The 72,089-nt window shown below is 39.8% G+C and overlaps 1 protein-coding gene across 1 annotated transcript; it reads left to right on the top strand.

Moving 5' to 3' along the window:
- The first annotated feature begins 32,838 nt into the window (after positions 1 to 32,838).
- Positions 32,839 to 70,858, top strand: LOC132241458 (zinc finger protein 217-like). Its single transcript, XM_059710249.1, is given in 5 exon segments — positions 32,839 to 32,937; positions 33,350 to 33,417; positions 64,718 to 64,804; positions 67,134 to 70,238; positions 70,240 to 70,858. Coding segments are annotated over 5 exon segments (3,483 nt in total). The 3' UTR covers positions 70,364 to 70,858.
- Positions 70,859 to 72,089: the final 1,231 nt, after the last annotated feature.

The raw sequence follows: 72,089 nt of genomic DNA, 5'->3' as shown, positions 1-72,089 counted from the left end.
GGATAATTTCATACCAAAATGCTAAAAGGGGTTTTATTCTTTGCGATTTGATATATTATCCAAATGATGCCAAGTGAGAACTTAGTATTTGATCTATATTGAAAAATGAACAAATTTAATTTTATCATTAAAAAATTATACAGTCAATGTAGGCCTAATTTAATATTCTGCCCTCTTAAGTTCCACTTTTCACAATTAATCTGATTCTGCAAGTTTCAACTTTTTGCTAATGGGAAGATAAACATCATAATCTTTAAATATTATAATGGAGCCCTAGCTGGTTTGGCTCAGTGGATAGAGCGTTTGCCTGCAGACTGAAGGGTCCAGGGTTCAATTCCAGTCAAGGGCAGGTATCTTGGTTGCAGGCTCCTCCCCAGCCTGGGCCCTGGTCGGGGCTGGTGCAGTAGGCAACCAATTGATGTGTTTCTCTCACACCAATATTTCTTGCTGTCTTTCCCTCTCTCTTCTACTCTCCCTAAAAATCAATGGAAAAATAGCCTTGGGTGAGGATTAAATATTATAATGGATATTGTTACTAATGTCTAGACTCACCATTTCATAACCTGAGGATATTTAGCATCTCAGAGCATCATTCAAGAGAATAAATCCATTTTTATTTTTTTAAAGAATTTATTAAAGCATGTTCTTAACCACTTCCTAGGAGTCAGATAATGTTCCATCTAAACTGCATCAGTGAGTCATATTTCTCAATGGTTCTATAAACTCTCGAATGCAATACTTTTTTTAAATGTCTTCATACTTTTTTATGTTCCTATCACCATAAAAATACTGATGTTTAGGAAATAAAATAGAAGTAAAAGGAGCCCAGCTTTTTGTTATATCACGATTCGCAGACCTCTAAGTTAGTCATGTCTCTAAATAGGTCCTGATGTGCTCCTGGCAAGCATCACAATTTGAAAATTACATAAAAATTATATGGCATGTAGAAAATTATGCCTTTAAAAATGTTCCCTAGTTTACTTGCTCTCAAGGGCCCATCGGTGGTTGCAGCCAAAAATGTGCTTAGATTGTAGCTAAGCAAAGACAAAAGAGAAAAAAAAGAAAAGAAAGACTCAAAGACATAGACAATAGTATGGTGATTCCCATAGGAAGGGGGGGTAGGAGGAAGTAAAGGAGGGATAAATGGTGATGGAAGAAGACTTGGGATGACAAACACGAAATACAATAAACAGATGGTGTATTGCAGAATTGTATACCTGAAACCTATGTACTTTTGTTCATCAAGGTCACCCCAATGAAATCAATGAAAAAGAGTTAGCTAAGGTATTCTAAACCATTTAACTGAACGGAGAAGCAACATTAAGTCTCTATATGACTGACATTATACAAGCCCATGTTGTTCAAGATACTCTACTCATATTTAGACAAATTCACTGTATGTGAAAACATGATTTAAATATGTAGGAAAAGGCAGGAATAGTAATTGCCACAAATTTGAGGAGCCATTTTCATTGATGAACTTGTGAAGTTTTAAAATCATGGCATTGATTTGTTTTTGTCTGCAATTTTATTCAAACATTTCCCCTCCAAAATAATAACTATAACATAATTATCGAAGTTTAAGATATATATATGAAGAGTTCACTGCAGTCCCAAAATTCTTTATGTATTTATTAATACAAATATATTACTTTTATTGGGAACTATTAAATTAAGATATAAGTGAACAATAACTTTAGTAAGCAGTAGGCAGGTAATTTGCTGCTAATAAGACAGTGACTTATTTAACTTAGAAGAAATCACTTAGTCATTTCACATTTTGTGATCCTAAAAGTAACAATGTAACTTTGTAGATGAATAAAAATTGCTATGTTAATAGGATGATTTTAGCTCTCAAATAACATTTATGGCTAGGTTTCTTCTTTCCCCCATTTCAATGTCTATAATTTTGTGTTTTCTTAACTTGATACAATATATTCTAATTAAATTTTCCTGATGCTTGTCTGATTATCTTCCTCTTCAATACATGAATTCACTAAAAAAATCATGTTTAGAAGAATAAAACACAATGACAACACTTATGACTGATCTATGAAAATAATTTTTCTAATCAATTGAATAATTATTGATTTTCTGTTATATTTAAAGCAAAAGTAGAATAATATCCAAACTGTAGCTTTTCATTATATACTCATCACATATAATTCATTACAAACGGGAAATATTTGTAGTAATTCTACATTTAATTTATTTTCAAAGTATTTTTTAATTTCCTTTTTAAAAATAATCTTAAAAAATTGAAAGACAGACACCTAATGAGCTGGATTTCTGCTGAAGTCAACAAAATTTGCAGGAAGATTATAATATAATATAACATTACCTCTTTAAGTCATATAAAATTTATGGAAATGATTTTATTTGCTGATTAATAGATACTCTTTCACATAAGGCCCAAATTCAACCAGTTTGTGAAATAGGGAAGGACATCAGTGCTAGGATTAGAAGAGACAGGCCATGCTCTGGTTGGGTCATGAAGTATGAGATAAGAGCGATCAGGCACAGGTTGGAGAGTGCGAAGAAACAAGGTCAGGCAGTAACGGTCCTCTAGTGTCAATGTGCTGATTTGTGCTCACCGGAAATCCACATGTTGAAGTCCTAACCACTAATAACCATGAATGGACTGTATTTGGAGACAGAGCCTTTAAAAAATAAATAAGCTAGTATGGTGTCACATGGGTGGGCCCTAATCCAATATGACTACAATAAAAGGAAATTAGGCCACAAACAGCACAGATTAAAAACCACGTGTGGACAAAGAAAGAAGATGGCCATCTGCAAACCAAGGAGAGAGGCCTCAGAGGAAACCCTAGTCATATCTTAATATACTGAGCACAGAGACTTCACCATCAGCTAAGATAACTCACTACACATTTGAACAGATCTGATAGCTAAATTTATATATTTACATATAAAATTTTAAATATATATATATGCATATATGTGTGTGTGTGTGTGTGTGTGTGTGTGTGTATACACACATTCTTTTCCATAGATGGAACCTCCCATGAACCTCCCTATAACTTTATGATTCTGGTGTATTTTTAAGAGTTACCCAGAATGGTGCTTCTCTAATTTGGCCATGAAAACCCTTCAGATATTTAAGGATAGCTACCTGTTCTTATCTAAATACCCTCTTTAATATGAAGAGTGAGGCAAAAGTAGGCTTACAGTTGTATTATTGTCCATATTTTCATATAGACAACAATACAATAATTACGAAGTAAAAACACAAGAATAAACTGTGTTCCTGATAATCACAACTGTAAACCTACTCTTGCCACAACCTGTACTTGCCCTATGAATGTAACTATTAACATGTTATTTTCAAACTATTCATCACTCTTTTGAGGCTAACCTGAATTAAAATGACTCTCAGTGCACGTCTTAAAATGCATCATTGAGTGAAGACATAATACTTAAGAATTGATAAATTTATTTAGCTTTTGTCATGCAAAGTACACAGTATTGATCAAATTACTTCCTTTCAGCTTATGAGTTTTTTTGTGGGTTTTTTTTTTTTGGAACGTTTCTTATGAGGAAACTGAGACACAGAATGGATAAGTAATTATCAAAAGCAAAAAGTTGCAAAGGCAAAATCCAAGCTGTATCTTCCTGAGTATAGGCTCAATTTTGACAGGTATATCCTATGCCTTCTGAACATTGTTGGATCATAAGTTCTGTACAAACTTTGGGTTGAATGTTTATAAACTATCCTACCGACTTACACTTGCTTTGGGAACAATTTGAAACCAGTTGGTCTTATGAACACATTTTTAAATACATAATTTGCCTATCATTGATTTTATAAATGACTTTCTCTGAGATCAGAAGTTCCCACTTATTGCTTTTCTTTTCTTACTCAATTTGCTCTAATTTCAAATGTCAATGTAAGTTTATAAAACATTGATCCTGGAATCAAATTACTTCCTATCCATTTCCATTTAGTGTGCTGAAATTTTGATAAGAGTGCTTTGTTTACATTAAAAAATTGTACAGACATAGGGGCTAGTGAAAATGTTATGGTCATGTCTTGATAGTTGAATGGACAGGCTTGATTGTGTATTCATCCAATTGTAAATCTATCTCAACCTCACTGTAATATTAATCATTCCATTTTTACCTAGATTCTTAGATGGGATTAATTAAATAGGTTTCCAAATATCTTGTTAAAAACGAACGTTTATGTATACAGTATTTATATACTGTGTCATTATATTGTTATCGGAGAAATGTATGGATGGTCTTTCTCCCTTGCTATGGGGTTGGGGTTCTTATGCTATCTGGAGAAAAAGAATTTTCTGAGACTCCCATGGGAACATGAGTGATACTTATTTGGGTGGAATTACATCCCTCAGGTTTCAAAGTCCCATTTCTCTTCATCCGGTCCTGGAAGATGTGCAGTTAGGTATTCAGCAGAGCTAGAAGCAAAGCTAGTGTCCGAGTTTCCATTCCATGGTAGAACATAGTCCAGTTCCACATCCGGCTAGTTGCAGTCCATTTGCTCATTGGGTGGGGGCCCACCTGGCCATGAGCCATGTGGGCAAGCCAGGAGCACGAACCAAGGGAACTCCTTTGTTTAGGAGCTTAAGTATCTCAAATCTACCTGCACTCGTAGTGGCCACACCTACTTACTGGCCGATGACCTGTTCCCAGGGGTGCCTTCCCTATGTCATCCAGACGTGTCTATTCTTCCCTATCCAGTCCCTTCCCCAGGGGTGGCTTCCTGGGAAGGGTTAAATGGCAGCTTCCTGGCAAAGCCGCACACATGCCATGCCTATGCAATCTGGCCTTCCCTTTGCTCCTTTCCTGTTAATTAATAACCAGGTTATTACCAGGGTATCAATATCAAAAAAATTAAAAGAAGTTGGTAAGACATAAAATAAAGTGAAGAATGTTAGTCAGTGTTTTCTTTTGAAGTTCCAGGATAGGGTAGACAATAATAGTTTTAAACTGAGTAGAAATAAGACCTAGACATTGTCATGTAACAACCATTTTAAAATTCTAATTGCTTAAAGATATCACCAAAGAATAATAATAATAAACTATTCACATAACTTGCATGCATGTTTTAAGTATTAAAATAAAAATGATCTTTCAAAGCATTGTGAATGCTTACTCTTCAAACCACCTACCTAATGTTATTACAAAAGCTTTTTAAAAAATTTTCTCACTGTTCTTTTAATTCTTTCGTGTTTCTAGCCTCCCTGGGTGTTTTCATTTACTGCTACGTTTTTAGCAATAATCTATATGTTTATAACTCCAAATCCATAGTAACAGCAGGTATCTACATGCACTTTAAATGCAGCATTTGCAATGTGGAAGTTATCAGCTTCACCACTCCCATCCCGCACAATGTTAGTGACTCCAGTAATCATTGTTATTCAAGCTACAGAAGTCAGACTCTAGTATATGCCTTCCTCTTCTTCATCCTTAAAATATCAAAACACTGTGCCCTAAATATGGTTACTATGTTTTTCAGATGTCTCTTCCCCCATTCTTCAGGTTTTATTATATCAACGCTGGAAAACCACAGAATTATAACTGGCCTGTCTGTCTCCAGGCATGTCAATCTGCTACACAGACATTAGAGTCATCAAAAAAAAGTGTGATTATGGTATTCAATATTTTAAAACCTGCCAATGCTTTCCCATCAACCAGTAGGCTATTTCAAACCTTCAACATGGCATATAGGTGTTGTTGTTTTTTAATACTCTAATCTCAGTGTTGAATTTTACCAGGCTACTCATATGTTAAAGATAACAGAATATAAGTTTTTCAACAGAAATATCACTTTCAAGAATATGAAGTTGTGTATTTCAAAAATACCTTCAAATATGTTATTATGGAAATAATCTATTCTTTACTGGGCTTTTTGCATTAATTTAATACTGTAATGTTTTTAACGTTTTAACTTCATGTGGAGATATATCACAAACTGTTCACTGCTGAGACCATCCAAAGCTCTTAAAGTGATTCTTTTATTCTCAAATTGCCACCAGGTTTTCCAACAATTCTCTGACAAATATTTTTATGCTCTTTTCACAGTACTTCATGTTCTTAGTGTTTCATGGTTATTTTTGCCCACCCATTTTAATAAGATTGTTCCTTCTCTGTAGAACCCCTATTCTCACCATCATTTTAGTCTACATACTCCATCCTATCCACTGATATCTTCTCAAGAAGAGCTCCATGCTGACACTGTAATCATGAAGCAAGCTTCTCTAACAATGGTATGTTCCTGGCACTGCCCCACATACACAATAAACCATTTACAGTGAGTTTTCACTTAAAAGTATTGATAGGTACTATGACTTTAAACCAAAGACATAGAATAAAACAAATTTTATTATAGGATAATTTATATAAACAAGAGTAAAGTTCTTATGGAATTTTATCAATGTTAAAACAAAACAACATTGAACCAAACAATGTTATTCAAGAACCTGCTGTATATTGCTATAAAATAGCATGTAATATTTTAATATATTTATCTGTTTATTCATATATCTTCTGAATAATATGGTAAACACCTTGAGGACAAAATTTATGATTTTTTTTTCTTTTCAAACGAACATGCACCACATAGTCATGTAGTCAATGATTAATAATTATTTGTATAATTAATTAACATGCAGTATAGTTATAAATAACAATAGTGGATAATTACAATATTAAGATGAAATGTTTATATATTGTTTCTTTACAGTCCCCAAAAATGCCAATGAAAAAAATCAAGAAAAAAAAAAAGAAAAGAAAAAAAACTCACTGGTTTATAAAATTTATGATACACTTTCTTACTCTTTTAGAAGCCCTCATATTTATTTATGGGCAGGCTATTGAGGCATTTACTATTCCATTGAAGTTGCATTTTAGTTGCTTGGATTCTGAGAAACTAATGCAAGATTTAGAATTAGAGTGAGGATAAGTAACAGGAAAGCCACCAGTAGGGCTACATGTTCAAATGTTGCCTGTAGTAATCAGTCAAAATCCACAATATAGAGGAACTAGAGGCCTGGTGCACGAAATTCATGCACAGGGGGGGGGGGTGTCTCCTCAGCCTAGCCTGCACCCTCTCCAATTCAGGACCCCTGGTCACCCCAACTGGCCCCCCTGCTGGCCTGGTCACACCTCACAGCCCCCCCACCAGCCTGGTCCCATGCAGCCTGCTTGGTCAGTCCTTTGGTCGTCAATCAATAACCCCCCTGCCGGCCTGGTTGTAGGTAGCCATCTTGTGAGGGTGTGAGGGTTAATTTGCATATTGCCTCTTTATTATATAGGACTAGAGGCACAGTGCACAAAAATTTGTACACTCGGGGTGGGGGGTGTCCCTCAGCCTGGTCTGTGCCCTCTTGCAGTCTGGGACCCCTCAGGGGATGACCACCTGCGGGTTTAGGCCCGCTCCCTGGGGGATTTGGCCTAAACTGGGAATCAGACATCCTTCTGGTGGCCCAAAAGCCCTCAGGGGATGTACACTTGCCAGCGGGGAGCAGGCTTAAGCTGCAGTCAGACATCCTTAGCGCTGCTGAGGAGGTGGGAGAAGCTCCCACCACCACCACTGTACTGGTAGCCATCAGCCTGGCTTGTGGCTGAGCAGAGCTCCCCCTGTGGGAGCACACTGACCACCAGAGGGCAGCTCCTACATTGAGCGTCTGCCCCCTGGTGGTCAGTGTGTGTCATAGTGACCAGTCATTCCCAGTCGTTCTGCTGTTAGGGTCAGTTTGCATATTGCCCTTTTATTATATAGGATAGAAGCCTGGTGCATGGGTGGGGGCTGGCTGGTTGGCCCTGAAGGGTGTCCTGGATCAGGGTGGGGGTCCCGCTTGGGTGCCTGGCCAGCCTGGGTGAGGGGCTGATGGCTGTTTTCAGGCTGGCCACACCCCCTTTAGGGTGGGGGATCCCCACTGGGGTGCCTGGCCAGTCTGGGTGAGGGGCTGAGGGCCGTTTTCAGGCTGGCCAAGCCCCCCCTCTCCCCCCAATGACGGAAGCTTCCAGCCTCTCCTTTTTCCTTTTTTATTTTTTATTCTGGGGTTTATTTACCTTCTATAATTGAAACTTTGTTGCTTTGAGTGGAGCTCAGAGCCAGGGCTGCGGCAGGCGGGAAACTTGGCTTCCTCCATCATTGGGGCAACCAAGCCTCCTGCTTGCTCCAGCTCTGTGGCTTCCGGCCACCATCTTGGTTGGGTAATTTGCATATAGTCAATCTGATTGGCTGGTGGGAGTGGATTAAGGCATAGCAAAGGTACAGTCAATTTGCATGTTTGTCTTTTATTAATTTAGATTGTTAGCTTCTTAGCTACAAATGCTGCATAATTGCTGTAGTTTGGGTATATATTATATAAATGGCCATGCTTACTAGTTTGAGATTCTATTATAGTCACTTCATATTAATTCAATTTTTAAAATGTTAGGAGTAGAGTTAGGCTTAGGGTTAAGAAAATAAAAGTAACATTTGGATAGTCTTAATTGTCAGGAACCTTATACATCTCTCATAATGTTTTCTTTCAAATTGTCCAATAATTTTAGCAATTTGCCAATTCATTCATGCATTCAAGAAGTATTTGTTGAATGACTACTATGTGAGGCACATGTGGAGCATTTGGAATATATTAGAGAATAATACAGTCAAAATCCCATTTGTTCCCAATACTTGCCATTTTTACTTTTTAATAGTTGTCTTAAGCATTAAATATTTAAAATGGTAATTATTCTAGTGGGTGTAGAATGATATCACATTATGGTTTTAATTTTAATTTCCCTGACAAATAAAGATATTGACCACCATTAATTTTCTTGCTTGACATTTATTTTTTTTAATATATTTTATTGATTTTTTACAGAGAGGAAGGGAGAGAGATAGAGAGTTAGAAACATCGATGAGAGAGAAACATCGATCAGCTGCCTCCTGCACATCTCCTACTGGGGATATGCCCGCAACCCAGGTACATGCCCTTGACCAGAATCGAACCTGGGACCTTTCAGTCCACAGGCCGATGCTCTATCCACTGAGTCAAACCGGTTTCAGCTCTTGCTTGACATTTATATGATCTTCCTGGATAAACTCTGTCTTTAAGCCTTTTGCTCATTTTAAAATATTAAGTTGCTTATCTTTATTTTTCAAGTATAAGATTTATATGTACTTTTATCAGTAGAAGTAATTTTAGGTATATGTTTAAAAATATTTCCTTCCACATGCATCTTTCTTTTTACTTTCTTATTGTGATTTTGATGAGCAGAGTTTTCCATTTTGATGAAATCCAATTTCTTCTCTTCTTTTATGATAAATGTTTTTTTGCATATTCTATAAGTCATATTCTAGATGTTTTATTGATTAAGATTTTGTCTTTAGGTTTACAAAATATCTCAAATTAAGTTTGATGTGTGCTGTGAGATAGAAATTGAGGTTTACCTTTTCTATAGAATCACCAGTTTTTTCCAGTATAACTTGTTGAAAAATATTTTCTTTTTTTTATTCTATTTCCTTAATTTTAGTATCTCTGTTACTCTATTTCCGGACACTCTATTCCCTTCCATTGAAGTATTTGTATATGATTATGCCAATGACACATGATCTTATAAACTGTAATTTTATAGCAAATTGTAGAATCAGCTAGTGTGAGTGCTCTAGCTATTGTCTTTATTTTCTTGATAATTTTGGCAATTTTAGGTTATTTTCCTGCAATTTTGCAATCAGCTTGACAATTTTTATAACAACTTTCCTTCTCTCTCTCTCTCTCTCTCTCTCTCTCTCTCTCTCTCTCTCTTTCTCTCTCCTTCTCTCTCATGAATCTATATCTATGAAAGTATGAAACATACATCTTTCTTAGATATATATTTTCGAATAATACTATTTCACCAGCAAATTCAAAAGAAAGAAAATATATTGTGAATTATGGGAGATAGAAATTTTGATCAGGATATGGGCCATTTAAATTACCTTTATTTATACATCAGAAAGCTGAAGCAAAGTAGATTAATTATTTATTTTCTTCTTTCAGCTCGTCAAAAAAGCTTGAGTTTACAGCATGGAAGTGCTTTTCTAGGATCACAGAAATAGCTAATGGGAATATTTCCTGAAACCACCTGGTGTTCTTTCACTTAGTCACACCTGCTATCTCAAGATTTACCTGGCCTATCATATCTCCAAAATCAATATTACACATTTGCAAAAGGTGTCATAATATTCCAATCAAAGTATTCTATTCCCAGAAAATTGTATATTCTGATCCCAAGCCTCTGTTCATTCTGTTTTCTTGGCGAGGAATACTTTTCCCCTTTCCCATGTCTGAATCTTTACCACCTTTCAGGTTAGTTCCAAATTATTATTTGGCATTTGTTACTGACAGCTTTGTTAGGCAGTGATCTCTATGCATCTCCTATTTCTGCTAACAAGGGTCATGTATGTATAGAGTGGAAAATGGAAAAATAGTATCATAAGAATTATAACACTTATCATATCGCCAGCAAAAAGTCACAGATGGGTTCTTAGAAAATGAATATTGATTAGCTAATGATAGCTTATGTTTAGTATACTTTTTCTATGTGCAGATATTTTTTCTAAGTTGTTCTTTCAATTATGTCTCAGGTGATTTTATTATGCATATTTTATAAATGAGAACATTGAGAAGTTAAATAACTTGCCCAAAATCATAACTCTAATAGTGGTGAGGTTAGGATTGTGCAAAAACAATCTGACTTCAGATAAGACCACAGAAATTATTGATAGATATTGAAAATCTATCAGTTCTCTTAAATTTTTGCTAAAAACCTCCAAACACTATAAAATTTGCTTTTGTTTGAATGCATGTGTTATGTATCATTTTTTAATATCAAACAAAATTGAAATCTTCTTTTATTATACTAAAAGCCATGATACCTCTTTGAATAAAAGTTTTAATTGTACATTCTTTTATATTAGGAGAAAAACGGGTATCGTGAAAAATTTTATGGACCTTGTATCTCTGTAAGGAAAAGTATCAGATAAATTCAAAGGCTTGATACTCTTTCATGTCAACATCCATTATTTAATTGCATCTGTAAAGTTTCTTTTGTCATGTAAGATAACATTCATAGCTTCCTGGGATGAGGATCTTGATTGAGGGGTGTGTGTATGGAAGGGGGCTATTTTTAGCCACCTCACTGAAATGTAAAAGAAAACCTCCTTAAAAAGATCTCACATGACCCAGCCGGTGAGGCTCAGTGGTTGAGAATCAATCTATGAACCAGGAGGCCACGGTTCAATTCCAGGTCAGGGCACATGCCCGGGGGGGTTGTGGGCTCGTTCCCCAGTGTGGGACATGCAGGGGGAAGCCGATCAATGATTCTCTCTCATCAGTGATGCTTCTATCTCTCTCTACCTCTCCCTTCCTCTCTGAAATCAATACAAATATATTATAAAAAAATAAAGGGGTGGGGGGAGGAATCTGACATGGTCTGGGCTCCAACAACTTGTCTGACCTCATGCACTTCTACTCTGTCATTGTCACTGTCCTCTGGGAGCACTGACCCCCAGGGTGCTCCCATCGCACAGCAACAACACTCCCACTGCAGAGCCTTTACTAGGTTACTTCTTCGGACTGGAATGCTCTAGGCCAGGTAAGCACAGGGCTCATGTCCTCACGCCCTCACTTGCCTTGGCCTCATCCACAGTGTTGCATAATCACAGACTTCCTATACCAAATAGCACACTATAGCAACATCTCCTCCATTCCCCTTATTTCCCTGAGCTGGCCTTTTATTTCTTCTACTAGAGGCCTGGTGCACAAAAATTTGTGCACTCGGGGTTGGGAGAGGAGGTCCCTCAGCCTGGCCTGTGCCCTCTCACAGTCTGGGACCCATCAGGAGATAAGGACCTGCTGGTTTAGGCCTGCTCCCGGGTGGCAGAGGGCAGGCCTAATCCTAGGTGTAACCCCTGGTCGGGCTCAGAGCAGGGCCCATTGGGGAGTTGGGGCCCCGCCTCCTGTCATGCACAGAGCAGGGCGGATTGGGAGGTTGCGATGCCACCCTCAGTCATGCTCAGGGTAGGGCCGATTGGGGGGTTGGGGCACCACCCCCTGTCACATTCAAGGCAGGGTCCATAGGGAGGTTGCAGCGCCACTCCTGTCATGCACAGAGCAGGGCCGATCAGAGGGTTGGGGCTCCGCACCCTGTCACACTGATCCCAGTGCTGGGAAGCCTCGCTGCTCCGCTGATCCCAGGGCCAGGACGCCTCTCGGCTCCCCTGATCCCTGGCCCGGAGGCCTCTTGGCTCCGCTGATCACCGCGGCGGGAGGCCTCCGTCTCCGCTGATCACGGGGCCGGGAGGCCTCTGGACTCCGCTGATCACGGGGCTGGGAGGCCTCTCGGCTCCGCTGATCACCGGGGCCCGGAGGTCTCTCGGCTCCACTGATCACCGGGGCGGGAGGCCTCTCGGCTCCGCTGATCACCGGGGCCGGGAGGCCTCTTGGCTCCGCTGATCACCTGGGCCCGGAGGCCTCTCGGCTCCGCTGATCACCGGGGCTGGGAGGTCTCTCGGCTCCACTGATCACCGGGGCGGGAGGCCTCTCGGCTCCGCTGATCACCGGGGCTGGGAGGCCTCTCGGATCCGCTGATCACTGGGGCTGGGAGGCCTCTCGGCTCCGCTGATCCCGGGGCCTCCGACTCCGCTGATCACTGGGGCTGGGAGGCCTCTCGGCTCCGCTGATCAATGGGGCCGGGAGGCCTCTCGGCTCCGCTGATCACCGGGGCCAGGAGGCCTCTCTGCTCCGCTGATCACGGGGCCGGGAGGCCTCTGGGCTCCGCTGATCTCGGGCCAGGAGGCCTCTCGGCTCCGCTGATCTCGGGCCGGGAGGCCTCTCGGCTCCGCTGATCTCGGGGCCGGGAGGCCTCTCTGCTCCGCTGATCACGGGGCCGGGAGGCCTCTGGGCTCCGCTGATCACGGGGCCGGGAGGCCTCTGGGCTCCGCTGATCTCGGGCCGGGAGGCCTCTCGGCTCCGCTGATCTCGGGCTGGGAGGCCTCTCAGCTCCGCTGATCTCGGGGCCGGGAGGCCTCTCTGCTCCGCTGATCACGGGGCCGGGAGGCCTCTGGGCTCCGCTGATCACCGGGGCCGGGAGGCCTCTCGGCTCCGCTGATCACCGGGGCCGGGAGGCCTCTCGGCTCCGCTGATCACCGGGGCCAGGAGGCCTCTCAGCTCCGCTGATCGCGGGGCCTCCAACTCCGCTGATCACCGGGGCTGGGAGGCCTCTCGGCTCCACTGATCACTGGGGCCGGGAGGCCTCTGGGCTCCGCTGATCTCGGGGCCGGGAGGCCTCTCGGCTCCGCTGATCACGGGGCCGGCAGGCCTCTCGACTCTGCTGATCCCAGGCCCTGAGGCCTCTCTGCCCTGCTGCTTCAGGGCTGTTAGCCTTCGCTCTGCTTGGAGCCTGAGTATGCAAATTAACCGCCATCTTTTAGCTTCTATAATTGAAACATTGTATCTTTTGGAGTTGTTGCTTCAGGATCTCAGAGCCCTGCAGCTGCGGGGATCCTTGACTTTCTCCATCGCTGGGGCAACCAAGCCTCCTATTCTCAGCTGCCTGGCTGCCGGCCGCCATCTTGGTTGACAGTTAATTTGCATATCTTGCTGATTAGCCAATGAAAAAGGTATCGTTGTAAGCCAATTACCATTTTTCTCTTTTATTAGTATAGGATAGCACGAGCACCCCCCAATATGCAAGTATTTTTTTTGTTTGTTTGTCTCTCCCCACTAGTAGACTAGAGGAACTTATATTTGTGTTTCTACTATGTCTCCCATTTCTAGAAAAGAGCTTGTGTTGAGGCAATACATTCAATTCCGTAGTTCCTGGAATTCCAATTTAGATTTCTCATTTAAGAAGAAAAATATGGCCATTATGAATAAATGTAGCTAAAATGACAGAATTAATTTATTTTGCATCAAAGGGAAGTCCAAAAAATAACAGAATGGATAAATTACTGTGCTCATTCACACATTGCACCAAATATGTAGCTTATGATTTATCTCTTGAAAGAGTATAAAAACATGAAGAAAAATTTCATTTTTGCCATTAATTTTCCAAAACATGAACTCATAAAACAGAACCTTCAAGGTCTGAGTGTTTTATTGCAATCACCATTGTATTTCCATAGGACTATATATGTGATGATAGTTTCTGGCTTAATAAATGCACACTTTAAAAGGAAAAGAACTATAGGAGTAAGAGTCCTGGGCTCTATTCCAATCAAGGGCAAGTACGTTGGGCCCTGGAAGGGGCATGTGCAGGAGGCAATCAATAGATGTGTTTTTCTCACATCAATGTCACTCTCTGTCTTTCCCTCTCTCTCTTCCACCTTCCCTAAAAATCAATAGAAAAATACCCTCAGTGAGGATTAACAAAAAAATTAAAAAAACAACAAATATTGAACAATATCATATCATTTAAAAAATGTGAATAGGATTGATTGCCTGATTCACCCTGTATATAGGGTGAATACCAGGGTAACTTAGCTTACCTGGGAGAGATCAAGAGTATGTCTGTGGTTCTGGCTTAGTTATTAATAACTCCCTCTTCAGCCTCAAAATTATCTTGTTTTAGGTGATAAATTATATAGCCATTCTACTTATAACACAAACTAAGTGTTCTCTACTTTTATTTTCTTTTGGCTTTCTTTAGGAATGAATTATCTTTTCCTTATTTCTCTTTCAACAGGTTGTTGGCTTTTTCTTAGAAATATAAAAAGATATTTATTGAAGAACTAGAGGCCCAGTGCACAGATTTGTGCACCAGTGGGGTCCCTCGGCCTGGCCTGCGGGGATCAGTAGACCTCTGTCCCACCACAGCCTGGCCTTACCTGCCAGCTCCTCAGGCTCCAGCCCTCTGTCCACGTAGATCCCGTACAGCATGAAGAAAAATATGGCCACGAAATAGTGCAGGAAGCAGCAGGTGGCCAGGATGGAACCCAAGACCAAGCTGGGTGCAGCACCACACCCGCTCATCCCGGCCCCACTGTGCCTGCCATCACCACTCAGGCTCACAGGGGGAGTGTCCACAGGAGAGGCTCTTGCTACTGCAGCTGCACTCACCAGCCTTGAGTCCGGTGTCTGGCACCCATCTGTCAGCTGAGTGGCACTCCCACTGTGGGATCACACTGATCATTAGGGGGCAGCTCCTGCATTGAGCATCTGCCCCCTGGTGGTCAGTGCATGTCATAGCTACTGGCGGGTTGGTCAGTCATCTGGTTGCTTAGGCTTTTATATATATAGATATTGCTGTTGAAATAAATTTATATCTACTGCTCTTTGAATTGTTGGCATACACCTATTATTATATGTTGATTTAATAAAATAAAAATAAATACTGAACTGAAGATTACAATGAAAATATTTATTTTAGACCAACTTGATTTAAAGTAAAAAATTAATAAAATGTATTCATATTAGGTAGGTAGATAGATGATAGATAGATGGATAGACAAGTAGATGATAGATAGACAAATATAAAAAGAGAAAGAGAGAGAGAGAGGGAAATAGACAAAAAGGCCCATACACACACACATATACATATATATACATGGATTGGAAAAAATGTTGATCTAAATTTAAAAACATTTAGTGCTACATCTAAAAACATTTTATTTTCTATTAATATTAAGGCTCTTTGGAATAAACAACTTCAGAGCACAGCTTGAAATGGACCAATTATAAGAAACAGAGCGGTGAACTTATGCTACCATGCACAACTGACTGTGAATAGGCTCCCAGACAGCTAAAATGTGTCCTTTAGAAGGAATGTGTCTCATTTACCCATTGTTTAGAGTGATTGAAATACATTGCTCTCACCCAGCTTCTTGCCAAGTGTTTCAATTAAGTGGGCACAAAATTTATCCTAGTGCACTGCTCTATTATTCTGCTCGGTAGTATATAATTGTATGTGGCTTTGGACCTGTAGAGGCCTTCCATTGTCAGGAAAATAAAGTAACACATCTCTTTTAAGTAACTTTCTCAGCGGAAATTCTTGTTTGGTAAAAAGCCATGGATGCTGGAACTGCAGGGCATTTATTTTCATCAATGTATTAGACAATAATGGAAAAGGCATGTAGCTGGTAAAATTTGTAACTGCAAAATATTATTCTATATTTTTTTAAAAAGTAAAATTACATGGGAGATGGTGCCATTATGATTTTTTTCACAGAAATGATGTCTATATATTGGAGATGAATAAAGGGTAAACTAAAAATTATCCAATACTCATCTCCCAGTTGCCTTAAAGTAATAGTAACTTAAGGTGAACAAAGCTTTATCTTCATTTCACTCTGCATTATGCAATAACATAAAGATGTTTAATACAGCCCGGGGGTCTTGGGGACAATTCATATTATGTTACAAGTTTACTTCCTCAATGGATGTTTTCAACTAATCATTATGTTCCAAAGTTTCTTATTTTCTTAAGGGGGTGGGGACTGAGAATGATGGACTAGTGTTTAGTTGAGCATTAAAACAAAAACAAAAAATATAATTTTTTTTTCTCTGAAGAGACAAAGCACAGACACACAGGCAGGAACGCACAAAAAACTGAAGCAAAGCATACAATTTTATATGTATTCAACAATATCTTACAGAATAGAATAGCAGGAGGAGCTCTGTGCTGGAGTTCAGACATCCGGGTCCTACTAAATCAGCGATTTTTCTGGCTCTTTATTTCCTTCTCAGTGAAAAAACATATATATATATATATCTACACTAATAAAAGAGAAAAATGGTAATTGGCGTACGACGATACCCTTTTCATTGGCTAATCAGGGCTATATGTGAATTAACTGCCAACTAAGATTGGCAGTTAACTGCCAACTAAGATTGGCAGTTAACTGCCAACAAGATGGCGGTTAATTTGCATATGTAGGCACAATGCAGGGAGGCGAAAGGGAAAGCAGGAAGAAGCCCCCTGCCACTGACAGTGATCAGAAACCCAGGGGGGAGCTAAGAGCTGGGGGGCAGGGCAAAGGCGGCCCTGGGGCCGCCTTTGCCCTGCCCCCCAGCCATGATCGGAGAATCAGGAGCCTTTGCCGCCCTGGCCAGTGATAGCAGGAAGTAGGGGTGGAGCCAGCGATGGGAGCTGGACACGGTCGAAGCTGGCAGTCCCGGGAGCTAGGGGTCCCTTGCCTGGGCTAAAGCGGAGCCCACGATCGCGGGGCCGCTGCAGCTGCGGGTCCCCGCTGCCCAGGCCCGGACGCCTCGGCCAGAGGCGTTAGGCCTGGGCAGGGGCAGAGCCTGCAACTGCGGGGAGCTGGGGGTCCCCTGCCCAGGCCTGACACCTCTGCCGGAGGCCTCAGGCCTGGTCAAGGGGCCGATCCGGTGATTGGTGATCGGAGGGTGATGAGGGTCAACTCCTCTGGCCGAGGCATCAGGCCTGGGTGGGGGGCGGAGCCGGGGATTGGGGGGATATGATGGTCCCCTTGCCCAGGCCTGAAGCCTGGGTCAGAGGCGTCAGGCTTGGGCGGGGGGTGGAGCAAGCGATCAGAGGGAGATGGGGGTCCCCTGCCCAGGCATGATTCCTGGGCCAGAGGCCTCAGGCCTGGGCGGGGGCCAGAGCCAGTGATCGGGGGGAAATGGGAGTCCCCTGTCCAAGCCTGACACCTCTGGCGGAGGCGTCAGGCCTGGGCAAGGGGCCGATCAGGTGATCAGAGGGTGATGGGGGTCTACGCCTCTGGCTGAGGCATCAGACCTGGGCAAGGGGCAGAGCCAGCAATCGGAGGGGTCTGGGGGTCCCCTGCCCAGGCCTGATGCCTGGGCCAGAGGCATCAGGCCTGGGCTGGGGGCAGAACCAGTGATGGGGGGAAATGAGGGTCCCCTGCCCAGGCCTGACACCTCTGTCAGAGGCGTCAGGCCTGAGCAAGGGGCCGATCCTGCGATTGGAGGGTGATGGGGGTCAACGCCTGAGGGCTCCCAGTATGTGAGAGGGGGCAGGCTGGGCTGAGGGACACTCCCCCCCCCACACACACACACCCAGTGCTCGAATTTCGTGCACCGGGCCCCTAGAATATATATATATATATATATATGTATGTATGTATGTATTTTTCAATTATTAGTGTTTGATGTAAGCATAATTTAAATTTGAAAGTATACATTGGAGAGAGAACCAAGATGGCGGCATAGGTTAACGCCGGAGTTTGCTGCTTTGAACAACTACTTCAAAAGTGAAACCAAAAAACGGAAGGGACATCACCCAGAACCACAGGAACGCTGGCTGAGTGGAAGTCCTACAACTAGGAGGAAAGAGAAACGCACACGGACACTCAGAGGAGGCGCAGTGCTGAAGTCAAATTCTGAGGTGCGGAGTGCGCGGAGCGGGCTGGCGGCGGAGGGCGCGGTTGGCGTTTTCAATCGGGAGGGAGTCGAGGACTCTGAGCTCCAGATCCAGGCGAGTCTTTAGGGACCCAGACTCAAACGGGAGAAGCGGGACTGTCTGGCTTCGGTCAGAGCGAGTGCAGCTTTCTCTCCGAGCTTTGCAGCGGGTGCTGGGACTCAGGCAGAGCCCCTGGGGACAGGACTGAGAGCTGCCATAACTGCTCTCTCCGGCCCACCCTGTTGATCCTGTGCGACCCGCCCCGCCCAAGCCCTGCACTGAGGCATTTGCCGGATAGCCTCAGGCAAAGGCTAGATTAGTACCTCCCTAGAGGACAGAAGTTCTCTCACTGCTGACACAGCTGATTCTCATAGCCACTTGGCCTGGAGGTCAAACCCTCCCTGGAATTAGCTACAAAAAGCAAGATTTAACTATAAGACTTCGAACAAAGACCACTAGGGGGTGCACCAAGGAAGCATAACAAAATGCGGAGACAAAGAAACAGGACAAAATTGTCAATGGAAGATATAGAGTTCAGAACCACACTTTTAAGGTCTCTCAAGAACTGTTTAGAAGCTGCCGATAAACTTAATGAGATCTACACGAAAACTAATAAGACCCTCGATCTTATATTGGGGAACCAACTAGAAATTAAGCATACACGGACTGAAATAACGAATATTATACAGACGCCCGACAGCAGACCAGAGGAGCGCAAGAATCAAGTCAATGATTTGAAATGCGAGGAAGCAAAAAACATCCAACCGGAAAAGCAAAATGAAAAAAGAATCCAAAAATGCGAGGATAGTGTAAGGAGCCTCTGGGACAGCTTCAAGCGTACCAACATCAGAATTATAGGGGTGCCAGAAGATGAGAGAGACCAAGATATTGAAAACCTATTTGAAGAAATAATGACAGAAAACTTCCCCCACCTGGTGAAAGAAATGGACTTACAGGTCCAAGAAGCTCGGAGAACCCCAAACAAAAGGAATCCAAAGAGGACCACACCAAGACACATCATAATTAAAATGCCAAGAGCAAAAGATAAAGAGAGAATCTTAAAAACAGCAAGAGAAAGAAACTCAGTTACCTTCAAGGGAATACCCATACGACTGTCAGCTGATTTCTCAACAGAAACTTTGCAGGCCAGAAGGGAGTGGCAAGAAATATTCAAAGTGATGAATACCAAGAACCTACAACCAAGATTACTTTATCCAGCAAAGCTATCATTCAGAACTGAAGGTCAGATAAAGAGCTTCACAGATAAGGAAAAGCTAAAGGAGTTCATCACCACCAAACCAGGATTATATGAAATGCTGAAAGGTATCCTTTAAGAAGAGGAAGAGGAAGAAAAAGGTAAAGATACAAATTATGAACAACAAATATGCATCTATCAAAAGTGAATCTAAGAATCAAGTGAATAAATAATCTGATGAACAGAATGAACTGTTGATTATAATAGAATCAGGGACATAGAAAGGGAATGGACTGACTATTCTTGGGGGGGAAAGGGGTGTGGGAGATGTGGGAAGAGACTGGACAAAAATCGTGCACCTATGGATGAGGACAGTGGGTGGGGAGTGAGGGCGGAGGGTGGGGCGGGAACTGGGAGGAGGGGAGTTATGGGGGGAAAAAAGAGGAACAAATGTAATAATCTGAACAATAAAGATTTAATTAAAAAAAAATAAAATAAAATTTCCATCTAGAGGATAAAAAAAAGAAAGTATACATTGTATTAGAGAGTAACTCCACTAGCTTCAGATTTTGTGACTTGTGTCACCCATGCTATGTTCCACATTTTTTAAAAATGTGCTTGTTAAGAAAATATCATAAAGGGTAAAATATTGCTCTCCTGCAAAAAAGCAAGTTTGAGCTCCACAGTATTGTCTTTGCCATGGAATGAGTGCTAAATCACTAACAAGTCCTTCTGCGCTGTCACAATTTTTCCCAGTAGCAAACTGGGAATTTGTGGACTCCTTTCTAGTCACTATCTAAGGGAGGCCTGATAGGTGAGCACCAGGGCACTCACAATGGGAACCCAGCAGGACAAGAAGTCTCAGAATCTGGTCCTCACTCTAAAAGGCAAATTTCACCACCTCTGCTGTTTGCAGGACTTTGCTATAGGAGGCATTATTTATCACTAATCATTTATGTTCTAAATTTTGCTTCCTGTATTTCATCATGTAGACTAAATGTGTCCTTGCCCTGGACTTCTAATATTTATGACACCCACTAAAGGCCTGGTGCACAAAATTCGTACACAGGGGTGTGTGTGTGGGGGGGGGGGGGGGCTCAGCCCAGCCTGCATCATCTCACAACCCAGGACCCCAGGACCCCTTGGGAGATGTCAGGCCTAAACTGGAAGTTGGACAACCCTCTCACAATCTGGGACACTGCATGCACCAGTGACCATACTTTTCATACAGGTGAAAGGCATCTTGCTGTTGTGTGGGCAGCTACATTTTTTTGCCCTGATTATAAAATGTAGTACCTAATATGATCCTTCAGCGGCAGTAGTACCATTTTCCCCATCTTATGGGTGGAAAAACTGAAGCAGAGAGAAGTTAAGTAATTGGCTTTGTCACACAGTTATAAGTGTCAGAATCAGGGCTGACCACAAAATGTGCAAGCCAGAGTCCATGCATGTAATCGCTGCATCATCCTGTTTTTTCAGTGTTTGAGTAGCCTTGCCAGGTTTTAATTTTTAAATCTAAGAGACTATTCCCAACATATAGGGTAGGATCCCTAGGCCTGGCCAGTGATTAGGGCCATCTGTGGGGCAACTGGCAGGTGGGTGATCAGGGGTCCCCACTGGCACCTACCTTGTCTAGTGGCCTGGCACTGCCTGCCGGCCAGCCCCGCCCCCCAATTGCCACTGCTAGTCGCCTCCCTCTGGGGGGTTGGGGCGGGGGGCGGCAGATGCCTGGTGGGTGGCAGCTCCTGCATTGAGCATCTGCAGCCTAGTGGCCATTGCACATCATAGTAACCAGTCTTTCCCCTGGTCGTTCTGCCGTTCTGTCGATTGCATATTAGGGTTTTATTATATAGGATTATTCATGTATGTATTCTCACTTGCCTAGAAATTTCTCAGACTCATATTGGATCAAGTACCAATTTTCCATATGGTTAAGAAGAAAACAAAATCTTTGAGAGGTTATGAGTTGGCCAAAGTTGCCCAGCACAACTGAAAGAGTCATCATCATAATAATAATCATTTTGGGGGATTTCACATGGGCTTCTAGTTATCATATGCTGAACTTACCCTCTGAGAAGCTGTTCTTTAAAATTGCTTTTCCACTTTCCTTTTGAGTTTGAGTGCTTTGCTACTTTCTACACTGAAAAGATCCTTTGAAGATATGAGAGTCATGGTAAATCACAAGAATGGCCCAGATTCCTTGTTCTTCCCCACATCTGCATCATTCAGAATGTGACTCTAAAGTTCCTCCTGTCATGAGATCATCTGTTTCTCCTCCACTTCAAGCTGGCTTGCCCTTCTGACTTGCTTCAGGCACTTGAATTTGCAGGAAGTAATGTCGCACTGCTTCCTAGGACTCAGAAGGACAGAGATACTCCTGCTCAGTATCTTGGAGACCCGAGGAGATTCCAGAGGAACAAACTTGGGCCAGTATGCTGGCGGGTGAGAGCTCTCTTCAAGCAGAAATGGCCAAGCTAGACCAGCCAGCACCTAGTCCATCAGCCCAACAAAAATCTCTAATAGTAAAAGCATAATATACCAATTGACCAAACAGCAGAATGACCGTCTGGACAACCTTCCAGATGACCACACTATGACACACACTGGCTCCAGGCCAACCAAGGCCGGTGCAATGCTATTGGTCAGGAGGCCCCTCTATTGCCCAACTATCGCCCCACGGAGGGAGGCCCAGGCTATCGGCTGGTGGGGCAATCGATGGGTGGGGCAGGGGGGGGCGCTCCACAATCACCCCAAAGAGGGAGGCCCAGGCCAGCCAAGCGATCGCACCCCATTCCTGTCACCCGCAGATGGAGGTGACCAGTGGAGGGGCAGGGGGAAGCAGTGCCTCACAGATGGCAAGCAGTGGCAGCAGCAGGGGGCGGGGGCGGGGCCAGCTGCTGGCAGCCGGGGGAAGGAAAGCCCTGATAGGCCCTGATCGCTGGCCAGTCCTAGGGACCTACCTGAGGGGTCCTGGATTGTGAGAGGGTGCAGGCCGGGCTGAGGGACACCAGGCTTCTAGTTATAAGATAATGCAAGCTGTTCCCCCATCCTCCCTGTGCCCAGGTTTCCAACTCCTAGAACAGTGGTTATTTTAATTCACTAAATATTAGGTGTTATTTTTCAGCAAATCTTAATTGGTTTTGGTTCAAGAGGATAAGTCATTTGACTGGAAATACTTGGGAGAAATTTGAAATTTACTTGTTTACGACATTAAAATTTCTGACTTTAATTAAACTGTGCAAAGTCAAATAGGATGGCAGGGGCAAAATCCCTGTATATTGAGATGAATGAAAATATTGAAATTGCTTGAGAAGGAATTTAGCCATTAGTATTGCATTCAATGGTAGCTATAGTAGCTTTGTAGGCATTCATCAATGGAAGGGCAAGTTATTCTGATTCTAGCAAATATGCTTGTACATTTCCAGTTTCTAGGATAGAAAAGAAAAAGATGACTGGAACAGCCTTCCTGCCATTCAGGAGAGTAATGGGTCAGTGCTCATCAATATCAGGGAGATTTGCCAGGAGTCTTGAATGTTCTAAGGGGCTCTTTATAATACCTCTAAAAACTCCTTCTGAACAAATCTATACTATTTTTCTGCAAGACCTGTAGAAGGTTCCTACAATGCTCTTAATTGTCAATTTGGCATTGGGAACTGCTGTTTCACAGCAAAAATTGAAAGCAACCATCATAGTTTTGTTGAGAAAAGTAATAATTTGTAATTCAAGGGAAGCTTAGACTTAACACACACACACACACACACACACACACACACACACACACACACACACACACACACTGACTTTCTCACTAGGTTTTTATCCAGATATCATTATCAGGGACAATGGAGTGCACGTGGCAATATAATTTGACAGCTTTCTTGCTGAGCACTGCTTTCACGTTTTCCAGGAAATTGATACAGTCATTATTCTATCAAAATAAACATCCATTGACTAATCACACGGTTCAGGACATTGCCCTGAGCTACTTTGCATAGTGTAAAGTTTCCTTCTTTGAGGTAGCAAAAGTATTTGCTTTGTTTAAGACCTTCTGTGCTTATGTCAGGGAGCCACTAACCTTGGCTCTGGCTAAACATGATAAAGGCAGCTGGTGAAAGACATACACAAGAATGGATGTTGGGTGCTCTCCTGTGCCTTTATGACATAGAGGCAGCACTGCTATTACTATGTTTCTGTGTTACTTTCTCAGAAATATAAACCTACTTGGAGTCCCCAAAATGATTGCCCATAAGTGATATCGAATGGAATAGTTGTATGCTGATTTTGGCATTACATATGAGACTGGTCTATTTCTAAGAAAGCATTTATGGATAACTAATTTCCATCACATTCTGTTCATTCCGAATGTATTCATGCTAGAATGCTCAATTAAAATCCCCCTCAGAGAAAATGCACTTATATCTGTATATATTTATAACAAACATGCATATCTTTCTAAACAATATCAAATGAGCTCTCAGTTTATCAATGAACTTAATCTAAATTTTAGCATATTTAGATTCAGAAAAACATTTTTCAATGATTCATTTGCAGAATATCAGTGATTGTTTGACATTTTAAAAGCTTATTACTCAAACAAAAAGAATCACGCAAAGCCCAAGTTTTTCAATCATTTTTAACAATTTAAAAATAATTTTATAGTGATACCAATTGTTAGTATTATACATTGGTAAGGTAAATTAATTCAGCAATCGGAGTCAACATTTGTTCAAAACTATATAAGCAGAACACTACATACGATGCTTTACTCATACTAAATTGGTTTCTCACATCATATTATTTTTCTTGCATGATAATCATAGCATTTTAGTTAACTCTTATTCTGAACTTTAGAAAGTGCTTTCTTGTTTTAAAATCAATTATGAATCCTTTCACAATGTTACTATGAATCAAATTAAAAAACACACACACACACACACACACATGAAATGATCCAATTCGGTATACTTAAGTCTGCTCCAGGCATATCACCCAGAAAAGTATCTGATGTCTATCCCTGGTATCCCTATTCTCTAGCTAGAACTTTTAGATTATTAGATGAATATGCAAAGACTGCGGTGAATAATTCACAATATCTTGGAAACAAGAGCAAACAGATACCACCCAATAAAGGTAGACGAGAAATTGTGACCACATGAACTGGGAGCTATACAGACAAGGCTTGCAGAGGGGCAGCAGGAGAAAGGAGGAGGCATAGAGAAAGACAAGTATGTTGTTGCCAAAGACAAAGCAAGAGAATAGCTGCCTCATTTGCTGGTCATTTTCTGGAGTCAAGTTCTTTATCTCAAAGAGCCAATTAAGTTCTCTTACCATTTAGTGTCCTGAAGACTTCCCACAAACCTCAATTTATTGGGGTGAAGCTCAAATGAACTTCTATTTCTAGCAACCAAAGCTTCTGAAACTGGTGTGTAAAAAAAGAAGTGGTAGCTTTTGACATAGTCAGGACTTATTGTAATTAGGTCATGCTGTTGAAAAGGGGTTGGTTTAAAAATATATGTAAGGTAAAAGAAAAAAATGTATATTTACAAACAGGAAGTAAATAGCTATGCTAGCTCTCTGCATGTTTGGCTTATCTATAGAAATACCCCCTCTACATTAGTGTCAATTGTTGAGTGTTGATTCTATTTTCATACAGTAAACAACCTTGACAAGGCCATCTATGGGTGGAATTTTAAAATGAATCAATAATTTTCATAGAAAAAAATATCTCATTGTTAGCAAAACAAGCCTATTAAGCCTAAGGTTATTTCCTATTGCATTCAACTTTTGAAAAATGCTAACACTGCCAGCTAGACCTTCTTGCAAAATTGGAAACAGACTGGTTATAGATATATAAGCCAAGGATACCATGTCAGCACTTTCTAAATCTGTATTGGTGCTTTCATTCCAAGTATAATCAAAGCCAATCCTGTACCAGCCAACACATCTCGGAAATGTTGTACAAAAAAACTTATGGGGATATCGATAATGATTTGCTCGTGCCCTTTACAGTACTAAGAATCCCTTAGGAAGCAAAATGTACAGCTGCTTCTGTGAGAGCATATAGGGTTATTTAATTCAAAGTACTCATTTAAAAGTTGCAATTCTAGACTCAAATCTAGATAGAAGAAAGCAGTCATCTAGTTATACAATAATTCATTTATTTATTTTCATAGTCATGAGGAAGAAAAAATACATTCTGCAGATTTTAGGTCAAGACAATGATGCACAGCTCTGGCTCAGTGTTATCTGTTGCACTGTATTTTGGTTTTGTTTTTTGTTTTTTTGTGGAAAAACACTTTCTTTGTTCTCTTAAGTTATCCCTATCTGATGAGTCAGATGTTGCTTTCGCTCTGGTCTGGCACAAGGGCAATGAGAAAAACAACTGGTTCAGTTCTGTCAGAATGGGTTGTCTAAGGGAGAGAGAAAAAAAAAGAATTATTATGGGGCTGTAAAGTACAGCCTAGGGAATTTACACTATGTAGTCAGTTATAGTGTAGTAACTATACGTACAGCATATGTATGGTGTCAGGTACCAGATCTATCAGCGTGACCACTTAGTAAGTTACATAAATGTCTAATCATTATTTTGTGCACCTGGACTAATATAATATGGTATGTCCACTGTAATTGATATTTTTTTAATTTTAAAAAAGGAATTGTGTGAAAGAATAGATTTTATGCCTCCTATTCACAGGGAGAGAAATAAAAATGTATATGAATATAGTGCTAGTTTCATTCATTATCCATTTAATTTAATATCTGCCTGAATTGCCCACACCGTTTAACGTTACTAGGTAATTGTAGGATAGAAGACATAAAACTGCGTGAGAGGTCCAAACAGCTGTGCTGTGCTTGAGAATACTGAGTTGCTTAACCATCCCGGGTTAAATTCACGCTGTCATCACCGCTGACTACTGCTCCGTTTCACCTCATCTTCTTGCTGAACTCTAACTCAGCCTTTAAAATCCGCCTGAACTCTCATCTGCACTGAGACATTCCTTGACCTTTCATGCTGATATTCTCCCTTCCCCACATTACACTGGGCACCTCTGCTCTGGCTCTCAGGGAACAGTGCTGTACTCACCACTTCCTTGTCTGTTTTCTTTGTCTGTGATGTCACTCATGTCCGTACAGGGCTTAGTTTTTTTCTCATATCTGCCTTCTCCGTGCATTGCCCTGTGTTTTCCACATAGCGAGCCTCAGTAAGTGCATGTTAAGTGACTTAATAAATGGAGAACAGTGATAAATGAAAGGCTTGGAGTAGAAACAGTAGTCTATTCCAGCTCTTCAGTGTTATCATTATCAAACGTAACCTGCTATTTACTTTGACAATGTACATTTGTACTGATTCATTTTCTCCGTTTTATTGGGGGCCCATCTACTACAGAGAGCAGGGACATCATGGTGTATTTCTTTGAAGGCCTTAAAATGATTCTATCAGCCCTAGCCGGTTTGCCTCGGTGGATAGAGCATTGGCCTGCGGATGAAGGGTCTCAGGTTCGATTCTGGTCAAGGGCGCATGCCCGGGTTGTGGGCTCAATCCCTAGTGGGGGGCGTGCAGGAGGCAGCCAATCAATGACTCTCTCTCATCATTGATGTTTCTATCTCTCTCTCCCTCTTCCTTTCTCTCTGAAATCAATAAAAATATATTTAAAAAAATAAAAAAGATTATGAAAAAAACAAACAAACCAATTCCACCAAACATTACCTCAAAATATCACAGGATGTTTTGTACCTTTTTGCCATTTTTTCTCACTTGGGCTGGTCTCAGAAAAGATCTTGATCACTGTAGGGGCTAAAATTAACAATGTAGCAGGTAGCTGTATTGGAAGAAGAGGCATTCTCCCTAGAATAAGGTGTTCTTTTTTAAACTGCAAGCACTAAAGCGCATAGCAGTTTGTTTCTGAAGACTCCTTTGTCACTTTTTTTCTTCAATCCTTAGTATGAGCCCTAAATTCTTGACTTCCATGGTGTGCATATACAAGTCTAACTTGCATTTACTTCTCTGCCTTTTCTGTTCTCACTATATGATTGACCAGTATGCATGCTATTTCTATTATCCTCTCTTCTCCCACCAGCAAGATTCTATCTATCTATCTATCTATCTATCTATCTATCTATCTATCTATCTATCTATCTATCATCTATCCATCTATCATCTATCATCCATTATCTATCTATATATCTTAAGATTCCTCTGCCATATATATGTAAAGCAGTGGGTATATCATTGATGAAAGGTGGATAAAAACCCTAAAAGACCCCTGACCCATTTTGACAAAGACAAAGACAACAAAGAACAAAGACAAAAGAAACCCAAAAAACAAAAAACCCTAAAAGAAACAAAACCCAGGAAGGCTAAGTTTAAGCACAGTTCAGGAAGAGTGAAAGGATACCTAAGAATTTAGATTAATATGCAAAACATAATGGTATAAAATTATGGGGAATGGAGGCATTTGAAGATTTTCCTTTTTTGTGTGTGTGGCCCTCTATAATGATTTCCCATAGAAAGAGAGAGAAGAATGAACGCTATAAAAAGCTCCAGAGTTCAGCATCATGCTGTTCAAGGGGGATTCACTCAAAACCTTTATCTCAGAATTTTTTTGCATCAAGGCCCATCACCTTTCCTTTGCTTCCTCTCTAGACTCCCTCCTGAGACGTGGGTTCTAGGGAAAAGATGTTGACTTTTAAGAAAATTTTCTACCATTTAATTCCCCTTTTAGGAAATTATTGATGCCTAGATGCAAATTCTGACTTAAGCATGTTATAAATTAATTAATGTGATGGACTTGCTGGTCAGTTTTAATATAGTGAAATCTATAAAAGTATAAATTATTTATAATGTTTTACCACAGTCGATGCAATAATAAGATTTTTTTGTCATGGTTTCACTAAGTAACCTGGAAATAAAGTCACCTGGCTTCACCGAGGGGGGTTAACATTGGAGCATAATTAAGGATAATTAAGGACATCCATTTATATATTACAGGATACATTTCCCCTAGAACAAAACAAGATTTTGTTCAACTTTGTGTAGTCAAAAAAAAGGGAGATACAATGAATCTGAGCTATTGTATTTCCACTAAAAACACAGTTTCTGGAAAATTTTACTCTGATCCTTGATTAATACCTAGAAATAAAGAGTTACAGACAATGGTCTTCTTTTCCAGAAGCATGGTCAGCAATTTCTGTTTTCTACCTTGGAAGTCAAATTTTTTTTGTACACACTTTTTCCCATGGTACACTATTTTTCTGGGTTGTGGAGGTAGATGATAGTATCTCGTAACAGCTCACCCAATACAATATTAGTTCACAGTTGTCTTCAATACATTTATTGAGATTGATCAAACTATTTCCCTTCACTCTAACTTACTCTCTGCATGTTCATGCAAATCACCCTAACCCAAAAAGTGGGTCTGTGACTTCAACATGTAGAAACGAAGAACACATTTCTCATTGAGTAAGCCATTGACTCAGCAAATTCTAATGTGTTAACTATTAGTGCTACTCATGCTGTTGTCACAACCTGGTTATTATTTAACAGGAAAGGAGTGAAAGGGGAGAGAAAATAACAATATAATATAAGCATGCCATTTATGCAGCTTTTCCAAAAGGCTGCATTTAACACTCTTCAAGTCCCAGAAGCAGGCCCAGTAAGGTCTGAGTGACATGGGAAGGTGCCTATCTGTCTGCTGGAACAAATGGGTGTGGCCATTACAAGCACACTAAATCTGAATATTTAAACTTCTATACAAAGAAGTGAGGTCTTTCTTTTCTCTCTCACACATGCGCCAGGTCCTCTGCAACATGGAATGGAAGCTCTGGACACTGTCCCTCCTTCTGGCTGTGCTGAACTCAGAGCTGCCCTCTTTTAGGACTGGCTTTGGGGAGATGGGACATTGGACAATGAGACATGTAACTCCACACCAATAAAACCTTCTTCTTCCACATCCATCTTCCCATGTGAATCTTAGGAAATTCATTTTCTGAGGATATCTCAAGAACCTCATTGCCACTCGAGTCTGGGAAATCTGGCCCATAAATTCCTCCTGCAACACTATCACTGTCATTCAGGACAGATGAGTAGACCCCTGAACATTTCACTTTTCATTCACGATATATGTATGTTTCATTCTTGTTTTAATCACATGACACTATTTATTGTGCATGCACAATGCACCAACATTGTGTAAGGTATTGCTGTATACATTAAATGTATATAAAATGAGTAGTGTGCTTTATTTTAAGGAGGCAATAATGACTTATTAACAATTTTAACTGTAGGAGAGCGAGTTTCTCTCTTGAGGTTCTATATGAATATTGCCTATTTGTAATTCTTGCAGCCAACTCAACATGAAAAACAACCACAACTCTAAATAAATACCCTTGAATACAGAAACATACTTTTTTTTTTAAATCAGGAAACCACTCCATCACTGCCTTCCGTGTTTATGTACCCTAGCTAACCACGCAAGGGTACACACAGAGCCCTTGAAGGAGAATAAGTTGCCTATCACTTTTGTAATCCCTTAAGAAACTGTGATGGATAAATTTTGCTGACTAGAATTCTTCACCTTATCACATTTATACATTGATGTCTTCATTGTGTTTCTGCCTTTGTCACCTGGCTCTTAAATCAAAGTTAAATGATGAAAAACCACAGCCATACTACTACTCTTTATGGTTTCCTTAAAACAGAGGACACATATACTAGTATTTACAACCTTGTAAATAAGTACTTGAAAATATAGATCTTAAAAAAATGGATCCAGGGTTAGAATCACTATAAATCACAGATTCCTTTGTGTCTGTCAGTTATTGTTCTTTAGCAAACCATCCCAATTGAGATGCTTCCCAGGAAAAGCATTTATTCCTATACATTTGCTTATCAATCCAGCTGGGGTGTCATTGCTTTAAACTGCTGATCTGCTGGTTCACCTCTGCTGACCTCGCCTGGCTTTGGCTATGTTAGTTTCACGCCATGGGGTCAGCTGAGGTCTACTTTAAGTGCCTTTGTTTTTCTGGGATTATCAGGCTGCTCAGCATGTTTTTAGAGTAGAGGCAAAATGCAAGAAAGAAAGCCCAGCACATTTCAAGCCTCTGCTTGTATCACATCTGCTGCTAATCCCAGGAGACAAAAGCATGTTACAAACCCAAAGATGAGGAGAGGGGGGAAAATACTCCTCATGTGGAAATAAGTAGAAATCTAAAGAGCACCCTAATATACACCATAACACATAATAACCAACTTCTCTGAATTTCACTGAAAAGGTTCCACTAAAATTAGAGGTTTAAATGAATTATAACAGTAATTTTAAAAATGGGCTTTTGACTCAAGGGTCTGTGTAACAATGCTTTTTATATCACTCACTTTTAGCAGACAGCTAGCTACGCATTATTTTATAAATGTTCACTGGATGACATGGTATAAGACACATACAGATGTCATCAATGTAATAATTCTCAAACAAAAGAAACAGCTATATTTTTGTACCAAGAATTTTCCCACACAGTTCAAAAACATACATGCACATATTTCAGACTCACTGACTCATCTTCTATGGACGTTCTCCAAAGTATTAACTTTCCTAGAAGGAGTTGCATTAATTAGTAGATATTTAATTAGATTTGCATTAATGATATAAACAGAATATAAAAATTCATTTTTATTTGTGTTGTCATTTTAGAATCATTAATCAACTGAGAGGTATGAATAAGTATGACAGGAGTTTGAAATTTGAAAATTGAGTACTTTTTTAATAAATCTAGTATCATTACAGTAATTATAATTAGTAAAAACTCAAAGTGACATGGGGTCTATATAGTCCCATTTTTTAGTGTCAGCTAACTGGGGCTAACTCCCCAAAAATATACATATTTTTCCCACAACACACACAAGCACATGTGAGGAGCAGATCAGGTTTGGGGAAAGTTGATAGGTGTGTCCCCGCCCCAGAGAGCCACCACTCAGTCCGCCTTGGATTCTTCCCAGAATTCAGCAGGATAGACCGAGTCAAGGGAGGGGGGGGGCACCGGGGGCTTGGAGAGTGGGGCTAGAATACCTACCAGAGGAGGAGGCTCCAGTCAGGATCACAGAAAGTGGGAGGAACAGCCCCTAAACCACGTACTTAGTCACTGACACCCCTTGAGTCTGTCCAGACCTCTACACGTCAACCCAGGCGGCTGACTCCTTAGCATGGCCAAAGCTCCCAGCTTCCCCGGTCCACAGGGAAACCAGAGGGTGGGTCATTGCTTTCCCCCAGTCTGATGCTGCACAGAGGGGTGTGCTCCCACCAAGAAAGATGGTGTCTGTGGTGCAGTAGAGTGACTCAGCACAGGGGGTCCTGAGAGTTGTCCCCTCAACTCTCTCCCCAGAGCCACAAACCCCAGTCTCTACTCGCACAACTCTAGTCTGCTCCGCCTTCCCTTCGCCAGAGCCCAGAGAAATAGTTGCAAAAGAGATATGGTGTGTTGGCCTTTCAAAAGGGTGCCTGAGTTTCTGGTAGACTCTCTGTCTCTCCCTGGCAGACAGAACCCTCGCTGCTTTTCACACCGGATGTGAGCACCTCTTCCAATCTCTGGTGCTCTGAGCTGGGGAGCCTGGCTTGGGCTTGAGATCCCACGCTTATCAGGGGAACTCCTCCCAGCTGAGATATCCCTCTAGAACCTCAGGTGCCACTGGTGAGAGTAGGGCCAGCCCTTTTTGCGTCCCTGCCCTTCCTACCAGTCCTGATGTGTCTTTCTTCTATAAATTCTTCACCGTAAGACTCGTCTTCAGCAAGTCTTCAGTTGGTTATTCAGGTTGATTGCTCTATATTTTAGTTATTACTTTCAGTTTGGGGTGGGAGGAGGTGGGTGTAACATCCACCTACTCTGCCACCATTGTGGACTGCAGAGACAGCTAATGCTGCCTACCAGGTGACTGATAATGTCAGAAAATACTGATATAACTGATAATATGAAAAACATGGAGAGATCCATGTCCCTAGCATGCATAGAAGGGGAAATTTCTTGATTATGCCATAACAGGATATGTTACCTTTTTGGTAACAAAATTTTAGTGGATTAAACAATCAACATTTATAATTTATTCAAGCAAAAACCTGTATCCAGATAGGAAACAAGATTAACAAGATTAAGCAGCAACTCAGTGATTCAGAATATGGGGGAGTACTACCATCTTGGAACAACAGCATTTGGAGCATGGGGCCTCCTTGGTGGGCACTTCAGAGAAAGAAGCACCTGAATGATCATAGCTGGCTTTCCATGCGTTGGTCCAAAAAATATATATGTAAATTCTGCTCATGGACATTGAACAGAGCAAATCACATGGCCCTAATGATCTTCAAGCGGATGAAAATGCAGTCATATTTGTTCACAGCACAGAGAAAAATGAGATACTGGTGAGCACTGATAATATTTTTTCCATACAGCCTAGTATTTAAAGTAATTGATTTTGGCATAGGGCTTTACAGTATTGGGCACATTAGTTAGATTACCTGGGCCTCAACTTTCTGATTTATAATATGGAAGGCAATAATATTGGTCTAACAGAACAATTAGAGAATCGAAGGAGGTAATTACTGCAGACATATGGCACTCAATGATATTATTCATTATCATAACCATCATCGTCATCATCAATATCAGTGTCTGTATCACTAGCTCTTGACAACATGTACCACCAAAGCTGATAGATTTTGATGGCTGTTATTAATATTCATAGAAACATAGAACATTAGAACTGGAAGGACTTTAGAGGTTAGCTAATTCAGTCTTGTTCTTTCATTAATGATAAAACAGATACCCCATTAGGTTAAGAGAACTACCCAGGCCAAAATCACCTTATTGGAAGAATTGGCACCAGTGTCCTTTGGTCTCAGGTAAGGACAATTGGGACCTTCTTCCAGACATGGGCTAAAAATTTCCAAATTTTTTTCTTATAGTTAAGCCTGTTCCATGTTACCTCTTCTCATTGTAATCCAATCATTAGTAGGTATTTTGTAATTAACTAAAACCTTCCCAAAAGATGCCAGCTCAATGACTGTATGTGCATGGCAGACTATGTGGAAGAACTGAAGCGCTGGTAGTGGGAGAAAACATATTTTCCAATTTCTAAGAACAAGTCACTGATTGAAATTTTGATTACACTGTTCAAAATGAGGAAATTTAATGGTGGAAATGACTAAGAAAAAAGAAAAGAGTGAAAGTGTTAATAGATTAGTTTACTTACTACATTCAATAAATCATTGAAATGAAGGCAGTATATGACTTATAATGATATAAATACTTTTTGTTTTCTCTTTCCTCTAAAAACAGCACAAAAATTTTATCCTATATAATAAAAGAGGTAATATCCAAATTGACCATCACTCCAACACACAAGATGGCCGCCCCCATGTGGACACAAGATGGCTGGCAGGGGAAGGCAGTTGTGGGCAATCAGGCAAGCAGGGGTGGGCAGTTGGGAGGGACCAGGCCTGCAGGGGAGGGCTGTTGTTGGGGGGACCAGGTTGGCAAGGGAGGGAAGTTAGGGTTGACTGGGCCAGCAGGGGAGGGTAGTTGGGGGCGACCAGGCCTGCAGGGGAGGGCAGTTGGGGGTAATCAGGCTGGCAGGGGAGCAGTTAGGCATTGATCATGCTGGCAGGGGAATGGTTAGGGGGTGATCAGGCTGGCAGGCAGAAGTGGTTAGGGGCAAGCAGGAAGGCAGGTGAATGGCTGGGAGCCAGCAGTCCTGGATTGTAAGAGGGATGTCCTGTGGGATCGGGCCTAAACGGGCAGTCAGACATCCCTTGAGGGGTCCCAGATTGGATTGGAGAGGGTGCAGGCTGGGCTGAATGACACCCCCCACACACACACATGAATTTCGTGCACCGGGCCTCTAGTTAAAATTATAAGAGTCAAAGAAGTTACAGAACTCAAAATCAAGAATATAACTAATGCCCCTGGAATTTTGGACTTTGTTTGTGGAAGAAATTTGTACCATCTGGACATATATGAATAGAAAAGAAAAGGCCAGCCAACAATTGCTTAATAAATAGATAAGACATAATATGCTAAATGCCAAAATGTCATTTCAAATTTAGAAATGTTGCTTAAAAAACTTTTATAAGAATTCTACAACTATTTATATAAAATCAAAAATTTTTCTTTTAAATTAATTACACTAGCTCCTCCTTATCTATAGGAGCTATGGTCCAAGAACTGCTGTGTAGATGCCTGAAACAAGACATAATACCAAATACTCTATAAACAATGTCTTTTTCTATATATGCATATCTGTGATAAAGTTTAATTTATAAATTAGGCATAGTAAGAGATTAACAACAACTAATAATAAAATAGAACAATTATAACAGCATACTGTAATAAAAGTTATGTGAATGTGGTATAGGCCTCTCCCCAGAATGTTATAAAAATTAAACAAAACTATGTTTATAGAAAAGTGCTTTTACTCAAAAATAATATTGTATATTTTTAATATAATATAAAGATATTGTATATTTTTATGTTGCCAGTTTCATTGCAGTCCAATGTTCCTTCCAATCAAAATTATTTGTGTTAGCTATAAAGCATTGATATACATTTAGAAAATACAGAATTAGATTTCCTTTGCTTGTTAAAGAATAGTAAAAATTGTTAGAAACATAATAATCTGCTATACTATGTCATTTTATTTTAAAATACTAAAAGGATGTATTACTGCAAAAAATATGTTGCACAATGACAGTGGTAGCAAAAAACCATAAGAAACCTTATGAACAACACTGAAGATACAGAATGTAAAAAGTCAAAGAGAACAATAGACATGGAAACATTTTGAATTTGATAAAATCTCACTCTGACACATGGACATCAGACCTGAATAAATATTAATAGTGATTGTATTCACATTTGTAATTCAATAAAATGTAATTTTATATCCTTCTTTAAATCAGAAAAGTCTAATAGGAATGATTGATGAAATTAGAGATATATGAGAAATGAAAACGATGAAATCCATTATGTGGGAAATCACAATTGTGCTGCACTCACAAAAGCTTTAGACAGTTAGTTTCCAAACTTGAAAGCAGATATGCTATTTACAGGTGAATATTAAATTTTTGAAATTGTGCAGTTTCTCACCTTAAAATCTCCTCTTTGTCCCAATGTGATGTATGGAAATGTGTCAAATTTATATTCTGCTCCCCTACAGCACCAGGTCAATTAACAGACTATCACACTGCATAATTTTTCCAAGATATTTACTTAATTAAAGGACATATACTAATATTATGTTGTGAAACCAGTAGTTTATTATCATTTTCGAGTACATACTAGTATTTTAAGATGGAAAATAGTAATTAACTTATCATGTCATGGCCCACAGAGTTCTGTGCCCAGTGTCACCTTCAGTGATTCCCTAACACACTGCCCTGCTTACCCGGGCAAGCACACTGCATGTAACAGCCATCACTTCAGTGGGTCAGACACAAAGGGAAAATGAAATACCCTTTATGACATGGTTAGGCATTCACCCTAAACCCATCATTCTAGCCAGTGGCAGAATTCTCCAGTTGAGTATGTGTGGCATTTTCAATGAAAAATATTCATCTCCATCCAGCGTTATCTTTATGGGCAACATTTAGTGATCAAAGCAGTCAGGCATAATTCTGCAAGTACATAGAACACTTATTGAGGAAGGCTTCAAAGAGGAAGTATCCACAACCCCTATATTTTATTGATTCAATAGGTTTACATCTTGTCTCCTTCCCCAAACAGATGGAGGTAGTTCTTCCTCTATTTTTCCTTTAAAATGCAAGTTACTACAAATTTTGCTCCTGGAAATTGGAAGAATGTATTACTTATTTCTACCCTAACACACAACATGGCACAGTACAGCATAACAGAACTAGCATAGCATAGCATAGCATAGCATAGCATAGCATAGCCTAGTGTAGCATAACATGTGGGCATGTGTGTATGTGTGGGGGGGGGGAGAAAATTTACTGGTTGCTGATATACTTGTCATCTACTCATTGTACTATGAGCATCTCAGATGCTCTTATAGGTTTCAAACATGTCCTAATTTACCTATATTTTTTGCTTATTTGGGTTATCAGGAATAACACAATCTTTGAGATACATTAAGTTCAATAAATATTTACTCAGCAAATAGCATTATTTAAATACATTTAAAATTAAAATGTAGCTATGTTCCACACTCTAAGCACACTACTGTAAAGGAAACAGAAGTATTTATGACAGCACAGAGCATCCTAAGGGTCTTCAATGTCTAAGCTGGAGGTTTCCATAGAGGACACCTCACCCCTCACAATAGACCACCTTCGCTTTGGGCATCTGAGAAATATCTTCTCCTCTGCAGGAGGAGCTGACTTATTGAGAGCGAGAGATGTGGGGCAGGGTAAGGCAGGGACAAACATGCTAGTCCTTCTGAAACTCATTTTTCTTCTCTGTGAGACAAGAGTTGAGTCATAGAACTAGACTTATTGGGTGGATCACTTTGTAAGTTATATAAATGTCTATCCAGCATGTGGTACACATGGAACTAATATAAGATTGAAGGTCAACTGTAATTGGAAAAACAGTCTCTCAGACCTACTTATAGTCAAACTCAAATAAAATATTCTGAAAACAAAACCAAACAAAGGATTGAGTCATAAGACTACAGGTTTAGAAGAGGATGTACACTTATTCTTTATTAGAGGAGGTGAGAGACTGTCACTTATCTATCACCCTGTGCCTGTGGTTCTCTCTCTGAGAAGAGAAATACTTAAATTTTTTAGGAATATTTCCCAGCATGCTTTGTAGCTAGAGTTGATGATTAAAGTGTAGTCAGTCAAACATAAAAGTGTTACCTTGTACTTTTAGAATGATTTTAAAGCATATTGGTGCCCTTCTCTCCTCTTCCATTTTTCAGTTGCCCAGGATACATAAGCAACGGCTTGGGGAATCCGCACATGGGGAGACTTTGAGAATGGAAGTCCCCCACCCCCAACCTCACCCTGTTGCCCCTCAACAGCAACCGGATAGTGGCTTCTGACACTAAACCGTGGAGCTGTCGTTACTACTGTGATCTGTCACTATCCTTATCTTCTCACATCACTTAAGATGGCTTAGGACAATGGTTCTCAAGCTTCCTAATGCTGTGACCCTTTGATACAGTTCCTCATGTTGTGGTGACCCCCAATTTCATTGTTATAAATTGAACATAATTAAAGCATAGTGATTAATCACAAAAACAATACGTAATTATATTATATTATATAATGTGTTTATATATGTGTTTTCCGACGGTCTTAGGCGACCCAAAGGGGTCGCGACCCACAGGTTGAGAACTGCTGGTTTATGATGATGCCACTCACCTTCCAAGCCTAACTTATGAGTTCCTTTTGAATGAGCTCCTACTGTTAGTAACTGAAATATTCACTTCCCAACTTTTGTTTTCTGATCTTGGCTTTACTATTCTAAGTGACCAGGCCCCAGTGGGTTTAACCCTGTCCTTCCTCTTCACATATTCTGCTGTGACATTTCACACATTCTGCTATGAATTCGTGTTCATCCCTTTCTTAGTATTGTGTCTGGCACTAGCCACTTTCTACCATCATCACTCATTCTCCTGATTTCTACTTCCATCTCATGTGTACGGAGAGCATTATCCTTGGCGGATGAACTTTCCTGAATCCTCAGATTCATCAGGTCACTTTCCTTTTCCAAAAGTTGTTCAAGGAAGGGAGAGGAGAAAGCTCTGTTCCTACAGTGAGAACCAGCAATTGTCACCTTAAGGGCTATGGAAATTTTAGTGTCACCAATTCCCCAATTCTTCAGTTTAATTCAATAAATAGCATTTGCTTCTGATTATGATATAACTAATACCTTCATGTGAAATACTTTTTAAAAATATAAGCATAAGGCAGCTGGTAGCCTATATAGGCTCAAAAGAAGAAAATAAAACAAAAATAAACCAGATGCAATCAAGGCCCTAGGGTCCCAAGAAAGTCAGGATCCAATGGCATAACACAATAGAGCACAAGGCCTGTGGAGAGAGCCAAACAGTAGGTAGAGGTTTGCCCACCTAATTGTTGAATTCCAAATTATTCCTCTGATATTGGACCAAAATGGCATGTGTCCTTATCCTGTAAAACACCCATCTTCTTCTGACACTTTTCATGAATGTTTCAGTGCACAACCACGTTAATTATTATGTATCATTCATTATGGCATTAAACCTATTATCTTGCATTGTTTCAAAATATTGGGTATAATCATTCCATTTATTTCTGTTGCTCTATTTCAGTTGCAATGGTTATATTTTTTCTCAATCTGATCTCTTTTTAAACTGTCTTCTCAAGCAAAATTGATCTACTCAATGGTTTACAATGAAACCTCAGTCTATTTTACTTCCAGAATATTAAATATTCTGTCTGAAATGTTTTTTTTCCCCTATTCTTCCTCTCTTAGATAGTGTTCATCCTTCAAAAGCCAGTTAATGACTGTGACTTTGAAGGAGTCACTACTCTTACAAAAGTGAATCTGAATCCATGAGTATGCTAGTTTCTTAGGAAAAAAAATAGTCATGTGTTGTTTTTTGTAATTTATTTGAAAACTTTTATATGTATCTTCTTCCCATCTATCATCTAATTATGTCTTCAGAAATTTACTTTCATATCTACCCACATGTCACCTAGTTTGTAAATACTAAAACAATTCACACTGAAATACCACTCCATGCCTACTAGGATGGCTGTAATAACAGAAGTTGGCAAGCATGTAGAGAAACTGAAACCCTCATACACTGCTGTGGGAAATGTAAAATGGTAAAGTCACTTTGTAAAAACAGGTAGACACCTCCTCAAAAAGTTAAATCAAGAGACACCATATGATCCATTAGTTTCTCCTTTAGGTATATGTCCAAGAATTTTTTTAAATTATGTCCAAAAACAAGTACACAAATGTTCACAGCAACATTATTTGTAATGTCCCCAAAATAGAAACAAGCCAAAGCACACCAACTAATGAATAGATAAACAACATGTGGCATATCCATAGAATAAAATATCATTTGGTCACAAAAAGGAATGAAGCCTGGATGCCCACTACAACATGGAAAAACCTTAAAAAAATTATGCTATGTTAAAAAAGCCATACACAAAAAACCCACATATTGTGTTTTTTCATTTAGATGAAATGTCCAGAATAGCCAAGTTAATAGAGACAGGAAGTAGACTAGTGATTACCAGGGGCTAGAAAGAGGGAAATGTGGGAGTGACTATTACAGGTACATGGTTTTTTGGGGGGTGATGAAAATGTTCTGGAATTAGTGGTAATGGTTGCATAATTTTATGAACATACTCACAGTCATTGAATTGTACACTACACACAGGTAAATTTTTGAGTATGTGAATATATATATATATATATATATATATATATATATATATATATATATATCCCTAATATGCAAATAGACTGAATGGCAGAACAACTGCACAACCGAACAACTGAACAACCGGTTGTTATGTTATGATGTGTGCTGACCACCGGGGGCAAGCGTGGAACATGGTGGGCATTGGGCACAGCATGATGGTAGAGCAGGTGAGTGGGGGCACCAGACCAAGGTGGGGCGCCGGTCACTGTCATCAGGGTGAGCCTCTGGTTGTTACTGAAAATTCTTTGCTCCCACTTGCCGCCGTCCTGCTGGGTGCTTGCACCTGCTGCTGGCCCCGATTGCCCCTGAGGGCTTCTCCACCTTCCCCTGCTCCTGAGAGGTGATCAGGGCAGCAACTGCTGCTTGCACCCATGGCTGGTGCTGGTCCCAATTGCTCTGTGCCTCAGCAGGGGAGCAGAGGCAGCAGGAGCGGGGCTGCAGGCAGACAGGGACCAGGGCTGTGGCGAGAGCAGCCAGGCAGGGGCATGGAGGATGGGCCAAGACTCGCCTCCGTGCCCACTGCAGCCTCGTGGACTACAGTTCCTTTCAAGGTGCACAAATTCATACACTGGGCCCCTAATACCTCAATAAATATGAGTGATTATAGTGGGCAAATATATATTGTTTGTCTTACTAGTGATATATTTTATTGCATAGTAGATACTCAAAATATTCTCATAATCAACTGATCAATAGGAGATTGGTGGAACTAAAAGAGATGAGATAAAGGAGTACTTCAAAACAATCCAACCCAATTTTTGTCTTTTTGGTTTATTATTTTTGTCAGCCTACTAATTGGCATACGTTTTCTTAACAAGTAACACCAACCGTAAGTACACAGCAGTGTGTGATTGTCAACTGCTGTGCTTGCCTAAAGAAACATGAAGAATGAAAATGAATCTACCCCTACCAATGCAGGTTTTTAGTTTTTGATCTCAATTTCTCAAAGACATTCCCTGCAGTTTTAGTTAGGGGTGGGCTGTGTGTCTTTAAAACTGCATGGATCCAATCAATGTATTTAATGATGTTTAACAACAGGAAAGTGTAAATGGAGACACTTGAAGTTGTCAGTTTACTGATAAAATCTCGCAGGGGTAAGTAATTGGAAGTCTCCTGCCCTTAGCCTTGCAGAGCAATCCTTGGTAAAATGACAGAACTTCTTACCTCCCTCTCCATCTCCAGTTTTCAGCTCAAAATAAGTAAATTACAAAGCAGGTGCTTGATCAGCTTTAGTTATTCACGAGAAAGACACAGCAAGAAATTTGCAAACAATAACTCAAGATTAAAACAAAATAAGCAAAAGCAAAAACTGAGGTCATGCTATGGCAAAAGATGCTATTTTAAATATCAAAAGATAAAATCGAACATGTGAATATCTTACTCTTTCCTTCTAGAGTAATTAACCTGAAATAACAGCTTAATCCATAGAGAAACCAGCAACATTCAGATAGAAAGACACAAAGATATCTAAACCCTTTTTAAAGACTTGAATATGCTGAATCATCTATAGAAGCAAGTAATGATGTTGCTAAGGGATGCACTTCTGTCCATTAAAGTCCTTTTTAATTTGCTCATGACAGGTAGCTGAAGTATATTTTAAATCAGTATATTATTTTTTTTCTTTCTACTTTGTTGGTAGAGATTTCATATCCTTTCACTCATATCAATTTTTATTGAACATTCAAAAGCATTGCAGGGAAATGAGCAAACTGTGCAAATGATAGTCATTTATTGAGGTGGTCAAACTTCCTTAGCCAAGCACTTCTCTTTCCTATAGTTTAATTTTGCATTGAGAAACAACGCTGACCTCATGTTTGTGTTACAGAATATACATGTATGCGATTTAGTAAAACAGCATAATCCCACTTACATTGTTACTACAGTCTTTCAAAAATATATCCAAAAGAAGTCACTATTTTTATGAAAAGATGTTCCAGCAAGATGTGATTTTAAAAATGACATGTAGAACAGGCTGTGAAATAAACATGTTAATGAACAATTAGTCTCTTTGTTCCATTCAATTTCTTTCTTGCTAATTTTAGTACCATTAATTGAATTTTGTTTCAGCAAGTTGGGTAGAAAATATTCTAAAGTAAAATATTTTGTACAGAAAGCTTTTTAAAAATTTCTTCTATTACAAATGAGTACTAGGAAGACATTACATCCTAAGTCTTTGCTGCTAATTGTAATATTTATTGGAAAAGCATGTGAGGAAAAGTAAATAGTAGTAAATATTTGTTTAGTCAGTCTATGTTAAAGCAGAGAGTGTCATCCAGGGGTAAGGAACAGTCAACATCTTAAAATCCTGATTCATCCTTTATTATGTATGTGTTCATGGGGGGGGAAAAATGTTTTACCTTTCTAAACCTTGATATCCTCATTTTTTAGGGGTGGGAACAGTCCAAACTGAATCCTGGGCTTAGCAGAACCAGTGTTGAAGAATTAAGGGAGAAATGGGAAGAATTTAGTCTCTTGCCTGACACATAACAATTTCACAAATCCTCCCTCTGTTCTTTCCTTTCTTCTTTCCTTCTTCTCTTGCTTCCTTTTTATTCCTTCCTGATTTTAATTTACTAGACAGCAGGACTATTTTATCACCTCATTTAGGCCCCTCTCATCCAAAATTTTGACCATCTCAATCAATCTACATTAAATTAATATGATAGACAAAAATTTAGCAGATTTGTTTTTATAAATATGCAACTTATGATAGTTTGATTTTAAGTTAATTGATTAAGTTCAGGTTGCCTACCATTAGGTAGTGACTTCTAAGTATTCTTTGAAAGACTTAGTAAGATATGTAACCAATGAAGCTTTCAGTTGAATATTAAATTTAGCAATGAACTGAAATAATTTTGCAAATATTTATTAATGTGAATTGTTTAAGGTTCCTGTCATATTTTAAGATTGTGTACTCAGTTGTACATATATTTCCTCCTGTCAAAGAACTCAGTGGTCTTTTGAAGAGAATCTAATTCACTGTGGATTAAGTTGAACTGTTTGATTGTTATAAAAGCACATTGTCATTGCTATTATTGTGGTTTTACCAATTAATCTAACAAAATTTAATTGTCATTGGAAAAAAACAATTGATATATTTTTCACATACCTGATAATGATGGTGAAATATAAAAATCCACATTGCTATGTGTACTCCATTGAATTGTCCATACCAACAACTACCTTCTACTTACACAATGGCTGCATTTAGTAAAATGTTGTTTTGGAAAACATCATTTGAAAACTCAAGGCGCTTGGATGCAGGCATAATTCATTTTCACAAGTCATGATTCTAGGGAAATTGCTTCAAGTCTGAGAGAATCTATTACACAAAGGTGTAGGTGAAAAAGCATCACTTACAAGTAGTTTTCCTTTTCAAATTCACAGGCTTTTTAACCATCAAGATGTTTTTGTTTGGGGGCTAAGATTTTACTGCTGAAGTACTGATCAAAATGTTTTATTCATTTTACAATTACGCTAAGTGAAGAGGGGGTTGGGACAAGATTGGTTAGATTGAACTCTATTTCTTATTTTACAAGTGTATGTCCCTATACTTTTGAAGAGATCAAGAACAATGCTTCAAGACATCCTAACGAATAGCAAGCAGTGCTCAGATTTGGAATGTTCTCATTTGGAGTGTGTCTGATTCTAGCTGGGAAGTAGTATTCTCACTTCTGTAAGCAGAATAGGTAAACTGTTTATTTGTCTGAAATTGTTCCATGTTGGTATTATTGTGTCTGTGGGAAAGCCTGAAATAAATAAGTTTAATAAATTGATTCAATTTTGAGTCTGTTTTAATTGAATGGAAACTAAATTGTGCAGAATTATTCTGGACACTTTAATTAGCGGCTAATTTCAGGTCAGCGAATCGTTTCACTTAGAGCAGGGCATCACAGATAGGAAGGAATTTATAATGTTTTTCATACAGTTATTTGGGTTCTTAAACTAGTTAAAAGGTTTATCTCTATCTCCACCAAGAACAAAGGGACAGGAATCTAGTCTTTCTGGAAAACAACGCATGTGCTGACCACCTGCTCTATTTCTTAGCAATGCATGATGGTTCAACTTGCAGAAGAAAAATTATACTCCTCTTCTTTCTCCCTGTATGTAGTAAGGGCAGATAAGGAGAGAAAAATTTTAATGATGACAATTAAAGGACAAAAGCAATATGATTTGTTAATTACCACAAGAATGTAAAATAAAGGTGAAATGGTACATCAGTGAAGGTTAATATAAATCTTGAATTGTGAAACAAGCTATAACCATGTAATTAAGCTGAACTACTTACTGTTGCTCAAATGCTTTGAAAATTTTCCCATCTCAGATCCTTTGCTGAGATTAATCTGCACTCTGCCCTATTAGCTTGTTACTTAAAGTATTTTGAAAATTTTCATCCTTCTTTAAGTCGTCTCTGAACCACGCAGAGCAGAATGAAACATTTTCCCCATTGTCCTCTGTTAGTACCAAGTGCATACTTTTATCACGTAACCATTCAGATATTTGTTTATCTCTCCAACTTGACCTTAATCCCCGAGCAGGCAGAGTTTTGTGCCCTCCATTTATTATCTATGCCATTTACTCACAGATCTTACTCCCCTACCCAAACCCAACCGCTATATCTAGATAGAAATTACCTTCTCTGCATCCTGTTTTTGGGGAATCTAATTTGGTGCTACTATTTTAAGTTGCAGCCCAAATTTCCTCCAACTCTATCTCAGACTCCAGTTTAATGGATTTCTCTGAGTTTTGACTTATATTCACCTATCTCTGCTTGAGGGTCATACAGGTGTCTTTAATGCCACACTTTATAAATTTAACTCACTTTTCCTATGAGCCATATCCCCTACCTATTTTGTGTTTAAACCTGGATATTGGAAGTTGTCTTTGATTCTTCTCTATTTTCAATTCTTCACATAAAACATCAATAATTATTGGTAATCATACTTCCAAAATTCATCTCCTTGATCTTCATCATTGTTTCCACCTGGTATTTTCTAACATCTTTCCTTTCATTCACTGAATTTCAGTTGCACTGGATCTTTCATGAATTCAGCACTGTGACACTTACCCATCTCATTATTTATTCATAATGCTGTTATTTCAGAAACACTCGCATTTGAATTCTTGGGCATGACTAGTTTCTTTTCACTGAGTTCTCAGCTTGATTTTGTTTCTCTAACATCAACACTGACTGTCCAATAGACATTGGAATCAGCCCTCACCCAGCTGCTTTATTACAGAGCACTGTTTGTCTCCTTATAAGCACTTACAATCTCATTATTTTGTACTCATTTATGGCTTTATTACTTAATATTTATTCCCCCATTATAATTTAGGAACCATGAAGACAGTAATCATCTCGCTGATCTTTGCCAATCACCTAACACAAAGCCAAGAAAATAGGAACACCATAAATATTTGTTAAAAAAGATGAATGCATAGATTGAAAAATAAAACAGATAACATAATAAAACGACTAGAAGGAGAATAAACTAGAATAAACATGCTATAATGCAAGCTATATGAAGGCAAGTACATTTGGCTTTTAATCATTATATTTTTTTGTCTAAGGGCATTTTGACATGTATATCTTCAATAAAAATTTTTGAATAAATGGAAGAATTAGGAAGGCAATGTTTAAAGTAATTTTGAATGAAAGCATAAATGCAGGGATTGGCTTCCAATATAAATTAAAATTAAACTATTATTCTCTTTCATATACATTATGAATAGGGATTGCTTTATTTTCCACAAAAAAGTAACTTTATTCATTGACTTATGAAGCAGTCAATGAATAAAAGAAGTAAAAACTGTTATTTGGGTCATTGTATAAGATAATGTAATCAGGATAATGAAGAAGCCTAAAATAACTTAAAAATCAAGGTTTACCATAATAAATGTACTATCAAAAAGGCTTTCACATGGAGAAAAAAAGTGCCCATATTTTAAATTTTGATCTGTAAGATACAAATGTGGGGGGCTGTTTCTCTCTTTTCCATGTCCCGCATGGAAAAGGAAACAGTCCATTTGCTGAGTGGAGGAGCTGGGGATTAAGAAATTAAAGAAAGACCAAGATGAAGAAATAGACTTTAAGCTGGGGCCAGGTGGGCACCATCCTCTCTGATGGAGAGGCGGCAAAAGGCGGGATGAGCCACACAGCAGGTTGATTTTAAAGGCTTAGATTTACGTATCTAGTTCCACCCCTGCCTGATTAACATGCCCAGCCTTATTGGGGAAGCATGTTCCCAGGGCGTGGCTCTGCCTATGCTCTGAGTTCCGCTGACAATAATTATAAGAAAATGCCTAGGTGCCTCCCAGGCGGCCCTCTACAGCTCCCCTGTTTTTGTTTTTTAAGCTACTATAATAAAAGTAAAATTTTAAACATTAATAGTAGGGCTCTAGAATTAAAACAATTGCAAACAACGCAAATACAAAAACTAAACTACATACATGTTATCATTTTCAAAATTTGAACGTTAAGAACAAAACTGGCTATTAAATAATAACAAAACAATGCCAATGCAAAACAACAATATGAGAAATCAGAACTATAAACATATTAACATTTTTGCTACTAAATGAAAAAAATAAGTCTCTTTTGCTGCTGGTGTATATTTACTCAGAGTCCTTGGACTTGGCTGTGCAAGACTTTGCAGAAGACTGGCAGCTAACAGATGCTAGCATGAGCAGGAACATGGTTGAAGAAGTAGCTTCAACTTCTTGCTTTTCCACAATCTGTTGCACTTCAGTCGTTAACTTCTTCAGATGACTCCATATTGGCACGACAGTCCCTTGAGTCTTTCAGTTTTCTTTTTCTTCCCTTTTGCTGTCATTAGGGCAGTACTTAGTCCTTTTGAGTGAATGTCTGAGTCCATTGTGGTGACGGATGTAATGCTCTGGCACCCGAATTGGCTGCATTGCTCCTTCTTCCTTGCTCTTGGTCCTGGGCAACCTGCAGCAATGCACAGGTGCTGACTGCTATCATGGCAAGGCGTCTTCACCATCTCTATCTTTGAACTGTCTTTCCTGTCCTTGTGGCTGGAGCAATCTAGTCAGTTGGGATCTGTTGTTGCAGGAATCTACATGGTCTGGGAGCTGTTCTTCCAAAAATATACAAAAGTATTCTCGACCAAAGGTTAATAAAGAAAACCTTACTTGGGATTTTTTCTTTGAAATGATCTCCTGGCTTTCCCTGACATAATGTATGTTTTTCCTGGGTGTCTCGCTAACGAAAAAATTTTAATTTAGTTATAGGATCTATTTTCTTACATGGCATTTTTCCACTATATTTTTCCACTATCCCCCCGCCCCCTTTTTTATTTATTTAATTTGGAGCCTTTTGGGAAAATATATAATGCAGTCTAGATAACTATTTTGCATGTTAAACAATTTTACCACGGAATGAAAAGCTTGGTTAATACTTTTTGAATAATTACTTATTTCAAGTTAGCCAAATTTAATTAATTTGAAAACTTAACTATTTTACTGTCAGATTTAATATTTTAACAATAATCTTAAATTTACACTGTAAATATTAATTGAAAGGATCACTTTACGTCCTTGAGGAGGCTTAAGCATTTCTGTTGTTAGGCTAGATTTAAATTTAGAGTCTGTTAAACTAAGCCTTCGTTTTTCTGGGTACCATTTTCAGCTGGACCAAGTCTTTTCTGTTATTTGGTTCCTGATCTGGGCTGGGCATGGGAAGCAACAAGCAGCCATGGGGACAGGAGACCTTCCTCAGAAGGGGCCAGTGTTCAAGCCCCTGCACCACTGGGGGGGTGAGGATCTGTGCCCCACCTCTGTTGACCCCCAAGTTTTCTCCTACTGGCCCCCCACTGTGCCTGTCTTAGGTCGCCCCACCCTGTGGGGTCTTACCCGTCTTTGACTACCAGCCATCTCTGGGCCAAGTAGGGTGATGTGAGGTTCAGTTCTGTCTCCTTGGTAACCTATGTCACTCTGGCCTCCATGCCCAGCTACTGCCTTTGGATCCCCTTGCCTGCTGGCGGTGCCCAGGCATTGATCACAGGGAACCCAGGTTTCTTCTCCAGAGAGGGCCCAACTTGCGCCATTGGGCAAGAGACAGATCCATGGTACCAGCTTTTCATGATCTCAGTTTGAATGGAGAGCTCAGATAACAGCTGTAGACAATTGGATTGTGAGAAGAGGAAATCCTCTTGGCAAAAAGGTCAAGAGAGGTCAATACAGAATGCTTTAGTGCCTTCCCAGGGGGCCTTCCACACAGTGGAAGGGAATAAATTCTTTTATGTCCTTAAATATTAAATTGTTGCCAAACATTCAAAGAATTAATTTGTAAGTTTATTTGGGATAAATGCACAACATACTGTTTTAAAGCATCAAAATTATTAATGAAACTTGTAGAATAATACCATGTAAGAATATTCTTTGCTCTAGGTCATGACAATTCAATTTTAAATTGGCTGTCTTGAGGTTTGGAATGAGGAACCTCGTTTGCAAAAAAGCAATTTACAGAAACAGAGACAGCATGCCATACAAACTAGTTTTGGGTAAACACATTATCTAGAGTCCTTGGGTAACCCAGGTTAAACTTAGGCATGTTATTTAAATTACAGTTTTGGGTCTCCAGAACACTGAGTTGACACACTAACTGGAGCCCTCTGACCTTGGGATATTTGTGCTGTCCTTCCCAGGTAAAGGAAAAATGTGCCTTCTAAGACCAGTATGCAACTAGTTTTTACCTGAGATGATTGTTACCATACTTCACTTTACCATGCCCCAGGTGGTCTCTGGGCTGTTGGTTGTCTGGTTTGTCTTCTTCCTGCTGGATTACACTTGGAGAACTTCAACTTAAAAAAGAAAAATCTTTCTCTTTTACACCAAGTAACCTATAGGATTACTTCTTGGATGTTGACTGATAGTGCCGCAAGGCCATGTATTTCAAGTCAAAGTCATTAAACATTTATGGTGACTGTACTTATTTTCAGATTTGGTATTTTAACAGCAAATCATTAGATTATCCTATAAATATGAGCGGAAGATATTTCAAAATATTAAAATTTCTCCTTTTTATTAAATTTAAAATAATATTTTTAAACAGCATTCCCTTTTGGCTTATTTGCATATACAGAGGGATCATGGGAAGCCTTCAGTAACCTTTTAGAAGAATTTTACTTTACTAGGATTCAATTGCTTACAAAGATTAGTAAATTTAGTAATTTTATGTCTGAAACACGAGGTGCAAACGCTACCCCACCTCCAGCCTAATTTAAAATGCAGCGGCATGGTGCTTTTGTTAGCTTAAATAAAGACATTGCTACTAATAAATCAATTTTTTCTTTTATTTGGCAGAAATTTCTTATGCAACCAAGCATATTATATTTTGAAATATTGCACTCAGGAAAAACTGTCAAATATATATCTAATTAAAAAATTTTCAACATTTAAAAGCAGTTTTCAACATCAAAGGATCTAGTCTTGACCATGGAATCAATTACTCTTTATTTGTTTATGATATATGTATAAATATGGTTCTACTGAGAATTTAAGATGAATTAAAAATGTCACTTATCTACAAGCCTTTTAAGAAATACGAGCTCTATTGTCGACCCTTATAAAGCCAACTGCTTAAAACATTGGTCTATCATACCACTGAAATTATATTAAGACCGTGATTGCTAATTTATTAAGTATTAAAAATATTTTCTTAAAAATAGTATTAAATAAATTCGCGAGGCAAGCACACTTTCTGCCCCAGCTGCATTTCCGTAGTAAAACTCCGCCTTAAAGCTCCACCCCTGAAATCCCAGCCTGCCTTAGTGAGCAGACATTCCTTTGGTGATTGACTAAATCAGAGGGCGGGGCCTTTGATGTTTCAAGATGGTGACCCCCAGGGGAGCAGCAGACCATGCGGCCAACATGGCGGCTGCCAAGTCAGGCAGCTCAAAGTGGCTGCTGTCTACACTGTTCTTTGACAGAGCAAACCAAAACCCCTAAAAGATAGATGACCAACATTATATTGTAGACAAACAGAAATCTCATTAGCTGTTTATACCCTTTATAATTATCTTAAAGAATATCAATCAAATTTAAACTGGTTTTTGTATTAAAAAATTCAGTTGAGATCATAAAATTAATCCTCTTTTTAAAATCAGACCAATGAGTAACATATTTTGAATTCCTAATCATTTAAGAGAAAACACGTTTTATTTTTTCAAAAAATCAACTGAAATGTTGATCTGTGTATGCCTAGTATGAAGTCTAGATGATTTTATTTATTTAATACTATTTTTAAGAAATATTTTTAATACTTAATAAATTAGCAATCACGGTCTTAGTATAATTTCAGTGGTATGATAGACCAATGTTTTAAGCGTTAGATATTTTATATGTTAGATATTTAATTTCTCCCAATTCAATTTGCACTTTAAACTTTCAGAGCTTACAAGTCAAATATTAGCAGTTCTTTGATTAACTACACTTTTATATTTTTAAGAATAAATATTAAAATCTAATAATTAACTTTAAACCATGTTTTTTCTGCATGGGGAAACTGAGAAGCTAACTTGTATTAAAAAATGACTACTGGCAGAAAGCTGATTTCAAAGGAGCCACCTTTTGGCCGCTTGACCTTTTCTGGGAAGGTCAGCTAGCAAAAGGTGTAGCCATAGAAATGCAAATTAACATTCCTAAAGATGGCTGCTGGCGGGAATTGGGTTACCTGAATGCTAGGGGAAGGGCGTGTCTACCCCTCCCTCCATTAACAAAGGGGTGTAGCTTTAAACTTTTTAATGGCAAGAAAAGAGACCTTAAACTTTCAGAGCTTTAAATCTTAGGTAGCAAATTAAATACTTAGCATTTTTCAAATCAATACTTTTACATTTAAGGATACATTTCAAATAAAATATAAGGCATTTTCAATTCATAGATTAACTTCTATCATCTAGACTTCATACTAGGCATACACAGATCAACATTTCAGTATTATAAATCTCAATACTTTTAGATGATTTGAACTTAAAAGTTTTAAGTTTCCAGCCAATAAGCCTGGCATAACTGCTAAATTACAAAATGGTCACAATTTTCCTGCTGGGGAAGTCAAGAAATTTCAAAAGAGCTACTTTAAATCGCCTTGAGAAACCAGCCTACATTTCTTTCTCAGGTTCATCTCCGCCATTTTTAAGGCCAAAACAGTCTCCGGTTTTTATTCTGTACACAGCAAAAGGTCAAGTTCAGCTGAAAACTATGCGCACTCGTTTTTAAACTGGCCTTTTCCCTTTACATGTGCACAGAAATCCCGGATGCATTTATGAATTTGTAAAAGCTTTAAGTCATTAGCTGGAAAAAAAGGATAAAGATGGCAAAGATGAGGTGAAAAAGTGGCTTTCTTGGGGAGTGACATCCATATTGGATGGCCACATGAGCTTCCCCCACCTCCTTGTTCCTTAGGGGGAATATTCAGGAATGGTCTGGCATTTACTCTTTTTATTTTATTTATTTTTCAATTTTTATTTATTTTTATTTTTCAAGGAAAGAAAATATTTTTTAAGATAAAGAATCATTGGCAGTTGCTGAGAAATTCCTTTAATCCTTTCCTACTTGGTTACGAGTAGTTTACACGTGGAGGCAGAGGAGGTTCAGATGGTATTCTTAGAGACTCGCACCCTTCCACTCCAGGCTGTAAGGCTGTGGCTGCACCCCACTTAGACATTCTTAAACTCTCCTGTGCTTAATCAAGGCCATCACCAATTAAAATAGGAATTTTCTCTGGACTTTTTGCTGAGTATTGGTCACACAACTGCTTTCTAACCTTTTCCCAGGTTTCACCAACAAAGCTTAAGAAAGAAATCAAGAATTTGACTACAATTAACAGAGCATAGTTTAAAGCATTTTTTGAGGATTACCCACGTTTTACACCTGGCTATTTCATATCAATTCACAACAATACACTCCCCTTACCTTATTCCTTTAAATCTGTGTGCACACGCTTCTTGGAGTGACCCCCTCGCTTTCTTCTTTTGCCTCCATACTCAGTCCCTGTTGGGAGGCGCCAAATGTGGGGGGCTGTTTCTCTCTTTTCCATGTTCCGCATGGAAAAGGAAACAGTCCATTTGCTGAGTGGAGGAGCTGGGGGTTAAGAAATTAAAGAAAGACCAAGATGCAGAAATAGATTTTAAGCTGGGGCCAGGTGGGCACCATCCTCTCTGATGGAGAGGCGGCAAAAGGCGGGCTGAGCCACACAGCAGGTTTATTTTAAAGGCCTAGATTTACATATCTAGTTCCGCCCCTGCCTGATTAACATGCCCAGCCTTATTGGGGAAGCATGTTCCCAGGGCGTGGCTCTGCCTATGCTCTGAGTTCAGCTGACAATAATTATAAGAAAATGCCTAGGTGCTTCCCAGGCGGCCCTCTACATACAAAAGCAATATTTTTTTTTTAAAGTACACATTTGCTGATTTAAAACTTCTATAAAGATTGGTTTTCTATCACTTCATACAATAGTTATACAAACAAAACATTACTACAATAGTTTGGGCATATACTGGTACTTCTTCCCAAATCTATGCTTTAGACTAGTTTCTCCTCACTTAGTTTTTACCCACTATCTCCATGAGAGTATGAAAAAGACTTCTAAGATAATTGCTGCTTTTATTAAATTTAATATATTGGATAACATTGGTTAATACAATTATACAGGTTTCAGGGATACAATTCTATGATACAACATCTGTATATTGTATTGTGTGTTCACCAACACAAATCAAGTCTCCTTCCATCATCATTTATCCCCCCTTTTCCCTCTCCCACGTCTCCCCACCCACTTTCCCTCTGATAATCACCACACTGTGGTCTGTGTCTACGAGTGTGTTTTTTCTTTGCTTAATTCCTTCATCTTTTTCACCCAGTCCCTCACCCCAATAGTTGTCAATCTGTTTTCTGTATCTAAGAGTCTGCTTCTATTCTGTTTGTTAGTTTATTTTGTTCATTAGATTGCACATGTAAGTAAAATCATATGGTACCCTTCTTTCTCTGACTGGCCTAACCCACCTGGCATAACACTCTCCAGGTCCGCATTGCTGCTTTTTTGAAAAAATCACAATGGAGAAAACAGAAAAGCAAATAGCACATGGAGCAAAATTAATCACTTATAATTTGGGTTTTAATTTTCAAATGATAAACAGCTCTCAGTCTGATACTATTTTAGAAAGAATGAGGGGAATACATTTTATATAATTAAATGTTCCCCCAATTTTGTAAGTTTCATAAACATAATATAAATAAGTTTGGGGAAAATAATATACAAGCATGATTTAAGTTATAATCTTCACAAAAACAGATTAAATTTAATCCTAATTAAGTTGTACATATATTGGCATAATGGTCAGTGAAGATTTCACAAAATAAGTAATTCCCACTATTCTCAAAAAACAAGGACATTATTATGCTTTTGATATGTTTAATAATATTTGTTTCGTGTATCAAGAGAGATACTAGGAAAAATTCCCTTTATAGGCCTCAAGATACTTGATACCACCATGAAGTGATTCACTTTTAACTTAGGTAACAGATGGAAGTCATAAATAGAGATTTTTGGCTATTGTTAATAACAAGGTACACAAATGTTTCCTTGAAAAACTGAAATTGTAAAATGCGGGAGGGTTTATTATGGTCAATGGTAAATTTTTTATGGTTGATGTCTCATAAAATTCTGGTTTGGGGTCTGGGTCTATTGTTTTCCTTTGAAAAACAGATTCTTCCCCAAATCACTTGAAACCTGTAGTCTGTACATTATAAATAGGATAGTGTTATTTTGTTATAATAGACTAAATTTAAGCACAACAATTGTGCTTCCATGAAAAGAGTGTAACGGGGCTATGATAACATAATTTGAAATGTTATATTAAGTACCTGAATGTTCCATGAGTGAAGAATTGGCTCCTCTAATCCAGAGAAAAGCTTCTCAACTTTGGCACTGTTAACATTTTGGACTGGATTGTGTGACCTGTCCATTTTAAAATATTTAGCAGCATCTCTGAAAATAATATATATATATATATCTCCAGATATTACCAGTTAGAAGTACCCAGGTTGAGAACTACTGCTTTTTATTTAAAAAATCTCTAAGCCACCCCACTAGCCACTTAGAAGAACATGCCTTCAAGCTCTCTCTCTTAGAGACCTTTGGGGAATAGGGCATGTTTTCTTACTTGATGTCAGGGCTGCTACCCATCAGGGAGCCCCTAGTGAAATTGCTGCCTTTTCTAAAGTGACAAAGCTGTGCTACTTTGCTCACGAACTCACTACCAAGCAATGGCCAACTCTTCTTCTCTACAGACATCAAGAGTCTTAAGTCAGGAGAATGTTCTCTTTCACCTTTTCCCCAAAGCCCTAATGTAGATGGAGGTAGCAACTGCATTTGCCTTATTCCATCTATGTTTTCTGTTAATAGCCACATCATTAGAGAGATAAATCTACTCTTGTTAATTTGCAAACTGGCTCCCTGTACACAGAGGGCAAAGAGAGACCAAAGAAAGAGGCCACCGACTCAAGATTGGGAGGTGGCAGGTTTAATAAGGAAGAAAACTTACTTGTAAGGCTTGTCTTGGACAAACAAAATGTAGTTTTCAACATCCACCCACCAGTATCTTAAAAGTGTGTATAGATGCCTTCACTGGATTCAGTCATATAATCAGTCCAGGTGATCTCAACAGCACTTTCCTCTCTCAGAGGTACTGTAGTTATAAGGTTGTGTCCTTAAAATGACTGCTAACATGGGAATAGAAGGCAGGACATACATTCCCAGGTCAGAGGAGGAAGCACAGAGCCTCCAATTGACCTGGTCCAGCTCGCAAGTCAATGGTGGTCATGTCCTCTCAATGAACTCCTCCAACAGCTCTTTTTTCATCTTTGATCCTAAAAGACCAATCTTTACCTAATTTCCTTTAAAGACCCTTGTTTGTTAATAAGCTATATTTGTTTACATTTTATATTCATTTAAAAGACCATGGTGGCATGTCCTTCAAGTATCCAAATGATGTTAGAGAATTTTGATCACATGTCACCATAGGTCCCAAAATTTCTGCCCTGGAGAAAAAATATAAATAGGAACAGTATACAATCCCACATACAGACGATTCAGCCAGCTTCAGACATGGCTGAGAGAGGGCCAGGTCAACAAGAAGGTAAACCTTCTCATCCATCCCCAATGCTAAACAAGCAGCCACAGGTCTGGGTCTACAGAATTCAGGCAGAGGGCACACATAGCGAGAAGAGTATCTAGATATTGTTTGGTATTCAATTTGTTAGGAAAAACTTACTGAATTAATGTTGTCCAATCCTTATTTGTTAGTGTTGCATCAGTAGCTTTTGCTGAATAAAAGAAGCATCCAGAAACTTAACAATTTGAAAGGATAAGCATTTATTTAGCTCTAGGTTTTGTGGGTTGATTATTAGGGCTACACTTACTGGGTGTTTCTCCTTCTGGTGTAAAGTGGACTCATTCATTCACTTCTGATCCTTTGCAGTTCAGCCAGCTCTGATTCTATGAGTTGGCTGGCTGTAAGTTGGGGTGACCAGAGCAATAGGACCTACTGTCTCTCATTATCCAACCAGATAGCTTGTGCTTGTTTACATGCAAGATGTCCTGAGTCCAAAGCTGAGAACATCCACAACATTTCCTCTATCAGACACTCTTGGTCAAAGCAGGTCATGGACAAGCACAGATTCAAAAGATTGTGGTATAGATTCCATCTCTTTTTTGCTGTTGTTGTTGAAAGTATTGCATATAGTATTACATATTTCCTTTTCCCCCTATTGACCTCCCCCTGACCACCCTCTCCTGGCACATGCCCTCACCCCCCTAGTGTCTGTGTCCATTGGTTATGCTTATATGAATGCATACAAGCCCATCTCTTGATAGGAGGTATTATAAAATACTTTGGACATTTTTAAAAAGAACTTATTGTAAGTGCTCCGAATTTTGTTAATTTTGCTTAAAAATAACTAAACTAAGTACTTTCAGAAGGGAAATAGCCTTAATTTCAATAAGCCTTAGAACACTGGTTCTATGGTATTTATGATATAGGATTGTGCAGTGTTTATAAATTACTTTCTAATGCCTGTAAAAGGGCAATGCTTTGTGCAAAATTGACTACCAAGTCTTTTTTATTCTTGATTTTTCCTAATTTATTTTTCCTACCCAAATTCTTGATACTCGAATGTCTTCTGATGGTAGAACAGAAGTAATATCCTTTGCTTTTATGAAATTGAATGAAAATTTTACTATATACATCTACAGTTTATTATAATAGTGGTCTATAGAGTAATTTCCCTTTAAAGAAAATTATGATTCAATTAATGTGCTCAAAATCTTGTAAATAATTTTTTGGTTAATTTTCAGATAGCATATGCTCTGAGAATATGTAACTACATAGCTTTCTCTCTGCCATGTCAACAATTATAAGCACTTTGCTTCTGGTTTATCTCCATAACTTTTAAGATATAAAATATGAATTATATCATTATGTATGGTATCTGTGTATTTGCCAACATACTAATCACAAAGAAGATTTTCCTTATTAACATAAAATGACCAAAATATTTGTATAAAATTGTATATTTTTCATCTTTGCTAATCTATAATCATATTAAATTTGCTAATCTATAATCATATATTACACACTTTTATCTCGAAGAGAGGAGATGTGTTTACAAAGATACTATAGTTATAAGGCTGTGGCATTGGCAGAGCCACATCCTGAAAACATACTGTGCCAGAGACTGGTACATTGTCAGCCTGACCCTTAGTTCAGGTGCCAGGGGGTGGGTTCAGCCAGGCGCAAGGAATGGACGCAGTTATCCGGACTTAGCCAGGAGTGATGATTACAAAGAAGCCACAAGGATGAAAAATTATAGCTTGATCTTTAACCATGATTTCTCATAATTTCCTTTGTTTTAAACTCTAGTAAAACTTCCTGGAATTACAACTGTATAAAATAAACACGCTGCACCGGCTTTGGGTCACTGCCTCTCCACCATAGGGCCAGCTGTTCCTCCAGGTCCCAGCTTTCCCTACTGTCTTTGTGTCTGTCTCTTTAATTTTCTCAGTCCCCCATCGCCCCTACTCAGGACTCATGTCCACTCTCTAGCCGCACTGGACGTGGTCCAAGAGAGAAATACTTAATATTGTAATATTTACTGAACAATAAAATAGACTAATAAATAGTAGATGTTTTACAATGATAAATAATTATCCTTGTTGTAAATTGAAGAACCACCCTCTATTCTGTCTCTTGAATACATGATTCTAAAATATTTGTGGCAAATAAAATATATGTCAAGTAGGTACTTGAAAATTCATCTTCTCAGCTACTTTCTTTGAGCAAACATGGTTGGATTATTTATAATCTTAGAGACACCAATGACTTTCAGTTATGTCTTGTTTATATTTATGTGATTTTAACAAAATCAAGAGTTGAAAATATTAATGTAAAGTTGATTCAACTAAAGAAAAAATAATTAAAAGGCTAATCAGTATTATTGACAGTAACACAAACTATACTTTTATGACTCACATGGTAATTATTCAATAACTAGAGGCCCAGTGCATGAAATTCGTGCACTGGGGAGGGGGGTGCGGGTCCCTCAGCCCAGCCTGCACCCTCTCCAATCTGGGATCCCTCAGGGGATGTTGGCAGTTGGACATCCCTCTCACAATCCGGGACTGTTGGCTCCCAACTGCTCGCCTGCCTGATTGCCCCTAACTGCTTCTGCCTGCTAGCCTGATCACCCCCTAAACACTCCCCTGCCAGCCTGATCACCCCCTAACCACTCCCCTGCCAGCCTGATCAATGCCTAACTGCTCCCCCGCTGGCCCAATCTCCCCCAACTGCCCTCCCCTGCTGGCCCATTTGCCCCTAACTGCCTTCCCCTGCTGGCCTGGTCTCCCCTAACTGCCCTCCCCTGCTGGCCTGGTCTCACCTAACTGCCCTTCCCTGCAGACCTGGTTGCCCCCAACTGCCCTCCACTGAAGGCCATCTTGTGGCTGTGGGTGCCACCATCTTTGAGGGCGTGGCAGCCAATTATCATATTTCCTCTTTACTGGATAGGATGCCTCTCATAACATGGTGAAGAAAATGAAGCCCAGAGTTACAATGTATAGAACTATTAAGAGTATTTCCTATGTATTGACACATCTCTGATTTTAATGATAGTGTCTAAAATTAGAAACTGTTAAGTTATAGCTTCAGTTTGTTAGATATTTAATACAATGTTTTAAGAATAAATTACACACATTACTTTTTTAGCTCAGTGTACATTCTGTTTTGCCAAACATGTTAAGTACTTCTAGAAATCAAATAGAAGATTATTTCAATTATAGAGAGAGTGGTTAGGTAAGGTCAGCCAAGTATCCTGATAAAGAGATAAAGGATTAGTCTCTGACTTTAGGAAGTACCTACTCCAATGCAGAAATCAGAGAAGTATCAGATGATGATAAATCATTAAAATCATGTCCCTGTGACAAGAATCATGGGCTTCAGTTACTTTTTCCACTTGTTCATTTGGAGTGCAACTACCTCCTTTCCACACCTTTATCTCATTAAAGGTTTCATAATGCAGTCCCCACCTTGGTTTCTTTGGACATATTTCTCTGACACCATTGAGGACTGATTCAGTGTCCCATCTCTGTGTCCAGATACTATGTTAAACTTTCCAAAGGCATATGATATTGGAGTACAGTGGGCTTGTGTGTGTATTTAAGTGTGGGTGTTTAACATTTTTAAAAAACTTTTCTGACACAATAGCACTGCCTTCAAGAAAATGCTCTGCTGGCCATCAATTGCCATTAGAAGAAAACCCAAACAACTTTTTCACTGCCGACTTGAGCCCATCCTGTCCGCCATAAAGCCCTTCATTGTTTTCTTCAATCCCACTAACATTTTCCTCTCTTTCTTTTCCTTTTGTCCCCTCTTTCTCTTTCCCTTCTTTCCTTCCTTCCTTCTTCCTTCTATCCTTCATTTCTCTTTTCTTTATTTCTTCAAACACTTCAAGCCACTCTCCACTTTATAATCGGTACAATATTTTCTCTAAGCCTGCAGTGTCTTCTTCGTATTGGCATGTCTTAAAATACAACAACCACGCTAAAGAACATCATTCAGAACACTTGCTCTGAAGCCACCATGGGAACTTTCTCAAGCAGTTCTCTATCCCACTACCCCATTTTGCTTCATTTCTAACTTTTTTTAATGTTCTAAAATAAGCTTATTTCATTTTGAGTGTATCTCCATCAATTAGAACATAGCTTTTATTTTTTTAATTAATTAATTTATTTTTAATCCTCACCTGAGGATATTCTTCCATTGATTTTTAGAGAGAGTGGAAGAGAGAGGGAAAGACAAAGAGAAATATCGATGTGAGAGAAACAGATGGATCGGCTGCCTGATTGGTTGCCTCTCACACAAGCCCCAACCAGGGCCCAGCCCCTATATGACCAGAATTGAACCCAGGACCCTTCAGTCTGCAGGCCGACACTCTATCCACTGAGCCAAACTGGCTAGGGCAGAACCTAAGTTTTTAGAAAGCAGATTCCCAGCCCTTTCGTATCGAGTAAATGCTCAATGAACACATACATACATAGATTTGTATTTTTGAATGACTAACCTTTTTCTATCAATAGATAAACAAATATATTCATGTGGGTTGGAGAGGGGAGACTCTCTGAATCACTTATTTCATATCTATTTCTTAAATAATGGTTGGTTTGCTCCCAGAACATATCTAAGCTAATATTATACTCCCCTATGTGTGGGGGAAGTTTACTATCACTTCACTAAATGCCTCACTCAAATCTCCTTTATCTTAAAAATGTTTAGATAGCTGCTGTGTTACATATGGCGGGAAAAAGGATAGCAAAAACTGCAAGCTACTTGGTTTATTGCCTTCCAAGTCAGTTATATTTTTCAATTTAAATGTGAGAGATAATCAATACACTGGAATGTATTCCAAGTGTGTTTTCAAAACAGCAAACTGCAAATGTGATATGACCTGAGGCTGGAGAAGCCGTGAGTGTGTGGGTATCAGTCGATTTCAGTAACATCACTGAGCAGAAGCAGCAAGAGGAATTCTGAAAGCTGGGAATGCAGCTTTTTCAGTAGATGCATTCTAAGCCTCAGGCAGGTCCTGCTTTTTCTCTTCCCAAACTACTGAAGCATCTTGTCAAATGTCATTCACCATCTTACAGTAATTTGACTTTATTTATTTACCATGGCTATTGCTACTTAGGCTTGAGCTAACCCCTACGAGGAAAGCATTTTGAACAGAGACAGTAAATTATTACAAGTTATGAGTCACTGTAGGTTCTGAGAGAAGAAAAAAAAGTATCTATTTCACTCAAGAAATAACTTATGCGTTAGGAGAATTGGATCAATTTTCTTCAGGAAACATAAAGTGTTATTTTAGCTAACTGCTCAGACATTTTCCAAATAATAAAATTTATTCTACAAAGCCTTTCATGACATATAGTCCTATTCTTCTTTTCTTTAAATTTCTTAGGCTTTTTATGAAGGTTTTCTATCAGCTTCACTATAGTCTCCCTTTGATTCATTTACTCATCAATAAATGTTTATTGTGAAATTAACAAGTACCAGGTACTCATCTATACTGGTGAATTAAGCAAGTCCCTAGCCTTGCAGAGCTTATGTGCTATAGGAATTCATTAGCTAGCTTTTAAGCAACAGTTATTACGTTCCAGCATTCTTCTCAGTGCTTCAGTGGACACTATTGTTACTATCATTTCCCATTTGAAAGAAAAGGAAAGTAAAGCTCAGGCATGTAAATCACTTTTTTCAAGGTCACCAAGCTGGTAAGTCATAAAAATGAGATAGAAATAGTTTGTCCACGTCTATGTGTTTAGCTGCCACGTTATTTGGCTCTTTTAAGAGGAGACTCTTTAATACTTATGTCTATGCTACTCATATGCTTCCTAGTGTTTTTAAATAAGCTTATTGTTTTAATTACAAAAACATAATAACTTCCAGAAAATCTTAAAAATGTAGAAAACACTCATGTTAACACCATGTTATAACTATTATTCTCTGAATATTCATATATGGTTCAATCTGTAAACATTTTTAATAATAATGCATGAGCATAACCATTCCCTACCTTTTTCATTTTATAATTTATTATCTATAATAATAAAAGGGTAATATGCTAATTAGACCAGACGTCCTTCCTGATGAAGCTGGGGTAGGAGGGAAGCCAGCCCGCATCCCGGGTGCCTGCCAGTGTCTGTAGGAGGGAGGCCTGGGTCTTGGGTGCCGGAGGGAAGCCGGTGCTGGCAGGTGGGGGAAGGAAGGCCTACTCTTGTATGAATTTTCATGCATCAGGCCTCTAGTATTTTTATAATGCTATATTGAGTTGATAATAATTATTTTATAGGCTGTATAAATCCGAGTTGATATATAATTATATATAATATATATACTGGTTGTTGACACTCTCATTGACAGATATTTTACTCCATTGAGGGGAATAAAACCACAATTTTATCACATAAAATAACACTTTGGAATTTTAATTCCAATTAAATTAATCACATAAAAATTATGTAACGTGTTTATGGTAGCCAGTCTTTCCTGTACTATGATTTGTCTGGAAAAATGTACTTTAACATGTATTACTGATATCCTACCATTCACCATTCTTAATAAGACTTAAGAATATTGAATTGGCAGGAAACAGTCTCCAAGTTTAAGAAGCTGCTAATTCAGTTTGGGACAACAGAATCTAAAACAATGTGAGAGATAGGAGCATATAAACTGGCATCTAGCCCTGCCGGGAGCCGGTCCATCCTTGCTGTTTCAAGGGACCTGGCATATATGGCATACGGTTCTTAATATGTTTGCTCACCTTCTTGGCGCTGTGTTTTAACCAAAGTCACCTCTCCGAGAAAGGTTGAATCCCCAGGTAGGGATTTTCCCCTGAAGTTAGGGAGGGAATAAAACCCCTCAAGTAAGTGCCAGGCGGGTAATTAATCCCTTTAACTACGAACAATCATGCTTAAACTACATAATCTTTTCTCCCTGGAATGGAGATAAGAAACGCCCTAACCTTTGTAATAGAGATTGATAGGATTGAATCAACTGGTATAAATACAGTTGTAACAAGACAGAAACACTCAGAACTCAGAACACAGAACTAAGGACACAGGGCTTGGAAGACAGGACCAAGAGAGACAGAGCCTAGGCACAGAACCTACACAGAACGTTCTCTAGAGACAGAAGAACTTCGCTGGCGAGAGCATGCCGGAGGATCCTGGAGAGGGACTGGCCTCGGAGCCTAGAGACAGAGCCTAGCAGGAGAACATGGCAAGGGATCCTGGACTGAACCTGACTACAGAGATTGGCAGGAGAACCTGACTGGAACCTGGACACTGAACCTGACTGGAGAGCCTGGACAGAACCTGGCTGGAGAACCTAGCGAGGGAACATGGCTACAGAACCTCGCTGGAGATCTGAAGCAGAACCTCTCTGGGGATCCAGACCAAAACTTGGCTGGAGATCCAGGCTAGAGATCCTGGCTAGGCTGCTGATCAACTGAACGCTGTCTCCGTGTCCTTCCTTCTTCGCCGACTCCGTCTACGCCTTTGGGAACCCCTGGACCTGTTGGGGTTGGACCCCAACATAGCCCTACCTGGTTTGGCTCACTGGATAGAGTGTCGGCCTGGGAACTTAAGTGTCCCTGGTTTGACCGGTCAAGGGCATGTACCTTGGTTGCAGGCACTTCCCCAGTAGGGGTTGTGCAGAAGGCAGCTGATCATTGCTTCTCTCTTATAAATGTTTCTAACTCTCTTTCCCTCTCCCTTCCTCTCTGTAAAAAATCAATAAAATATATTTTTTAAAAAAGGCATCTAGTTTACTAATGTGGTGCTAATGAAATGGGTGGGACAGAAAGGGCTTCTGGACAGGGTGTCACTTACACAGGGGTTTAAACGGGGCTGGAGATTGCTTGTTTCGGATAGTGTATTAGTCTGTTCAGGCTGCTATCACAATATACCACAGACTGAGTAGCTTAAACCACAGATGTTTATTTTCTCAAATTTTTGGAGGCTGGACGTCTAAGATCAAGGTGCCAAGAGTTGGTTTCTGCCGAGACCTCTCTTCCTGGTTTGTAGATGGTCTCCTATGGCTGTGTCTTCAGAAGGCCTCTTCTCTGTGTGAACTCAGAGAGATAGAGATCTGTTATCTTTCTGCTCATAAGGACACAAATCCTTTGGTATTAGGGTTCCAACTCATGACCTCACTTAACTTAATTAGCTAAAGGCTCTGTCTTCAAATGCAGTCACATTGGGGGTAAAGACTTCATATAAATTTCAGGAAGACAAAGTTCCGTCAGTAACAGATGAAGAGGAGGAGAGTAGGGATAACTAAGAGTTAAGTCCAGAGAAAGGAAATGTATAGAGATAGAATAAACTGTCCATTTAAAAAATAATTTTTTTAAATTTATGAGAAAGATAAGAGACTATTATAACATATCATCTAAGAAGAGATCCAATGGAAACTTCCAAAAAAATTAACAAGATCAATTTGATCAAATCACTTAAAACAAAATAGAAAATCAGTTGTTTAACAGCATTTCTGGTTTTTAGATTTGTTTACAGACAGGGTCAAACATGAATAATGAACTTACTTGATTATAAATTCATTCTGAATAATCTGCTCTTAATATTTTTGCAAAGATAATAATAAAATCGTATTTATAGAATGTAGAGAAGACCATATATGGGGAAGGGAAGATAGATTGTTGACAAATATGTATATCCAACAGAAGTCTCTATAGAAAGTAAAAGTTTGTCAGGAGCATATTCTTTCTTTTTGGCCAACATCTGGACAAACAGATTGATAAAGTGAAAATATAAAATGTATCTTCAACATATTACAGTGCTGTACAAACATCTTAAAAGGCCACCTGATTTTTTGATATATGAAATTTCTTAGTATATTGAGGAGATAGATTTCATAAAATATTCCTTTGCGGACCTGCAATATAGGTTAATATGACAGCAAAATTTTGGACATATTCTCAGAGAATAAAAAATGATCTTTTATAAAATTTAACACCCTGATTTATAAAACAGCTGGAGATAGTAAACTGTAATAAATTAATCTATTGTGAATTATGAAATTATTAATACAGCTCGACTTAAACATCTGTGGTTCACGGAAATTACTTGGAATTATTTATCAGTGCCATTTCCCCTTCCTGCCTTCCCTAACCACATTTGATGAATAGGGTTGGCATATCTTTGTCATTACATAGGGAAACATATGGCTCAGGGTTTAAAAGTTAAATTACATGAATATTTATAAATACAGTCAAAAACCCAGAAATTCTAAAATATTTAAATGATTGAGACTTGGTGTTCAACTTGAAAGCGAGAGAAAATGTGGGATTTAAAATAGCTACTATTTCATAATTTATTATTAATTGCTACACTGTGCTAACAGCTTTAATGCATATATTTAATTTAACTGTTCAAACATTTTATAAATAAAGATAGAGTAACTCACTAATATTCACATTGCTAGTAAGTTATGAAACCAAAATTTGAAACCTAGTATACCTGATTCACAGTTCCAGGTATATCTTCCTCATCTAGATAACTGGAAAAATGTGCCATGTCTTCTTCCCTGAGTGGAAATAATGAGAAAATTGTATCATTTAAGTTGTTGTAATATTATTTCTTCAGATGTGGTTGGTTTACCCCCTCATCCCATTAGCTGTCTGTATGAGGGACACAAATACTGTAAGTCTAAAAAGAAGCCAGATGAAAAGCTGCTGGAGAGTTCCCTGTTGCCACCAACACGGTACCCAAAGCTTTCAAGGTGGAAACACTTTATTTTTACCTATCTCAAATGATGATTCAACCTGCGGCACTTAGTACAGTGAAAACCTCTCAAATGAGTGGGATACAAAGTTCTTTGGACACCAGATGTTAAATCAGAAAAAAAGAAAATTTCTGGACAAATCCAATAAATTAAGTGATGGTGGTGCCATGGTTTTTTGTCATGGTTCAGAACAAGGAAGTCTGCAGATGGCGTACAGGGGAAAAGTCAAAGCTTGTACTTATTGAAATTGATGGACGATGGTAGTTAATATGAAAATAAACTCTCTTTTGCTCATTTTCTCACACCTTAATCCAATTCATTTGAGCCATTTCAAACAATGATTCTTAATGTTATTCCTCCTCCTTCCTTCATGTAAATTCATTCTAATGAGCATTTACTCCCAGATCAGAGCCAGGTCAACTGAAATTCATTTAGGTCCAACTTCAAGTACAAAACTCTTTTTTAAAATATAAACTCTACAGCTTAGATTTGAAGCAGCCCAATAAATGTCAAACTTATTCCCCACCAAATTTGGAAACAATTGAGATACACTCAGGATTTAGATAAAAGTAAATGCAAATAGAAGTTTTTTTATGGAAAGCACAGAATCAAAGGATGTTTTATAAATATGTGGCATCAATGAGATTCATGGTACTGAAATCCCATAGGCAACCATGGATAATGACAGATATATCTAGAGGGCTGGGACTTTTACTTTTTAATTAACTATATGACCAAAAACTGTATACTCTTTAAATTCATCTATATCAGAGGAAGAAAGGAAATGGACTAAATATGCATGCCCATGTATGGATCTCAAACCATCAATAAGAAAGTATTTTTTTCTTTAAGAAATGACAGAGAGGGTAGAGGTAATAAACAAGTTATTGCTGATTGCCCAGCCGGGGTTTCTCAGTGGTTGAGCATCAACCTATGAACCAGGAGGTCATGGTTCGATTCCCAGTCAGGGCGCATGCCTGAGTAGTGGACTCAATCCTTAGTGTGGCATATGCAGGAGGCAGATAATCAATGATTTTCTCTCATCATTGATGTGTCCATCTCTCTCTTCCTCTATGAAATCAATAAAAATGTATTTTTCCAAAGAGTGATTGCTGATTGATGTTTCTTCATAAGGAAAATATAATAAAAGAACAGAAACCCATGCAAATACTAGACTCATATTCAGTGCCTAAAAAGCTTCTGTTTTAACTTTTTCCTATATGTACTCTGAGAAGTATTCCAATTTCTCCTGAGACATGGGACCAACCTCTAAAGTAGAATTTAATAATCTCCTCAGATTATTCCCATGTTCTTTCCCAAATGGCTGAAGAGCCATAATCCAAGAAAGGGATACTTTGAAAGCAAAGCCAAAATAACGTCAGCCAGAACTAGCACAAAGGAGAAAAGATGAGGTCTTTCCTTCTGAGCTCATTGTCCGGCTACAGCTAAGACAGAATCATGGTAGCTGCATGACTAACCATAAAGTATACAGTGCCAGAAGCCGGTCCATCCTTGCTGCTTGACACAGTCTCTGCAGGGAAGGAACATCTGCACAGCATATGTTTCAAGGGACCTGGCATATATGGCATACTGTTCTTAATATGTTTGCTCCTCTTCTTAGAGCTATGAGTTTTGACCAAGGTCACCTCTCCAAGAAAGGTTGTTTCCCCAGGTAGGGATTTTTCCCTGAAGGTAGGGAGGGAATAAAACACCTTAACTAAGTGCCAGGTGGGTAATTAATCACTTTAACCATGAGCAATCACACTTAAGCTACATAATATTTACTTAGGATAATCTCTTTCAGTTACTTCCTTGTAGCTTAATATAACAATAGAGTAACCTTGGAATGGAGATAAGAAACGCCCTAACCTTTGGAAGAGAATTTATAGGATTAAAATCAACTGGTATAAATACAGATGTAAGAACACAGAACTTGGCCTTTTTGGTTTGAGAAGCAATCACTTCTCTTCCAGGATTGTTCCGAGCCAGGTGGACTGGCAGGCTCAGAGAGCAAGAGTCTCCAGGTTCCAGACACTGCCTCCACTTCCGAAAGTATTGGAAATCTTGTCTCCAGATTGCTGGAATTGACTTGCTCAACGGACTCATTCCCTCACAGTGGAGACAAAGAGAAGTAATACTTTGTGCTGAATCAAAGCATCGCGGAAAGAACCAGTGACACTCTGTCATTGAGCTTCCTAAGACTTCTGAAGGTAAGAAGTTAGAGGAGTATACATTTTCTTTTGAACTTTTATAACAAATATTTGCTCTAGTTCTGAAGTCCAGGACTGCTGGGGGTGTGAGTGACAAGTATTACAAGTGGCCTTATTCCAAGTCCAGAAATCCCTCAGCCAGATTCTTATTTTATACACAGTCCTGAAGTGACAGGAAACATACCAACTCAGTCCCTCTTAGTGTATATGGATGGACCGGAAGTTACTGGCAATTCTCTTGGCAGCCAGATGGAGCTAGATGATGCCATGTCACTAAAAGGGACCACCACTGTTCCTTTCAGAGCCACGCAAGAGAAGAGCATCATCCAAATCGAGGGCTACACGCCCTTGGACTGCATGTTCTGCAGGCAGACCTTCACCCACTCTGAAGACCTCAGTAAGCACGTGCTGCTGCAGCACCGGCCCATCCTCTGTGAGCCCTCAGTTCTGTGCGTGGAAGCAGAGTATCTCAGCCCTCTAGATAAAGGCCAGGTGCAAACAGAACCCCCCAAGGACAAGAGTGGCAAAGAGAATGAAGACCTGAGCTGTGAGGTGTGTGGGCAGACGTTCAGAGTTGCGTTTGACCTGGCGATCCACATGAAGAAACACAAGGACTCTTTCACCTATGGGTGTCACGTGTGTGGACGGAGGTTCAAGGTGCCCTGGTTTCTGAAGAGCCACATGCGAACACACAGCGACAAGTCGGGGGACAAGAGCAAGCTGCAGCAGGGCTTGGAAAGCCCGGTCACCATCAACGAGGTTGTCCAGGAGCAGGCTGCGGAGAGCATCTCCTCTCCTGTCAAGATGTGCATGGTTTGTGGCTTCCTATTTCCAAATATAGAAAGTCTCATTGAGCACAGGAAGATACACACCAAAGACAAGGCTTCTGGTGACAGCAGTCCCCAGGCAGACTCTCAGCAGACGGGGATGTCAGCCCCAAGAGACGAGTTCCTGCAGTTCTTAAACCTCAGACCCAAAGCTCAGCCTGAAACCGGGAAGCAGCCCACCGGATGGATACCTCAGCTCGACCCATTCACCACCTGCCAGGCCTGGCAGCTGGCCACCAAGGGCAAAATCGCCATCTGCCGGGAGGCGAAGGAGCAGCCCAGGCAGGAAGGGAGCACCGACAATGATGATTCGGACAAAGAAAAGCTTGGAGAAGTCTGGAACGAGAGTAAAAGCCATCCCGAAGGTTCTGCAAAGTCCAGCTCCAGTAAGACCGGTTGTACAGGCCTAGCACAGGATAAGGAGAAGCCTAGACATGCCAACGGTGAAGTGCCTCCTGGGGACGCGGACCCCAAGTTGTCCAGTAAGAGTAAGAAGTCCACGCATTGCTCTGAGTGTGGCAAGGTGTTCAGAACCTACCGCCAGCTGGTCCTGCACTCGAGAGTCCACAAGAAGGACCAGAGGACAGATGCTGAGTCGCCCACCATGTCTGTGGACGGCCAGCAGCTCAGGACGTGCTCTCCAAACCTAGCCGGCACCCTGGATGAAAACGGAGCCACAGAGCGAGAAGGAGGCTCTGAAGATGGATTCGTGGACGGACTTCCCGAAGGCCTCCATCTGGATCAAAATGATGATGGAGGCAAAATAAAGCATCTGACATCCTCAAGAGAATGTAGTTACTGTGGAAAGCTTTTCCGCTCAAACTATGACCTCAACATTCATCTCAGAGCGCATACGGATGAAAAACCATACAAATGTGAATTTTGTGACTATGCTGCAGCCCAGAAGACCTCTCTACAGTATCACTTGGAGAGACACCACAAAGATAAGCAGGTCGATGTGGCCGCTGAGGTCAAGAGCAAAGGGAAAAACCAGGAAGCGGAAGATGTACTACTCATTGCCAACAGTGCGCAAACCAGAAATTTGAAAAGATTTTTCGATGGTGCCACAGATGTGAAAGGCAGCCCACCTGCCAAGAAACCTAAGGGGATGGCCCCTGCCTTTCAGAATGTTCTGGGCAGCACTGTCCTCTGGCCAGTGCACAAAGATACTCAGGATTTCAGGAAAAATGCAACTGAAGGTAGTGCTGATCAGCAAGGCAGACACTCTGTCCCTGCTTATTTGGACATGTTAAAGAACAGACCAGCGCCCGAAGCTCAGGCCATCAACCTCCCTCGCAGAGCAGAAGTGGCTGCTCCCCCTCATCCTCACCCAGATGCCACTGCCGCCCACAAGGACGAGGCTGGCCTCAAAGAGAAGGCAGAGGTGGCAGCAGACAGTAGAGTGGAGCCCAGCATGGACTGTCAAGAGAAACCTTTAAATTTAGCCCTCGGGGCGCTTCACAGTTGCCAGGCAATTTCTTTGAGCAAGAGTTTAATCCCAAGTATCACCTGCCCATTTTGTACTTTCAAGACCTTTTATCCAGAAGTTTTAATGATGCATCAGAGACTGGAGCATAAATACAATCCCGATGGTCACAAAAACTGTAGAAACAAGTCTTGGCTTAGAAACAGACCCACTAGCTGTCCACCACCTCTAGTGGGAGAAGACCTGCCTTCCTTGTCCAGTTTCCCCAAGCCCAAGGCCACCTTCCCAGCCCAGTCCAAGACCCTGCCATCCGAGAAGGGGAAGCCGGGCCCCGCAGGCCCAGGCAAGACCCCTCTGGCCTCAGGGACTGACTCTAGCACTTTAGCCCCCAGTAACCTGGAGTTGCACAGGCCACAGCCCAGCATCGGGGCGGAGGGGGCTCCAGCCGCCAGGCAGCAGCCCTCGGAGATGTTTTCTAAAAGCGGAGTTTCTCCTGTCCCAGAGAAGACCCAAAGGCCAGAGACGAAGTTCAAAGCCCCGGTGGTTTCCGTGTCCCAGCCCTCGAGCAGCAGCACCATCCATGGCTCGGCCGATTTCACAGCCAAGCACGATGGCCTGTGGGCGCCCCCGGGAAGAGACTACTTCTGTGGCCGCAGCGCAGGTGTTGCCGGCCTGGAGCTCGGAGAGCCGCTTCCCAAGAGGCCGAAAGCCGGGCCCTTCGTCCTGGATGCGGAGCAGCCGGGGCCCCACGACCAAAGGGTCCTTGACCTGCCCAAGTACCTGGTGGACCCCGGAACCACAGGGCTGCTGCCCCAGAAATACGAGTTCCCGCCGTTGAAGGTGCTGCCCTCCAAGCCGCCATTCCTGGCATCAGGCGAGATGGACTCCGAGGATGTGCTGACCATACACTAGCCCTGAGGCGGGCCCGGGCCGCTCTACACCTGCGCCCCGCGCTTCGCTGGAAGGAAAAAGGCCTGTGTCTTAGCAACATTGATCTAGCAGCATGCTTCCAAAGAGAAACTATGAGAATTTTATTGGGAATGCACATTCGCGGCCAAAGGACAAGAAAACTTGATTTCCTATTTTGGGGAAGAAAGGTCTTGATGGATGGATGTGTGCTCCATAAAGTTGAGTCAGTTCATCCTTCGAGAAAGTGAGCGGTGAAAGCGACTGAAATTTGCTGTGACTTCTGTACACACGCGCAAGGAACACCACGTGCTGCAAAGTGGTTCTGTTAACTTTTGTACCAAATAACAATAAAAACTATAGCTGGAACAGTTGAGTTGTGTACAAATGTAGACGGGAAATCTCTATTTTGTCCCTGAACAATATTTTTTTTTCTTTAGAATTGACCAAATAAGCAGAATTTTTGCATACTTGAGCGCTGCTGAAAAGAATCATTTGGGCTGGTGGTGGGTGGGGAGAAAGTATATAATGCTTGCACCTCAGGTAAAATCTGTACATATATAAGTTGTACCTGCTTGTTTCAATTCCCTGCGCCTCCTTTTCCTCATGTAGCTCCTCACTCTGAGCAGTTCCTGCTATTTGTGCGCTTTCCTTTAAGATGTACGTTTTAGAAAATTTTTTTGATGCTTTGCATTATGTTAAATTGTCCGCAGTTTGTTGTCTTAAAATTTGTTAATGGAAGTATTGATTCTCTGTGACTATTGCTGCGTATGTCAAGGTCAGCTACTCCGATTTGGTGCCCTTTTGTTACAAATGTAAGGGTGTCGCCCAGGAGGAGGCGCTCCATGGTCCCCTCTGGGGAGTGGGTGTCTGAGGGCAGTGCTTCCTCTCTGAGCAGTCAGCTGTCCGGAAACGCACAAAAGTGTATGTGGAGCTACTCAAACTAGTCTCCTCTCAAATGAATCATTTTTGTTGGAAAAGTCAGTTTTTTTAGTTGTTTGCTTAAATTTGTAGATACAAAATTAAACGCTAAATTATACATGATACAGATATTGGAAGCAATTTTCAAGGAAATTAAAGTTTAGGGGAAATTTTTAGGTTTGTATTGGAAGTCAGTGCGTCTGCATTGGGGTAAACAGTGGGCATATTCAGACACGTTGGTTCTGAATAAGAACTCCTGGCCCGAGCCTTCTGGTAACCGGGGAAGAAGTGGCCTGCTTCTAGACTTTGGTTGTCTTCCCATTTTTGATTTTAAAGCAACAGCGTTTTCTCAGTACACATGCAATTTGGGTTTTAAAGAGAATAGAGCCACCAGTTGGCCAACTGGTTGTTTTAAATTCCCGCCCCTTAATTTGCAGTTTGTAGCTGAGTTCTCCAGCAACCCCTGGGTTTAACATTTTACTCAGAAAACTCTTTGAAAAATAATTTTGCACTGTTAATATTTCCTGTCTTAAGGGTAAAGTCCTAAAAGAATCGTGATTTTTTTTTTTTTTTTTTTGGTTTGTTTTGTTTTCATTATGCAACGTGAAGGGGAAGTCTTAACTCCCCTGTAACAGGGCGACCGGCCTGAGATCAGTCTGCTGGCCTCGCAGCGAAGTGCTTCATGTCAGGAAAGCAAACACTATTAACCCCTTTTCCTGCTCACAAGCTGAGCCATATGTACATAATCTAGATTTTTTGTTTCCATAGTTTTGCACTTTTATAGCCTATATTTGAAGATTAACACATTTGTGAAGATGATTGACTTGATCATTGCTAATCTGATGAGTGTTACAGAAAGCTCGCTCTGACTATAACTGTAAATCTTAAAGGGGATACATCATAGTAGAAGGCTGAAACTTAAATCTTTATTTAAAAAAATCACCAAACCTATGTGAAAACAAGTCAGTTCATTA

The sequence above is a fragment of the Myotis daubentonii genome, chromosome 1 (assembly GCF_963259705.1).
Source record: "Myotis daubentonii chromosome 1, mMyoDau2.1, whole genome shotgun sequence".
Taxonomy (NCBI): domain Eukaryota; kingdom Metazoa; phylum Chordata; class Mammalia; order Chiroptera; family Vespertilionidae; genus Myotis; species Myotis daubentonii.
This window is presented reverse-complemented; position numbering and strand designations above follow the sequence as displayed.